Source organism: Aegilops tauschii, chromosome 2, assembly GCF_002575655.3.
Source record: "Aegilops tauschii subsp. strangulata cultivar AL8/78 chromosome 2, Aet v6.0, whole genome shotgun sequence".
Taxonomy (NCBI): domain Eukaryota; kingdom Viridiplantae; phylum Streptophyta; class Magnoliopsida; order Poales; family Poaceae; genus Aegilops; species Aegilops tauschii.
This window is the reverse complement of record NC_053036.3, coordinates 646,144,471-646,205,418: the sequence shown is the minus strand read 5'-3', so window position 1 is coordinate 646,205,418 and position 60,948 is coordinate 646,144,471. Positions and strand designations below refer to the sequence as shown.

Genomic DNA, 60,948 nt, shown 5'->3' with positions numbered 1-60,948 from the left:
ATGCCGGCGTGCCGCGATAAGTTCCTGAGTAAGGAGCAGTACATGAAGGTAATTCTTAAGGCCTTGTACTTACTTCCTTCATTTAGTAATTCATAGCCGTAGCACTCAAGTTTCTATTTGCTAACTTAGGCGCCTCCGAGATGGTGTGCGGATCGGATGGATTGTTGGGAGGTGTTGGTCAATGAGTGGTGCTCAAAAGAATGGCTAGCCGTCCACAACGCAGCCAAGGACAAACGTGCCCAAATGGAAGGTGTGCCACACCATCAAGGCAACTCCAACTTATATCAGTTCGGGCGGAACTGGGTATGTGGTTTGCTTCATGATTCATGAAATTCAGTCATCATGCTAGCTTGAGCTCTTTAATTACTAATTTACTTTGTTTCTCTCTTTCAGGCACGCTACAATAAGGCGGCAAAGGTGCCAGAGGTGTACGACCTGTATGCCATGGCCCACACTGCCTCTTTCAAGAAAGTCAAGGCATTCTCTCCGTCTGACCTCGATGATGCAAACAACTTCACCAACATCTCGTCCCATGACAAGCTCATGAAATATAGAGATGAGGGGAAGGCGAGGAAAGGGGAGGACTTTAACCCGAGCCAGGGTCCCATTGATCCAGAGCTGGTGATGATATCTGGTGGCGGGAGGTCCCATGGCTCCATAGCCATTGGAGATGGACTTATCTGTTGTCCTAGCACTCTCCCGGAGATCAAGGCGCGCCAGTCGAGCTCCGCTCCTGAGATAAGGCCTCGTGAACGGCCAGTCCAACTCGTCATCAAGGTTAGTTATATGTACTCAGTTATCTTTCTCCATTACATTGTCTGTGCTTCCATCAATGATTACAAGTGGTAACGAGGAGTGGTGTCGCAGGCTGCTATACAGAGTGAGAGAGATAGAACGGAGAAACTTCTGGCGGAGGCGGCGGAGATGCAGCGGGAGTTGGAGGAGAGGACGACAACGATGTTGGAGGAGGAGAGGGCACGGAATGACATGCAGGCAGGGCCATGTATGAGCTCCTTGTGGTAAGTTTCTTCTGCAGATTAGCCAAAACATTCATGTAGTGTTTGTCTCATTACTAACTAGTATGACTGAGTCGTCAAAACCAAATGTGCAGTCTGTGTGCGAGAAGACCGGTCAGACCGCTCCGCCGATGCCAGTGATTGCTCCTGGGACCACGGTGAGTTTAATTTGAATGGACATTACTTGCTAGTCTTAACATTTGAGTGTCATCATGCTAACGAGACATTGGAAATGATCTTTGGTGCAGCGTAACTCCAGACAAGCATCACACGATCCTTCTCCAGCTACCGGCACGAGCCTGCCCGCTCCTACACCTCCATGATCATGGTAAGTTTCTCTAGTGTTTTGCTTAAAAAATGCATAAAGACCTAGACTTAGCCTTATTTCCTCCAAAATGCTTACCACAATGACCTAGACTTAGCTTTATTTCCTCCAAAATGACTTAATAAGCTTACTGACCTCCAAAACCATCCATTTTACCTAAGTTAGCTCTAAAACGATCTATACTTAGCTTTGTTTCCTCCAAAATGATCAAAGTTAGCTCTAATATGCTTAGTTAACTAGGTTTGCTCAATAATGACATGTACTTAGCTTACTTATGTCAAAAATGGCATAATTAGCTTAGTTAGCTCATAAATGATCCATTTTACCTAATTTAGTTCTAAAATGATCCATTTTACCTTAGTTAGCTCATAAACGATCCATTTTACCCAAGTTAGCTCTAAAATGACCCATTTTACCTTACTTAGCTCATAAATGATCCATCTTACCTAGGCTAGCTCTAAAATAATGCATTTTACCTAAGTTAGCTCATAAGCGATCCATTTCACCTAGGTTAGCTCATAAGCGATCCATTTCACCTAGGTTAGCTCATAAGCGATCCATTTCACCTAGGTTAGCTCATAAACGATCCATTTCACCTAAGTTAGCTCACAAACGATCAATTTCACCTAAATTAGTTCATAAATGTCATATATTCTTCTTCTTCTTCATTTTCTTCTTCTTCTTCTAATCTTCTTCTTCTAACTTTCTTATTTCCCATTTTGCAGAATTCATTCGCTTCACGGAAGCTAGCATAGATGGAGTGCTTGTTTGGATGAACTATGTTTCTTTTGTATCGATGAACTATGCATGTATGGTAGGATGACACTATTGTAATATGTATGGTTGGATGCATGTATGTGGAACTTGCTATGTATGGTTGATGGAACTATGCATGTATGATGAAATTATATGTGTTGGATATCTCATATGTTTGCTGTGAACTTGCCATGTGAAAAATATATATGTATCATCTATTTGCTGTGAAAATGGTTGGGTATAAGAAAAAACAGAAAAAGAGGCAATGCAGGCTCTTTGCCGTCTGCCACCGACGGCAACGGGCTCTTTGCCGTCCGCGGCGGACGGCAAAGAAGCCACGTGGCAACCACCTGTGTTTCCTGGCAGCTGACCCATTTGGTCAATTTGCCTACAGTGGCAGACGACAAAGGCTTGATGCTCTTTGCCGTCAGCCATGGACGGCAAAGACCGCCGTTAGCCACCTAATGGACTAACAGCGAATTTATTGTCGTCGGATTTCTTTGCCGTCCGCTTCAGAAAGCAGACGGCAAAGAAGCTCTTTACCGTAGCCTACTTTGCCGGAGCCTTTTGCCGTCCGCGACAGACGGCAAAGGCCTTTGCCGTCCGCCATCCTTGCCTTTGCCGTCTGCCATGGCAGACGGCAAAGTAGTTGATTCCTCTAGTGAATTACTCCCTCATTTTTGATTTTTAGGGCTTATCTCAAATTTTCAAATTTTCCATTTTATAAGTCTCAATTTGATTGTTCCTCGTCACATGTTCAGGTTTCAAGGTACATAAAATCATTGCATTCAAGGATTAAGAGATAAGCGAGAGCATTAATTGAGTGCTTTTGCAAACTACAAAAAATATTTCACCACTTACCATCTATCTTGGTTGGTGAGATTTTTGAACTGAGCCCTATAAACCGTAAAACAGGTAGTACAAAACAGTCGAACGCTGAATAGACACTCCTGGTACCTGGAAACAACAAGGAAAAAATAAAATCATCAAGGGATCAAACTGACCGAAAAGTAAAAAAATGTGGATAGTTCACTTTCAAAACACTAAACCAACACTAGTTTGGGATGATCAGAGTTAAACAACTGAAACATCAGAGATATTACTACACCGTAATCCAAACATAATCAAAGGCATAGAGGAAATACATTCCAACACTAGTCCATAACCGGGATATAGCACCGGTTCGTAAGGGCCTTTAGTGCCGGTTCTGTAACCGGCACTAAAGGGTGGGGACTAAAGGCCCCCCTTTAGTACCGGTTCAGCACGAACCGCCACTAAAGTGCCACCACGTGGCACGAGCCAGGGCCGGGTGCGGGGAGACCTTTAGTACCGGTACTAAAGGTTTGGGGGGTTTTGGTTTTATTTTTATTTTTCCTTTAATTTTGTGTATTCAATTTAATTTAGAAATTGTTTTTACATTATAATGAGTTGTTAAATCATTAGGTGAACTAGATGCATGGATCCTAGCTAGCTAAGTGATCAAGTATATGCCATATCCATATTACTTGATCACTTAGGACGCCCTAATAAGTGATCAAGTAATATAGATATATGGCATATACTTTATCACTTAGCTACGATCCATCCAGTTGAAACTAATCTGCGGTTTCTTGATCACTTGTACGTACCAGAAGCAAAGATATCATCGAGTCATGAGATTATAAGCGTTCATAAGACCACAAAAGCAAATCACTTGGAGATTAAGTTCAGGACGAAGAACACGGACATGAGAGGACAAGTACTAAGAGCATGAACTAGCTAATCACTCCTGCTGCTCTCTCTCAGGTAAAATAGCATAGAACATGTATAGCTCTCCTGATTCATCATATTGGAGCATGCAGATGAACCTCTCTCCTAATCGTGGGCTGCGCTTCTAATTGCTGCCCCCTAGTACTTCTCTGCGATCCTTCACAATTTTGCTCCAGTCTTTCACTATTAAGCATTCCTCGGTTGTAGAAATTCTGAATGCACTCATGTGCAACATAGGATGTCTTGACCGTAAGCTAACCATTGACATGTGGCCTTTAGTACCGATCCACTGAGGCACAACTGTCATCGGGAGTCCCTGTTGAAGAACATTGTATAATAACATACTTAGCAATGAAGTTTAGCTTGAAAAATAATGTATGCAAAAGATGCACTGAGGACAAATAGTAAAAATCTTACCATCTTTCCTAAATAGATGTGACCGTAGTTCAATACAAACACTATTGGTCCCACTGTTTGAGTACTAAGATTTTTAAGTCCAGGAAAATAATTTCTCTTGATAGCATCAAGATCCTCAAGCCATGAAACATAATGACTTATCTCCTCGCAGTTTAGGTCAGCCCTGGGACAGTGGACGGTCCTGTCTACCAAGCGCCGGACATGTTTGCTTGAATGGAAATAAGCTGTCAATAGAAATTAGTTGTCAACTATTTTTGAATAAACAATATCGACGACATAAATATGGTTGAGAAACTCACATAATGGTAGAACGGGAGGCGTCTGCACATCGACCCAAATGTCTCTATTACCTTCAATATTATCTTCGGGACGAATATCAAAGGTGATAAACATATCAGGCTCAAATGCATAAGCCTTGCATAGTGCTTGCCAACTTTTGCATTCAAAATAGGTGTATGTGTCTGCATTGTATAATTTGACGTTGAAGGTATAACCATGCTCGGTCTTCAAGTAAACTCTCTTTACCTCCATAGTTTTGTTACACTGAAACCTATCTTATCCAAGACAAAAATTCTTGCATGGCAGGGGATACGCTAGTAGAATAGTGAAATTTAAAAATTATAAGTTGAAGCAAATGAAGCATAAATCATGCTTAATTACGAAATAAGACTTGTCGTTGTGACTTACTATATCCACTTCGAATGTCTCATCCAGCTTGATGCTGAAGCACCTATCATCGACTAGGAAATTTCTGTCGCACAGGCCGCGCTGGTCTTCGCAGTATTCACACATAATGAAATCGTTTTCGTCGTCAGACGACATTTCCTATGTTCATAGGTGAAACATTAAACACTTATTAGTTCTATTAATTCAACTAGTTCTATTAATTCAACTAGTTCAACTAATTCAACTAATTCAACTAAGCACTTTCTAAAAATAAACTAGTTCTATTAATTTTGTTACTAAAAATAAAGTAGCTAGTTCTATATAGTAAAATTTTAATTAGATGATCAAATCTCATATACCTAAATTTAATGTATATCTAATTCATCTAACATTAATATATCTAATTCATCTATTAATTCAACTAATTCAACTAATTCTATTAATTTAACTAGTTCAACTAATTCAACTAAGCACTTATTAAAAATAAATTAGTTCTATAAATTTTGTTACTAAAAATAAAGTAGATAGTTCTATATAGTAAAATTTTAATTAGATGATCAAATCTCATATAACTAAATTTAATATATATCTAATTCATCTAACATTAATATATCTAATTCATCTAACATTAATATATCTAATTCATCTATAACTAATTCGGGAAGCATTAATATCTAGCTAGCTAATTCATCTAATTCATCTAAACATTTGACATAATTAATATCTAACATATATTTCTATCTAATTCATCTAACATTTGACATTAATATATAACATATATATATAATCTAACATTTATATAAAATAAAAGTATAATAAACTAAAAAACAGAAAACGGAAAAAATGTTGTTTACTTTGTGTGTGTGTGTACTGTGTGTGTGTGTTTACCGGGGCGGCGCGACGACGACGACGTACGGGCCGGGGTGGCACTGACGGGGGGGCATGCGGGCGCGGGCGGCGACGACGGTGACGGGCTGGGGCGGCGATGACGGGGGGCGCGGCGACGACGGCGACGGGCTCTGGGGCGGCGCGCGACGCGCGCGGGCGGGCGATGACGGCGACGGGCTGGGGGCGGCGATGACGGGGGCGGTGACGACGGTGACGGGCTGGGGCGGCGACGCAGGCAGCGCAGGGACGGGCGCGCGACGAAGATGAACAGCAACTAACTGAAAATTTTCGTAAGTGTTGTTTATATAGGAGAGGCCTTTAGTACCGGTTGGAGCCACCAACCGGTACTAACGGTCAATTTTTGTAGCCCGAGCGGCAGGAAGCGCACCCTCTTTAGTACCGGGGCGTGGCTCCATCCGGTACTAAAGACCCCCCTTTAGTACCGGTTGGAGCCACGAACCGGTACTAAAGAGGGTGCGCTCCCGTTCCGCGGTGCACAAATTTTTTGTCCCACCTCGCCGAGCGAAAGGCAGCCGCACTGGTTTATAAACCCAGCCGCGGCTGCTCCTTCGAGCTCCTCCCTAATGCAGTCTTGTGGGCCTAACTTTGGCGCGCTGCCCTGTGAGCCTGTTGGGCCTTATGGGCCTGCATAACCATGCTCAAGGCCGAGCAGGCCCACTGGGCAGCGCGCAAATAATTTTTTCATATAGTTTTTTTCTTTTCTGCTTTATATATTTTCTTATATTCATTTCTAAGTAGTTTTTTGCTGTATTTAGAGTTTCTTTGTGAATATTTTTGCTTTAGGTACAAAAAATTTGAATAGTTTAAATTTGAATTATTTGAAATTTGTGTGAATCACTAGTTTGTGAATAACTTAACTTTAAAAATAGTTTTTTCAGTGATTATTTTTTTCTTATGTTTAATATTAGTGTGTTTTATCGTTATATTCAAATTGGTAATACGTCTGGAGTTGTAATAAGTTATTAAAATTTTGAATTGCCGGTGTAACAGATGAGTTTTCGTCCGAAACCCTGATACTTCGAAAAAGATTGTCCAGTTTGTACACGAAGTGCCTCCAGTTTTTGCCGTAACCCTCTCTACTTTTTTGCACATGCTATGCAGGTGAAATGGTGATACCATGCCAAGTTTCAACCTTTTCAGAGTTCATTTGTAAAGTTTTTCAATTTCAGGGCCATTTAGCTCAAAACAAATCAGTAAATGCATTAAAAATAGCAAATTATGTCAGAAAGGGTTGAAAGTTGATGACGTGGCTTTGAATGGTGCATGCTTAACACAAAAAACGTCCGGAGTTGTAATAAGTTATTAAAATTTTGAATTGCCGGTGCAACAGATGAGTTTTCGTTCGAAACCTTGATACTTCGAAAGAGATTGTCCAGTTTGTACACGAAGTGCATCCAGTTATTGCCGTAACCTTCTCTACTTTTTTGCGCATGCTATGCGGGTGAAATGATGATACCATGCCAAGTTTCAACCTTTTCAGAGTTCATTTGTAGAGCTTTTCAATTTCAGGGCCATTTAGCTCAAAACAAATGAGTAAATGCATGAAAAATAGAAAATGAAGGCAAAAAGGGTTGAAAGTTGATGACGTGGCCCTGAATGGTGCATACTGAACGCGAAAAAAGCCTGGAGTTGTAATAAGTTATTAAAAATAAAACAGAGGCGCAATGCTCACCTGCACGTTGCTTAGCTTCAGGCCTCCGTGCAGTCTACACCATTTCAAGGCCTGAAGCTAAGCAACGTGCAAGTGAGCATTGCGCCTCTCCTTCATCGTCTTTGCACTCAGGGCTTATAAACCGCTGCGAGTGCCTCTCGCTTGGCGAGGTGGGACTAAAAAACAGCTGCAGAAAGAATCAACACTGGTAGAAAATGGGCCTTTAGTCCCGGTTCGCAAAGGCCTTTAGTCCCGGCTGTGCAACCGGGACTAAATATGCGCGACTAAAGGCCCCCCCCTTTAGTCGCGCCTCTTACGAACCGCGACTAAAGGCCCGTCCACGTGGGCGCCAGGGGGCCGTCTGGGCGGAGGACCTTTAGTCCCGGTTCTCGTGGCTAACCGGGACTAAAGGCCTCCTCCGCGGGTTTAGGGTTTTAGCCCCCCTAAACCTGGTTTTTTTGCGAATTTTTTTAATTTTTTTAATTTTCAAATTTCTGAATTATTTTAACCTCTAATCTCTAATCACCACCCCTCATCACTGCTCAATTTATCCTCTAATCTCTAATCACCCCTCATCATTCCAAATCATCTAACTTCCCGGACGGTCACCCATCCTCTCACTACTCCAGCCTGAGCACGCTTAACTTCCGGGTTCTATTCTCCCTCGTTTCCAAGTCTGCACTTGTTGTTTTCCTGACAATAGTAGGATGTCGATTCTATTAACCCTCAGGAATTTAGCTTGAGCATGAAGTAACACATTTCACTGTTTGAGTTTGAAACTATTGTTTTAAAAAACAATAATTATTTAGTAACACTAATATTTCTGGAATAATTAGTTTGACCATTGTTTGACCATTGTTTGACCACAGTTTGACCAGATTTGACCAAAATTAAAAAAAAACTGAAATAATTATTTAGTAACACTAATATTCTAGAATAATTAGTTTGACCATTGTTTGACCACAATTTGAATTTTTTTGAATTTTTTTGCCTCTCCAGATCTTAAAAGCCCCGTATCTTTTTTTCTGTTAGGTTTTTGAGGATTTTGAAAATGTTTAACGGGGTTTCCCCGGTTAAATTCGGATGTAACTTTTCGAGTAGATGATTTTTCATATAAAAAACTTTTTCATCCGAGTTCGTATGCAAAAGTTATGCCCATTTTAAGAAATTCCAGAGAGATTTTGCAAATAAAGTCGAAATTCATATTTGTTAATTTTCCCAACAACTAGACCACATATCACATGAGAAACTTATTTTATTTTATTTTTTTGACATTTCCATCCTTTTCTTTTGGTTTTTCTAAAACTGAAAAGGCGGTCCACGGGGGGGGGGGGGGGGGGGGGGTTGAGTTTGATGGGCCCTTTAGTACCGGTTGGTCTGGCCAACCGCGAGTAAAGGACTAACCTTTAGTCCCGGTTGGTCTGGCCAACCGCGACTAAAGGCCTTCGGGCCAGCCTGAGGACCTTTAGTCCCGGTTGGCCAGGCCAACCGGGACTAAAGCCCTCCCATCCGCCAGCTGTCGACCGAGCGCGCTGGGCCCAGATAGTTGGTCGCGGGTCTCCTCCCGAACCGCGACTAAAGACCCCTTTGGTCGCGGTTCCATTATTTTGGGGACTAATGGGGGCGTATGGAAGCCTCTTTTTCTACTAGTGCAACTAAAGAACTCTAGTACCGGTTCATGCCAGGAACCGGTAATAAAGGTGCTCGTGGAGCCCCAGCCTTAGAACCGGTACTAAATGAAATGCCTTTGTAACAGATGAGTTTTCATCCGAAACCCTGATACTTCGAAAAAGATTGTGTAAACATGTAAAAATATACATTAAAAATACATTGATCAGCACCGTTTCAGCCAAAACGCGCTACTGCTACAGAGAAATACATCAAAAATACATTGATCATCAATGATCTTTTTGTGTAGAATCTGAATTGTCAATAGGAATCCTCACCGGTTGGTTTAAGAACCGGTGAGGATTCCTATTGCGGCCACAGATCCTACACATAGAGTTCAATGAAGACCAAGTGCTCGTGATAGTTTGAGAAGTAACATATTTAAGGTGGTAAAAACTCTGTTAGCGGAGCGAGGTGGGACTAAAAAGCGCTGCAGAATGAATCAACTAGAAACCTCTAGTACCGGTTTGTGGCATAGACCGGTACTAAAGGTGCTGGTGGGGCCCCAGCCTGACCACAGCCTCTTTAGTACCGGTTCATGGCATGAACCGGTACTGAAGGTTGCATGAACTGGTACTAAAGGTTCACCATGAACCGGTGCTAATGAGCTCCGCCCACCTAGCCGTTGGAACCGGCACTAATGGTCATATTAGTGCCGATTCATTTCCAAACCGGGACTAATGTGCTTCACATTAGGCCCTTTTTCTACTAGTGCAAACGGGAAAATTCAGTTACCTAACTCTAAAAATTACAGTGTACAATCAGAAAGAATTACGTAGACTAAACTCTGCAATCACTTAGGTTTTTACTTACTAGTATAAACCTAAGTTAGGTTTTTACTTAGTATAAATAAACCTAAGTAAAAACTATCAATGATCAGTTGCTAAGAAAATGTACCTAATATTCTTCATATTTTTGCTGCTTACTGGCATTACATTAATCATATTTATAGGTGTGGAGCAAGCAAAGACCAATAATTAAAGATGATCTACTCTCAGTGTCACCAGAAGATCTCATACTAAATGTGAGTTACAATAATCAGAAATGACAAACAAAAACTGCATCCACAAAAACTAGGAACATATGTCTGGAAAAGTTGACAATCTATTCCACGAATCATTTCATGTATGCGCCCCTACAATCTGACATCATATACAAGGTAAGAGCAACAACTACAATGCACAAAAGCAAATATCATAAATCATTTAAGGTGCTCTGGTAGTACCTGAAATGAACTAAACGAGGGGGGCGGGATTCATCACGATGCTTGCAGGTACACTCAGGAAATGGCCTTACAAACATGTATCATCAAAGTGAGGGAGACTCCAGGGAACAAGCAGATAGGAACAACAACTCAGGAAGGGACACGAATGTAAGTGAATACCATGCTGAAAAAATACAAAGCAAAAAAGGTAAGATGTAAGTGAATAACAATGAATAAATTAACTTACTCTACAGACATGGCAAGAAATGCATCAAGATGATTCAACTGCCGAAGAAGCAGCAACAGAAGCTAATCCCTGGGAGTCAACCCTGTTTGAGAACATGAATATAGAGTAGGTAAGATGTAAAAAAAATCATGAGATCCAAGTATATATTGTAGATCAAAAACTGTTAGGAAATTAAATCTAACACAAGAAGAGAAAAAACATAGATGAATGATGATGTTGATCCTAGAGCAACAACAAACACTGACAGAAACCAAAACAATCAATAAGAAAGGGGAGAACCAGACACTTACAAGAACAACATGAAGGCAATGCCTTACTCGATGAAGATGACATTGAAAAGTTCGTGCAAAATGAAGACGATGTAGCATCAGAGGGCAATGTGTCTCGGTTTCAAGATGACATTGAAAAGTTCGTGCAAAATGAAGACGATGAAGATGACATTGAAATGTTCGTGCAAAGTTCGTGCAAATTGATGAACACTATCAACAATTTCAAGCCAGAACTTTTATTCGTATCCTTGTTAAGCAACAACTTGATCATAATACCAAGTTATCCCGGTTTATTCTCTTTTCTCGTTTCCCATGATCATATCACGTTGTGTCTTGACAAACGATGATGGATACAATAATACCAAGTGAGCCGGAAGAGTATATCTCCATCACCGGATGAGAAAAATCTCAGTCTTGAACTATCGAGTCCCTAGACATTCTTTTCCGATGCACCCAAAAGTTGTCGTGATAATCAGCTTGTTACGGGCATTGTTTGACAACCCCAACGCAAACGTCTGGCATGATGAAGGTACTCGATATTCTCATGGTCTAAGGGTGTGATTATATTTTAACACTTTCATGATTATGCTTAAAACATTGTGACGATGCTATCTCGTAGTATATCATTTAGTTGGGTTTGTCCAGTACCATTGTTCCGCCAAGAATGTGCTCTCATTGTTATCGGCATCCTTGTTACTTCAATAAAGCCATTTGATCAGAAAAATAAGCCAGCATCGTGCAACACATGACTTAGTTTTTAGAGGCAAGACTAGGGAACTACTTTGTGTTTATGTTTCCCATATGCAAATGAGTTCTCCTCTACATCTCATATTCAAGAACCATTTCAATTTTAGCACGGAAATATAAACATTAATTACCAATATGAAACTAAATAGTAATATTTATTATTGCCTCTAGGGCAATATTGCCAACATAGAGTTGCTCTAATGTCCGCGGTCGGTCGTGTTGCCTTGGTCTCAGCCTTGGCACGCTCTCTGTTGATTGGTCTAAATTTAGTTTTTAAGCAACTCATAAACATCAAATCCAAATAAAGAAAGATGTAAGGTTTGAGGCAGCGAATATACCGACTTTGCTAGAGTTGCTCTAAAATCTAAGAAATTGTGTTCAATTTAAGAGAAAAAGGTAACCTTACGTTGTCCCCAACCCGAACCAGCTAGTCCATTTTGTCTCCTTCGACAATGACGACGTGGAGAGCCGTCATGTCCATACCTTGAGTGGGTTTATGTGAGAGCCCTTGCCGGTGACGCCACGATCGGCCATGATGTTCCTATCTCGAGCTATGTCCCATTTGATAGGGAGTCAAAATGAAAAGGCCCCCACCGGCCCGCATCCATGAAGCATCGTCTCGTCTACGCCGATGACGCAACATCTAGTTGTATCCTCCCCTTCTCTGATGGGGTCCTTGCTTGCTCCGCGGGGAAGGCCACGACATGGGTGTGCGCTCTTTCTTCGGAGAAGAGAAAATCAACTGATTCCAATTCAGTTTTCAAGCAACTCATAAACCAGTAAAATCCGATATAAGTTTATTTTTATTCTGTATTTGCTTGGGACCACAAAACACAAACAAATAAAAAGGTGTTGCTGGTTTGCATTGTGCAGGAACAAAATGGAGTAGGGGCCATACCGGGGGGTCAAGCTAGGGTATAGAACGTGGTGCATCGATTTGTGTCGATCGATCACGTGAACGTGTTTCTTGTTCCTTCGAGACATGACACGCATGAGAGGAGTAGACACGCAAAAGGAGCATGCACAAAGGTATATATAGGAACATAAAGAAAGATAGGGGTTTGGAATGGATACGTGCGCAAAAGGGTCGTGCACAAAAGGTATACAGGAACACGCTCGATCGATCGAAGGGTCACTGACCGATGTGGACCTGCAAGAAAGGTGACTCACTCACTGGCTCTACTACTAGTAGTACCGTACCGTGTGTATAGTATAGTCGTACTACGTGGAATAAATAAATAAAGCGAGGTGAGGAGAAGGATGCGTCGCAAAAGGACGAGCTCGCCCGGCTGGCCGGCCGGCAGGTATCCGGCAGCCAGCGAGTGGTGGCCTCCCTCCCTCGCTTGCTGACAGCAGGATGAGGGGGAGCCACCCACCCACCCACCAGCATGCATGCATGCCCGCCGCACATGATGCCCACTCGCCGCTGTTTTATTTTCTTTGGTCCCGTGTCTGGTCGCTCTCCCTCTCCCTGCCGGTGTGGTTGCACTTGCACATGCCGGCGCTTCTCACAACTTCGTACCATGAGGCGAGCCTGACCGGACGTACGCACGGCACGCACGTACCAGCCAGCCAGCCAGCCAACCGGTGAACCGCATGCATACGCGTACCAACATAAGCTGCCGGCCTCTCCTATTCCTGGCACGCCCGTCCGTGCGCGCGTTCCTGCGTGCCCCCCGGCCTCCGCGCGCGCCCCGCCCGCGCACATTCTTTATTCGTCCCCCGACCACGCCGGCCCGACGCTACGTCCGTCCCGACGACCCCTCCCTTTCCTCCCTCCCTCTCCGTTTCTCTCTCTCTCTCTCTCTCTCTCTCTCTTTCCATCTGCCGGCCCCACAGCGAGCAAGCGAGCGAGCTAGCGAACGATGGCCGCCGTTGCCGTCGTCGGGTTGATGGCTCGCCGCAGCGGCACCCTCCTCCTCCTCGTGATTGTCGCCATCATCGCCGGGACGGCCTCGGGGGCCGCGCTGGTGGGCGACAAGTGCGCCGCGGGCTCGCAGTCGCCGTGCGGCGACGGGATGCGCTGCGCCTCCTGCTCCCCGCTCGCCGGGGCCGGCGCCGCCGTGTGCTCCCGGATCACGCCCATCGACCCCAAGACCCACGTACGTACCCATGCGCGCGTTTCCTTGGTTCCTTCGTAAATGTAGGTTCCGCGGCGTTCCGCTGGTCCCACGTAGGTACGTACGTAACGTGCGCGACGAAAGGTGACGTACGGTGCGTTGCAGGGCACGGGGCTGCCGTTCAACAAGTACTCGTGGCTCACCACGCACAACTCCTTCGCCATGGCCGGCACCACCTCCCCCTCCGGCACGCCCGTCCTCTCCACGCCCAACCAGGAGGACACCGTCGCCGACCAGCTCAAGGTACCCACCTACCTACCTACACCTGCTTCTTCTCTTTGAATGAATTCTGTTCCACAAAAAGGTCTCAACGTGGACGATGCATGGGTGCAGAACGGCGTGAGGGGGCTGATGCTGGACACGTACGACTACAACAACGACCTCTGGCTCTGCCACTCCTTCAGCGGCAAATGCTACGAGATCACCGCATTCGTACGTGCGCACGCCGCCTACTACCCTACCTCTCATCCAACGTACGTCTCACCGGCCGCCATCTAATCTAATCACCATGCACGCACGTACGTACGTGCCGCTTCTGCTTCTCCATGCATGCATGCAGCAACGGGCGTCCAAGGTGTTCAAGGAGGTGGAGGGCTTCCTCAACGCCAACCCGGACGAGGTCGTCACGCTGTTCGTCGAGGAGTACACCGCCGCGGGCGCCCTCGGCAAGGCCCTCTCCGCCGCCGGCCTCACCAAGTACGTCTTCCCGCCGGCCAGCATGCCCAAGGACGGCGCCGACTGGCCGCCGCTCAAGGACATGATCGCCCAGAACCACCGCCTCCTCGTCTTCACCTCCAAGCAGGGCCGCGAGGGCTCCGACGGCGCCGCCTTCCAGTGGGACTACGTCGTCGAGACGCAATGTACGTCACCTCTCTCCTTCTTCTTCTTCTCGAATCTGGATCGATCGCCATGGATCATTTCTTCCTGTGCGTGCAGACGGGGGCGATGGGCTGGTGGTGGGCGCATGCCCTAAGCGGGCCGAGTCCAAGCCCATGGACTCCAAGGGGCAGTCGCTGGTGCTGCTCAACTTCTTCACCACCAACCCCAGCCAGAGCTGGGCCTGCGTCAACAACTCCGCGCCGCTCATCTCCAAGCTCAGGGCCTGCTACGACGCCTCCGCCAAGCGATGGCCCAACTACATCGCCGTCGACTTCTACATGGTACCTACACTAGTTTATTTTTTGGCTTTTGCAGATGCATTGTCATTGTGATGCTGATGGCATGCTACGTGCAGAGGAGCAGCGGCGGCGGCGCCCCCCTGGCGACCGACGTGGCCAACGGGCGCCTCCAGTGCGGCTGCGACAGCATCGCCTACTGTAAGGTATCCATCCACGTCTAAGCCACATGTTTGTACGAGGTTCGTTTCAAATGTGGGTGCGCACATCTTAATCTTGTACCGACTAACATATGTTTAAATTGCAGGCAAACGCCTCATTTGGAACATGCGCACTGCCATCGTCAACCCTGTCCTCGCCTCCCTCGTCGCCGCCGTCACCCTCCCCACCTTCGGCTTCCTCCTCGCCGAAATCTTTGGCATTGGCTTCGTCACCGTCTTCAAAACGATCCATGGCCCCGTCTTCGTCGCCCTCTGCAGCTCCAGCTCGGTCACGGTCGTGGTCTTCGTCGGCAGCATTGTCCTTGTTTTCTTTCATGGATTCGAACGTGGACCCTTCTCTATCCACATCTGTAGCTTTGTCACCTTCCTTGGCCCCGTCTTCATTGCCCTCTCTGGGTTCCGCTAAGCCTTCGACCCTCTCCCCACTATCGTCGCCCTCTGCTTCCTCCCCGTCATCGTCACTGTTGAATAAGTCTCCAAAGAAGAAGTCTCCAAAGAGCACGATCAACGTGATGTCAGTGGATGAACTCAATCCAGAGAGTACAACTACAGATGAAGGGGCAACACCAAAAGCGTCTTCGAACAGTACTCCAAATCAAGGGATGTCGGCGGAAGCATCTCCGAGCGGTACTCCAGACACCGGGGCACCACAGAGAACGCTTCCAAAGAGCATAGCAGAACCGCCGACACCCACGACACATCCCGAGGCGGAGAACACCTCCAGCGCGGCGATCCGGCCCAAGACCCCTCGCCGGAGCTCCCTCATCGGGACCGCGTTGCTCGTGCTGATCTCATTGTCTTGAAGCTTGGTCACCCGAGACTCCGTCGGGGGTGAACGACTGTGCTGGATATGGAGCCGACCTCAGATCTGTAGAGGCACTTCTCAGCCCGCTACTTGTACAATGGCGGCGTATAGTCAGGCTGATAGTTTTTCAATCTTTTCCATGGTACTGATGCCATCAGCATGTCTCTTGCATCATCGGTGGGTAGCCATGCACAAATAGTTAGAGCTACTTCGATTCTCTCTATCTTTTTTATTGTCAGATCAGAGATGTGTAAACTGAACCGGGGCCGGTCTTGAGATTTTGGGGGCCCGGGGCGAACGTAAAATTTGGGGGCCCTTAATATAAACATCAAATGCATATTAATCTTCAAATTTTCTTGTAAGATTCTTCAATGTAAAGTGACTTATGATTGTGTCGATGTCGAAGTCAATGTCATCCACTTCTTGATGCATAATGTTGCCTAACCATTTAAGCTCTTTCAGGCATTGTTTATCCCAAATGGTTCAATAATAATTTCAAAATTTTAAAAGCTTTTCTTAATCTAAGATGGAACAATCACATGCACAGTAATCCGAATAAATCTTTAAACACTGACTTTCTTAAATCCTTTACTTCAGTGAAGTGATTCATATCAACCAAAGCAAACAAATATTTAACATGAAGGTCCTTCTCAGCTTCAAGAATTTTATTTTGGCAACTACTTTTATCAAATTGTTTCTTCCTCAAAGCACGAAGGTTTACTTGAAATTGTAGGGAACAGTGAATTTTTCTTTGCGGGGAGTAGGGAATAGTAATATGACATACAGTACCTCAAATTGATTAGATCGGCATCAATCATTGGACGCTCGACGATTTTGTGATGTGAATTTTTGGTGGCACACGCTCGGCGATGTACGTGTGCGCCCCACTCCGGCAGTGCCAATTTTCAGGGCTAGGCGATGTTCATGCTGCGTCGTCATCGCGTACAGCGCCTCGATACCAATCAGCCCTCCGATGCTTATTTTCAATAGGCTCTGCGACTTGGGAACTAGGGTTTGGAGCCTGTAGAGAACGGAGAATATAGGAAATTACAGAATAAATCGCGTCACACGATTGTTTTTATTTTGGAGGGAGATTGTCTCACGATAGTAAGGAATAAACAGAACGGAAGGACGTGATTTACGTGTGTTACGCTGATTTGTTTCCTCACAATCTTTTTTTAGAAGAGTTTCCTCACAATCGTACGCTGATTTACGTGCGTACTGCCATCCCTTCCTTTCTGGACCTGGGCTTCTTCCTTTTTTTTCTACGTGAAGCTATGGCCAATGGGCTACTTACCTTTATACGTACACTACACCTGGGAGGGGGCCCCTTGATCTCGGGGGCCCGGGGCGGCCGCCCCCCTGCCCCCCCTCAGGGCCGGCCCTGAACTGAACTAAGTGTGGTGAGTTTTTCTTTTTGTTGGTGGGATTTATACTATGAGATTTCCAAAGTAGCATCAAGTCTACAAACTGAGGGTGTGTTTGGTAGCTGTTCTCACCCTAGCACGGATGTTACCCTTTGAGACATGCTGAGTGCGGATGTGCTAAATACATGCAACTACAGTTGTTTGGTAGCCTTGTATGTGCTGAGACATGTTGAGCCAAGATTTTTATTTGGGAACCTGCATCTAATTAAGCATGCTTGGCCGAGATTACGTTTGGTAGTTTGTATCTGATGTAGTCTGCATCAATGGAGTTTTTCGCGCCAATACAACATTCGATCAACATTTGGATTTTATGTAAGCGTCACTAGCATAAGCATGACCATCTGTTCATAACCATCACAACCGTAACCATATATGCATAACCATCACAAGCATACGCCGCTTACGCATATGGTCCTTACTAATTTTCATTCAACACTAATTTCTAGCATTCATTACTAATTTGGGACATGGCAACACACATACTTCAAAATCTGTGGAAAAGGACAATGGCACGATAGGGGAGGGATCTAGAGGGAGGTGGGAGGAAGGATGAGGGAGGCTAGACGAGGAGGCACAAGAGGGGGGATCGACGATGGCGAGTTGCTTCGGCGGCAAGTAGGGGTGGCGGTGACTAAGGGCTTTGGGGACGGAAGATGGTGGAGGAGCAACTCGTCAGAGTTTAGTCGCTGGAGAAATCTTCCATCGAGGACCAAAGGTGGCCACGTCACGGTCGCTTGGTAGAGAAACAAGAGGATAGAAGGGTTCCCTCCGGGCAAGATGTTGGCGAGCGAACGACTCTTCGGGGCCGTTTCTTATTTAGCACCCGGAGCGCCGGTTACTACTATCCTCGCAACTTGGCGCACACCCCCGTTAATCCTTGGGCTCGACCCATTTTCTCTCTTCCGAATTGCGCCGTGCGCGCCACGTCTCTTCTTTAGTTTGTGTAGTTTTTTCCTCACTAGTTTTGTGAACTTTCTAGAAGGTTCCACCAATTTTTTCTGGGGCGGTTTCCCTTTGGTTTTTTCCAGGACGAATTTTGCTCGGTCTTTCTTCTTCTTTTTTCAACTTCTCAAACTTTTTATCAAAACCGTGAACTTTTTAAAAATTCGTGAACTTTATTCAAATTGGTGAACATTTGTTCAAACTGAGAACTTTTTTCAAATCCATGAAGTTTTTCAAAATCCATTTAATTTTTTCAAACTGGCAAACATTTTTCAAATTCATGAACTTTTTCAAATTTATGTATTTTTTTAAAAATCATGAAATTTTGTTCATTTTTTGTGAACTTCTGTATTACATTTCCAAATTCACGTTTTTTAATTTATGCTAAAGGGGAACACTAGAGTACAGAACAGGGCGACGCGAATTAACTCGCTCCCATTCACTTCCTTTCGGATTTACGCCCAACCAAGACCCACTCCATTGCCGGGGAATCTCCAAGAGGGCACTGTTCTTCTTCCTGGAACTTTGCTGTGAACTAGGTCGTGAATATGACATCCTGCATATCCATGATACCAAAAAAACCCGTAAGTGTGGTGTTAGGAAAAAGGAGTTCGTCAGAAAAGTTTGCATGCTTTGAAACGTACCTCTTGTTCACCAAAGATTTTGCTGGAACCTTTTTTCAAGTTTGTGAACTTTTGTTTTCAAAATTGATTGACTTTTTCTCAAATTCGATGAATTTTTTAAATTTCTGATTTTTTACCAACTTTATGACTTTTTTTCAAATTCAATGAACTTTGTTTTTTATTTTGAATTCTTGAATTTATGCGGGATTTGATGATTGACTTTTCAAAATTAATGTTTTATTTTGCAAAAATCTATGAACTTTTTTCGAATTTCATGAACATTTTCAAAATTTTGAACTTTTCTCCAATGCTGGTAAACTTTTTTTACTGCAACTCTATTTTTTCAAAAGATTTATATGGGTATAGAATACATATGTTAATGTTGTACTCTAAAAAAGTACTCCCTCCGTAAAGAAATATAAGAGCATTTAGATCACTAAAGTAGTGATCTAAACGCTCTTATATTTCTTTACAGAGGGAGTATTAAATAGAACTATTTTTGTATTGTAGACAGCTAAGTTAACTTAGTCCAGTCCGTTGGAGACAGAGATGGTTGCTTGCCTAGAAGGTACTGTACTGGTCTAGCGCTTGCACACACAGACAAAAACCTGATCATTGAGCTTGATTGTAAGGAGGGGGTGAAGCTGCTGAACGAGTCACGCACAAATCGATCAGCTGTGGCCGGCAAATAATGCTACACCTACGTACTGCTTCTACGTAACCTACGTAATTCCCTTCTCCACTAATTAAATTGCCCCCCTGAATTGGCTAAGTTGGAACTGCCGGGGGGCGGGGAATCCTTCGACAGTTCGTGATCTCGCGTCTCTTGTTATGACGCATTCCCCAAGTCTTGTTTTCTTGTGCGAGACTAGGCAGAATAAAAATAAGACGTATCGTTTGCGTAATAGGTTAGGGCTTTCTGGTTTTGAAGGAGTCAGTAGTAATGGTCGTAGTGGCGGCCTAGCACTATTCTGGCATGAGTCTATGTATGTCGATGTGCAAGAAGCAAATGAAAGATTGATTGATGTGTATTTGCGTGTGTCCCCGGACAAGCCATTATGGAGAGCTACATTTGTTTATGGCGAACCGAGAGTAGAAAATAGACACATGATGTGGGATAAGCTCAAAGGTCTGCATGCTCAGAGTGCTCTGCCATGGGTGATTATCGGTGACTTCAATGAGGCTATGTGGGATTGTGAGCATCAATTGGAAACTCCGAGACCTGCTGGTCAAATGATTAATTTTCAGGATGCACTTGAAGCTTGTGGCCTCACTGATCTTGGTTTTTCAGGGCACCCCTTCACATATGATAATAGGCGGAGTGGCCGGGCGAACGTCCAAGTTCGGCTGGATAGAGCGGTGGCGTCCAATGACTGGAGAGACATGTTTATGCAAGCTGCGGTGGCACACCTTGTGTCGCCGGCGTCGGACCATAGTCCGCTGCTCCTCAAGTTCTCGCTGGAACAGGACAGGCGGCCTCGCAGCAGCCGCCGGTACGAGTTGATGTGGGAGAGATCGCCGGCTTTAGAGGCCATTATCGCAAACTCTTGGTCAAGCAAAGGTACGAAGAGGAACCTGGGAGATGTAAGGGAGGCCCTTGCTACTGTTATGGCTGATCTACACACTTGGAGTAATAAAACTTTTGGCAATGTTACACGGGAGCTAGAGAAGTCACGTACTAGGCTTGAGGAACTCACCAATATGAATGCAGACCGAGCTGAAATAAGACTGGAGATGGACAAGATGAATGAGCTGTTATACAGGGAGGAAATGTTGTGGCTCCAGAGATCTCGGATTGATTGGCTAAAGGAAGGGGATCATAACACCAAGATGTTCCACAGGAAGGCAGTTTGGCGAGCGAGGAAGAATAAAATCCGAGGGCTGGCGGATGAGGCGGGTGTTATGCTCACCGATCAGGCCACCATGCTACAGATGGCAAAATGTTATTTTCATAATTTATTCACAGCTGACCCAATGTTGGAGCCACATGATGTGTTACAGCTTATACAGCCCAAGGTGTCCGCGGAGATGAACAATAATCTATGCAAGGAATTTACCGATGAGGAGATTTCTAATGCAATGTTCCAGATAGGGCCCCTAAAGGCGCCGGGGCCGGATGGGTTCCCCGCGAGATTCTTCCAGCGGCATTGGGCGGTGATGAAGGATGACATAATTAATGCGGTTAAATTATTTTTTGCCTCTGGAGTCATGCCGGACGGGATAAACAGTACGGTCATTGTTTTGATCCCCAAGATTGACTCGCCGTCCCGACTCACTGATTTTCGGCCTATCAGTCTCTATAATGTCATATATAAGGTGATAGCCAAATGCCTCGTCAATAGGTTGAGGCCTATTTTGGATGAGTTGGTGTCCCCAGAGCAGAGCGCTTTTGTACCGGGCAGATTAATTACAGATAATGCCTTAATCACTTTTGAGTGTTTTCATGCGATCAAACAGGAGAAGGACCCGGAGCAGAGCTTTTGTGCCTATAAACTGGACCTGTCCAAGGCTTACGATCGGGTAGATTGGGTTTTCTTGGAGCGAGTGATGCAACAGATGGGTTTCTCTCACCGATGGGTGGATTGGATAATGAGGTGTGTCACCTCGGTGAGGTATTGTGTGAAAGTCAATGGAGCCCTCTTGGATTCATTCGCACCGTCTCGTGGACTACGGCAGGGAGACCCCCTCTCACCTTTCCTATTCCTTTTTGTTGCTGACGGTCTTCATGCTATTCTAAAACAGGAGATTGCAGCCAACCGCCTCACTCCACTCCGGGTGTGCGCCCAAGCTCCAGGCATCTCACACCTCCTGTTCGCGGATGACACCTTATTGTTCTTTCGTGCTAATGGACAGGAGGCTGCCCAAGTCAAAGAAGCTCTCAGTACATATGCTAGAGCTACGGGCCAGCTCATAAATCCTGCCAAGTGCTCTATAATGTTCAGCCCCAAATGTTCACAAGCTAACAAACAGGAGGTCATGCACAACTTGGACGTGGTGAATATGAGCTTTGAGGAAAAATATCTTGGCTTTCCAACGCCAAGTGGCCGCTTTTCAAAAGGGAAACTACACAATCTTCAGCAGCAACTGACAGAGAGAATTATACAGTGGGGGGAATTGATGTCCCAAGCAGGACGTGATGTTCTTATCAAGGCGGTGGCGCAGGCCCTACCCACCTTCCTAATGAGTTTGTTTAAATTTCCTAGAAGCACATGCGATGATTTGGGGCGGATGATTCGTAGCTACTGGTGGGGCGCGTACAGATGCAAGAGGAAAACCCACTGGAAATCTTGGGACTCGCTGCTGAGGCCCAAATCGGCTGGGGGTATGGGATTCAAGGACTTCAGACTCTTCAACCAAGCAATGTTAGCTCGGCAAGCATGGCGTATTTTGGTCAACCCGGAATGTCTTTGTACGCGCGTCTTGAAGGCAAGGTATTTCCCTAATCGACGATTAGAAGATACTGTTTTCACTAGCAACGCGTCGCAAACTTGGCAGGCCATTGTGCATGGGTTGGAATTGCTGAGGAAAGGCTTAGTCTGGCGCATCGGTAACGGGCAGTCGGTCCGAATTTGGCGGGACTCTTGGATACCACACCCTGTTGGTCGGCCACCAATTACCCAACAGGGAAGGTGCCGTCTCCGCCGAGTCTCAGAGCTCCTAGACGAGTATGGTGCATGGCGCGGAACCCTACTTCAACAGTACTTTTTGCCCGTTGATGTTCAGGAGATACTAAAGATTAAAGCGTCCCCTCGGCTGGGGGCAGATTTCCTTGCATGGGGTGCAGAATGTACTGGTATCTTCACCGTACGTAGCGCGTACCGGCTGGCGCTTGAGGACAAGCTTCGTCCCTCTTCAGTCGTAGCGAGCAGGGCACCGGACAGGCGATGTGCCGTCTGGGCATTATTATGGAGGTGCCCTGCTCCTCCTAAGGTGCGTGTGTTTGCATGGCGTTTGGCTACTAATTCCCTTGACACATGGTCTAATAAATTCAGTCGACACATGGAGGTTACTGATATATGGCCATTATGTGGTCTCGAGCGCGAGGACACTTTTCATGTGTTTTGCAGGTGCCCTCGGGCGGTGCATTTGTGGCAGACTATGGCGGAGGTGTGGAGTATACCGGACATCGAGTCAGTCCGTAACACCGGCCCGGAGTGGCTCCTGAACCTAATTGCAGAAAGCAATGAAGGGGACCGGCTGCGCCTGATTATGCTGCTGTGGAGATGTTGGCATGTGCGCAACGAGATCACTCATGACAAACCGGCGCCGCCTGTGGAGGTATCTCGTCGCTTTTTGCAGAGCTACGTAACCTCACTGCTCGGGATCCAGCAATATCCGCAGGGAGATTGGGACAAAGGGAAGATGACCATCCAACAAGAAGGTGCAGAACAACCTATATCGCATGTGGGAGGTGTGCCACGAACAACCCACAAATGGAATCCCCCACCCGCCAACTGGACGAAGCTGAATGTCGACGGCTCCTTTTCCCATGATGACGGGAGGGCCGGGACGGGAATGGTGCTCCGTGACCAGGAAGGGGCCATTATTTTCTCCGCGTGTCGCTCGCTATGGTCTTGCCCGGACCCTCTACGTGCCGAGCTAGCTGGGTGCATGGAGGGCATAGCTTTGGCCCTCCAATGGACGGAGCTGCCGTTTATCGTCGAGTGCGATAGTCTGCAGGCAGTGCAACTGATCAATGCCTCAGGACAAGACCGGTCGCAGTACGCCATGGTGGTCTCGGAAGTGAAGCATCTTATGAGTGAAAGGGAGTGTCATGTTATTCATATTTCTCGAGAGCAGAATAATGTAAGCCATATGTTGGCGAACTTTGGAAGGACGGAAGACCGTACTGTGGTCTGGCTTCGCTCCGGCCCGGACAATATCCCTAGCTTGTGTAGGGAGGACCTTCTTGGCTCTTGAGTAATACAAATTCCTTTTACCCCGCCAAAAAAAAAAGGTGAGCCCGTGTGCTCAACTAAAGCCCAATAAAAATCTGCCAAATCAGACCATACGTAAGGTACCTAAGAAACATTACGTAGATGTAGCATCTCTCGTGGCCGGCCTAGTAGAAGAGACGAAGGGCCTTCTACATGGCATTCGTCGGCACAAAGTTGTGCATGCAACCCATGCTGCGCATTGCATGGCGTTGTTGGGGCGATGCTCCCAACGTACGGCTATCTAGTTTTGTTGTGGGCCAGAAGAATTACGTATGATTTGTGCAAACGAGTGTAGGTTCACCCATAAAAAAACAGTTAGTCTAATTCACATCTAGATGTTATTTAAGGATGTCACATCTAAACTCCCACAAATATATAATGCAACAACAAAAAACAAAAAAACAAAAAAGAAAAAATAAACCACAAATAAAAGTTTACATCAGCTTAGATGTGACATAACTATGTCACATCTATATGTGTCCTAAACAGACCCAAAGAGAAACAGAAAACTAACACGTGTGGGCGTTTGCACGTCGCCCACACGCCCCCATCACCACTCATTTTGCCACATATGAACAGATGACATCAGCAGGAAATTTTTGTTTTTTGGCTTAAAAATGTTTTATCTCCTAATTAAAAAAGCGAATTAAAAATCTGTTTTCACCATTAAATCCGTCTCGACGAGATCTTCAAAACTAGACCCCATATTGATATGTTTTGACGATTTTTTTTTGCCCAAAAATTGCCATGATGTTTACACTGTAGTTGCCATGGTGCTTAAACTAAAGTTGCCATGTGGCAATTTTAATTTGTAGATCATGGCAATTTTAGTTTTTGATGATCGCAATTCTAGTACTTTGACCATGAATTTTTTTTTGTATGCACCATGCCAATTTTAAGTGCATTATCATAGCAATTTTAGTTTATGTTGCATGGCAATTCTAGTTTCTTAATACCCTGTTTTATAATATGTCAAAATTTACTTTTAAATATAGAAGAAAATAGCTGAAACATATCATGACAACTTTAGTGTAAACATCATGGCAATTCATGTGCAATAGACATGGCAACTTTTAACAAAAAAAAATTCATCGAAATATATTGATATGAGATCTAGTTCGAAGATCTCGTCGCAAGGGATTTAATGGTGAAAATGGATCATTCAAGAGATAAAACATTTTAAAAACTGAAAATCCAAAAAGATTTCCACATGCATGCATGCGGTGACATGGCGTAGTCTGTGTGTTATAGGGCGTGTGGGCGGGTTTGACTCCCACCACACGTGTGGGCGTTAGCGTTGTCCAAAAGAAATGAGCTCAGTAGTCCAGTAATGGTTGCGCCAATTCTTCTTCGTCGACATTGGCGGGTTCGAATCCCACATCTCTTGTATTAATGCTGAAAATATTTTTCTTGGCGCCGAATAGGAGGGAATACCTTATTTGACATGCGCTGCGTCAAACTGTCGGCGCTTCGCACAGGCGAAGCGACCGAGCAACGATTGGCCGGTCTATGATGCGTACGCAGTTCCTGTACTTCCTCCGTCCCAAAATTCTTGTCGTATATTTGTCTAGATATGGATGTATCTAATACTAAAACGTGACTTGATACATCCGTATTTAGACAAATCTAAGACAAGAATTTTGGGACGGAGGGAGTACTATATCGTCCGGTTTTGGGAACCTTCCAGAAGGTTCCCTGAACCGGTTTATTTTCTTTTACCGGCTTTCCTTTAAATTTCTTTTTTTTGTTTTTCCTTTTTTCCTTTTGTCATGTTTTTTCTTCTTTCTATTTCCTTTTTTCTATTTCTTTTTTTTTCTATTTCCTATTTCGAGCTTCTTTTTTCTTTCTTCACTTTTTTTTATATTTTTGAAAAATGTTCCAAAAATTAAAATGCTCAAAGTTTCAAAATTGTTTGTGAGTTCAAATTTTGGTCATAAATTTAGAAAATGTTCCATTTTAAAAATATTGTTCTAGTTTCAAAAAATGTTCCCGGTTTTAGAAAATTGTTCACAAATTTCAGAAAATGTATACGTTTTCATTTTTTCAGGAGTTTCGAAATTGTTCAGTTTTAACTTTTTGTTCACAAATTTCAAAAAATGTTCGGGGCGGTTCGAAACATGTTCCAGTTTTAAATCAATTCTTCGCAAATTTCAAAATTGTGCACAGTTTCATTTTTGAGTTTTGAAATTGTTCAGTTTCAAATTTTTGTGCACAAATTTCAAAAAATGTGCGGATGGTTCAAAAGATGTTCCCACTTTAAAAAATTGTTCACAAATTTAAAAAAATGTGCACATTTTCATTTTCTACAGGAGTTTCGAAATTGTTCAGTTTCAATTTTTTGTTCATAATTTAAAAAAAATGTTCAGGCAGTTGAAAACATATTCCGTTTTTGAAAATTGTTCGCAAATTTTAAAAATGTACACGTTTGAATTTTTTCATGAGTTTCTAAATTATTCAGTCTCATTTTTTTGTTCACCAATTAAAAAAATGTTCTTGTTTTCACATTTTCCAAAATATGTTCGTGTCTACAAAATTTGCCTTGGAATTTCAAAAAATGTTCCCGTTTCAAACACAATGGTCCCAATTATGGAAAATATTTCAGTTTTAAAACTTTATTCGCAAATTAGCAATTTCTTTGTGTTCACAGATCCCTTCATTATTTTCAATATAAAATGCTTCTGTTTGCCGCAGCGAGCGGCGAATAGGGGGAGCCAATAGTTAACGAGCGCTTCGGGAGCCTCGCAACGATCAGCGCCACTTGGCACCCTCTTAGCCATTCGTCACGTGTCGCGCTCTGGACGCTCCCTCCGGATTTTATTTTTTTCGCACGCATTTTCGGCTATATAAACGGATTTTTCCGGTTTTTTTAACGTTTTGGTTTTCCACCGGTCCTCCTTAGCTTTTCGATCAAAAAAATTTCAATTTTTTTGCGCGAAAAGACTAGTTTTCTCTTTTTTCCTTTTGCGAGAGTCATGGTTTTGCTTCCACGAGAAGCACGGTTTTTTTTTTCGCGAGAGTCACGGCGGTGCCTCTCGGAAACCGAAAAAACATGTTTTCTAGTTTTTTCCTTTCGCGAGAATCACGGTTTTGCTTCTTCAAGAGGCATGGTTGTGCTTTCGCGAGAAGCACGGTCGTGCCTCTCGAAAACGAAAAAAACACGTTTTTTGTTTTTTTTCCTTTCGTGAGAGTCACGGTTTTGCTTCCGCGAGAGACACGGGTGTGCTTTCGCGAGAGTCACGGCCGTGCCTCTTTCGGAAAGGGAAAAAACCTGTGCTCCCGGTTCGGTTTTTCATCCTTTTTCTGTGAAAAAAAGTTATCAAAACCTATCAACATGGGATCTAGTTCTGAAGATCTCGACGCGAGGAATCCAATGGTGAAAGCGGTTTGAGATTTGGACGCACGATTTGAGAGATAAAACGTTTTGAATAAACGGATCTACGAAAAAAAGGGAAAACTCCCAGGTTGCAACAAGTGGCGCGCTGCATGTGCGCCACTTGTCACAACATGAGGAGTTGGAGTGATCTTTGCAACGAGTACTCCTCGACTAGTGATTTCGGCGAATATGAGCTCCCGAATAGGAATAAAAATAAAAATGTGAAACATTAATCCTTAGCCACAAAGGCCCGCTACAGGTAGCATGGGCCCAATGGAATACGGTCCACCACTGTCCTCATCGACCTTCCTGTCCCAAATCCCATCGGAATCTTCCGACGCCGACGGCCTCCATCACACAGCGGTCCGGCCTGATTTCCGCGAGCCAGCCGGTCGCGCCACCGCGTGGCGGAATGCAGAGACAGCTCGAGGTCTGGGCGATGCATGCTACGGTGGCCAGAGGAGGAGAGAGAGCCCGCCTACGGGGGCCAACAGGGCCGGCCCTGTGTTTCGGGAGGCCCTACGCAAACTCGTTGACATGGGCCCCTATGTCCTATGTTCTAAGACCATATATATGTATGCGTGTGCGTTATATATATAACTTATTAAGAGTAACTTTCAATCACACATCTTTACTTTAAAATTTGACTATAATAATTCAAATGATTCCATCAAAATAAATAATAACCAAATTCGAACTGACTATATATCAACAACCATAATACTAAGAAGATCGCAAAATGAAACCCTAGACATGTACATAGAATGACAAAAAATTAATAGATTGGATTAGAAAAATTTAAAATTTTGTGCATACTGAAATTGGAGGATGGATCATGGATGTATAGTTGAATACGTACATACTAAAAAAAGAATAAATAAACTACTGAAATTGTCAAACTGGGGTCTGGGGGATGGACAAGAACTGAGAAACATGAATGGAAACGTTCAAACGTACTCATTTGCAGAATTTCAGGGATTGGAGACGACCGTGTTGTAGACTTTAAGACTTGCAGTCGGATGTATCCTAAGGTATTGTCGTGGTGCCGCTTTGCCGGATGCCGGATGGCGGGGCTGCCGGACTGCCATGCGGCGTCGACGCTCGCAGCTCCAGTGGGCAGTGGCGGCTGAGGCGAGGGCGACGCGGCAAGGCTATTAATAACTGTACTAGAAGAACTTTTTTTAAGAAAAGGAGGCAGACCTCGGCCTCTGCATCCGAACAATGCATGCAACCATTTTATTAATTGTTCACACAAGACCTTACAAAATAATACAACAGTAAGACTAAGACACCGTCTAGGCAACATCTGTCGCTTTCCTATCCAATTGATGAAGGGATGCTGATAGTCTGAGCCTAATACCAAACAGACCTCCCAGCCAAACCTACCATCTAAGACCTGAGGTCCCATCCAGGATGCCTGCCGGGTATATGGGGCACCCACCGGTCCGACGCACTCCTTAACCAGGACGCTGTCGGGTATGAGGCTGCCGCAGCCGCCTGCCACAATCCATCTTCAGAACTGTACTGCTGCATCTACCTTGCCCGGTCTAGCTGCCGTCGACGCCACCACGACGCCAGATCGCGTCACCCTCCTGCGCGAGTCCATCTCCGCGCATCGGACACCGAGTCACCACAACGCCATGCCGCCAAGATTCGCCGCCATCAATGAGTGAGATGAAGCACCGCTCCATCAAAGAATCCGTCCTCTGGTCCCTCGATCACGTGTGCACCTCCAAGAGTGACGCCCCCAAAGGGGGGAACGACACTAGAGCGCTGCCGTCATCCGATCATCCGATCTAGGGTTTCCCCCGGAGGTAGCAGAGAGTGGCCTTGAACTTCTCCATGGCGATACCTTCAAGAAGGGAACGATACAGATAGCGCCGCCACCGCCGGCCTTGGCAGTAGCCGAAAGCAAGTTTTCATCCAGATTTGTTCGAAGGAACCCAACTCCCGTGCACGGCCGCCGCCACCACCAAGCCAAGCACTCGCCGCCGCCTGCACCTCCACGATGCCCAGAGGCCGCAAGACTCGCCGCCACCACGCCTGGGCCGCCGGCCACCGCTGCCAACACCAACCCCCACCATCCACCGAATCTTGGCAGGGAATCCCAGATCCGCATCCCCCGCCACCCACCACCACGGAGGGGAGGAGGCGGCGCCAGCGAAGGACGCCGGGAGGGGGAGAAGGAGCCGAGGCAGGGCCGGCCCGACGCCCGGCACCACCAGGCAGATGGCAACGCCCCGCGGAGTCCCCAATTGCGTGCGGGAGAGAGCCGCCCCGCCGCTGCCAACGCCACACGGCCTTTGGCCGGCGACGCCCCAGGCGGCGGCGAGGGAGGGGGTTGAGGCGAAGGGGGCGACGCTAGGGTTTCCTCGGGGGGGGGGGGGGGGGGTGGGAGCGCCTCGGGGAGGGCTCAAATAACTATGGGGTAGTGCTTGGTCTCAAATATCATGTTTATCTAACACTGAAAGTCCAAAGTTGAGGCCCAGTATGTGTGCAGAAGACATCATCAAGGCAGGAGTTCAAATCTCTTCAGAAGTGGGGCAGTGTTGGGAATGTTTTGGCAATGCTGGTACGATCTACTTTCTTGTCTACTTCTTCTTTTTCCCAGTGGGGTTAGGTAATGTTGGTCTGCGCCACTAGAATTTTATCCACGAAATGGCTGTTAGTTGTTTTTTATACGGCTTAGGTTTCTGAAAGCAAAAAAAAAAGGGTTCAGTAGAGCTTTGTCTCTGCTCTGCATTACCAATTAGTATAGTCCAAGTCAGCAAATCAGCCTAATTCTACTCTGGATGGTTCATCCGTATATTGAGTTTGTGTTCTTGGTTATTATGTCTAACTGACTAAACCTCTATTAATATGAGTTTCACTTTTTTTGCTTGAGTCAATACGTATGTCAGCCTGAAATAATTCGTCTGGATAGTTCATCCGTATATTGAGTGTGTGTTCTTGGTTATGTCTAAACGACTAAATCTCTTTATTAATATGAGTCCCCCCCCCTTTTTTTTTTGCTTGAGTCAATACGTTGGTGGCCTGATCCGTCCATAATCGGGCTCTGCTCCTTGCTGTTCATTTCACGGCAATCTCTGTCAGCCTGAAAAAAAATTTGTATGAAGCTCCTTTGATGTTGCTTACAGTGTCATGTGAAGGGCCAGCTCCTTTATATTACTGACTGCAACGCATGAACTCTGCGTATGTCTTTCTAATTATAGCCAGTCCCAAGTCCGCGAAAAGGAGTTGGGAAAGGGATGACGGTTGTGATAAGCTTGGTAAGCCAACTTAAAAACCAACCATTCTTATGGATATCAAACACATGAACATACCGGTAAGTCTATAACCATTCCAGCTACCAGTCCCATCCTGGCATCATTACATCAACATTGTTAAGAACAGATCAAAACCACACCATAAATTACTATGGGTTCTTTTTTTTTTTGCGAGGGAAATTACTATGGGTTCTGATTTTTCAGTAGCGAGGAAGGGGTCTTTGAACTAGTAATTGAAGTGCTAGCATCAGAGTACGTGGTACAATAGGTGTGCGACGACATGCTGGACGATATCAATGACGACATCCCAATGGTGTGGGAGGATGATGAAGACATCCCACCGACATTAGCCCAGGTTAGTGGCGATGATGGCTCCAACATGAGCGTCGGCAGCTGGTAGCAGGCTTGGTCGACCTTTGGCTGGAGCGTGCCAAGGGTTGTCCTCAGTGGCGGAGAGGCTATATTTTTCCTAATCTAAACACCCCTAAAAACAATTCTTCCTGTTTTTTACCCAGGCTGGGGGGACCATGAGCGCCGCCACTGGCAGTCCTGATGGACGGCCACACGCTCGGGTCAGGCCTGGGTGCGTGCACCACAGCCCGACGACAATCACCCTCCACCTCCGTCGTGTTGTAGTCACCGTTCAACTTCTTGTCGGCCGCCTCAAGGATGGCTTCCCGGCCGTACTCTCCAGGCCCACTCCTTGGGAGGGGGGAGCTATATTTTTCCTAATCTAAACACCCCCTAAAAAAACTTCTTCCTGTTTATTACCAAGGCTAGGGGTCCATGGCCCCTGCTGGCCTGAATGTAGCTCCGCCTCTGGCTGTACTGATGGACTGCCACACGCTCGGGTCGGGCCTGGGTGCATGCACCACAGCCCGACGACAATCACCCTCCATCTCCACCGTGTTGTAGTCAGCTTCCAATTTCTTATCGGTGGCCTCAAGGATGGCTTCCCAGTCGTATAGTCTCCAAGCCCACTCGGGTAGCACAGTCCGATGACAATCACTCTCCAGCTCCACAGCGTTCTACTCCTTCCGTCCGGAAATAAGTCTAGATAAAATCATTTCTAGGACAAGTATTTCCGGCTGGAGGGAGTAGTTAATTACCATCCAGCTTCTTGTCGACGGCCTCACAGATGGGTTCCCGACCGTAATAGTATCCACGCCCACTCAACTAGCCAGAAGACCTAGTAAAGAGTAACGTTGATGAAGATGGACCATTATATTCCTAACACAAAAGTAATGTTATGCCTTTGCGAGAAAGAGCTTATTTGTGTGTGCCAAGAGATAGTGAGATACAACAACCTCCAATAATCATTCAAACGACACTTCGCCCTGCAACAATAGCAAAGTTAGCTATGCCCATATGATACAGATGGATATTGTGCAATATGTATTTCAGACCATATATTTATCAGAGACAAAGGGGAAAAAAACTAGTGTCACATAGAAACCCAAATATGAATAGCTCAGTGGAATTGATTAGCAAATAATTAAACTAAGTATACTGCAGATAACAAGTATTCAGGTGATTAAAGCCTATTATAAATCGTATTGAAAGATCAACCCATCATACAAAAATTCCTGAAATACAAATATGTTGGAATATATGTGGCAAACCTGATATATATACATTCCATAAGAGAAAGTACAACACTGCTTCAATTGATTAAAGGTTAACAATAATTTCCCAAGACAAACAATTAATACACTGCTTCAAATATGTTAGCAATTCTGTTAATATAACATAGTTAATTATATGTTTGGCATATTTATTGTGTTTTATTTGGGCATGGCATAGTTAGATTCCATCCCATTTTTATGGTCCTCTATGGATTTGGCCTGCTATTTTCCTGAGCATTAAATTATTGCATGCTGAGTCACTTTTAAATGAAGAATTGCTACGATGTACTAAATAATATGTCTCACAAGTCACAAATTTGATGAACAATTTTGAATCATTAAAAAATGAAAACTAAAATTTTCTAAAAGGTATTAGATTTTTCTTACACTAGTAGAAAACGGGCCATTAATCCCGGTTCCAGAGGCCCATTAGCCCCGGTTCTGGAACCAGGACTAAAGGGTCGGGACTAAAGCCCAAAACCTTTAGTCCGGTTCGCTAACGAACCGGACAGAAAGGGCTCCACGTGACCGCTGCGGGGCGCCCAGGCAGGAGCACCTTTAGTCCCGGTTGGTAACACCAACCGGGACCAAAAGGCATCCACGCGTCAGCAGCTGACAGGAGCAGGGTTTTTTGTTTTTTTAAGGGGGGGGGGGTGTTTAGGGGGTTTTGGAGGGTTAATTTAGGGGTTTCATATATTGAGTTAGCTAGCTAATAAAGAGAAGTGACCTCTCTTATCTGCATGCTTGGTCGACCCTAGCTACTATACGTATAGAGAGAACTCGACACGTTAGCTAGTAAGCAAATGAAGGAACCATTAATTACACAAGATCGTCATGAACATATACAGAGAGGAGTGCACCTCTCTTTCTCCAAGAGATTTGTCGAACAACAAGTTTTCATATATCTATCCGACGCTACTAGCTACATATATACAATATAAGATCTCTTACAATCCCTAACATATAATGTCAAATTCCACATGGTATTCTCCGGATTTATTAATGACGTGGTCAAGAAAGAATCCCGCCAAACTCCTCTTGAATTGCTCGTATGCGATCTTGTGGTAGGAGTTCATCCTGCATCTGCCAGATCTAATTTGAAGAAGAGGGTCAATACATGTATATGAATGAAACTCAACACAAATGATGGTAATAAAATAAATTTGTGAATATTTTTGCTTACGCACTTCGTATTGTTTTTCAGAGTAGCCCCGCTTAGAGGCCGTCGCGTTGTAGATGAACTCGCAAATGTAGTATCCACAAAAATCATTCCCGGATTCCTGCCACAAGCACTTTACTAAAAAAGAGGTCAATCAAACCGATAAGCAAGCATGCTAAATGGTATTGATGAAACTAGCTAGAATCAATGGGAGATGCGCGGAACTAGGTAGTAGTACTAACTTTCGGGTGTGTAAATCGCAGCTCGCTTGGCAGTCCCGAAGTAATTACGGCGAACTCTTTCCAAACCCTGCCAGACGAAGAAAATAATTACTTGATATCAGGAAATGAACAAAGTTGCCGATATGGTGCGATAATGATCGATTGAACTTACTTCTGGAGCATTTGAGTCATGTCCGCATAGTCGTCGGGATCTTTTCGTCTCGAGTATAAGACGGTTACTACTCTCCATGGAAGTAATCTCTAGGAGAATAAAGTGGAAGCTGCGCACGCATGCATAACTCATCAATGACATTACTATAATCTCGAGTAATAAGGGAAACCGAATATGCACAAGACAGTAACACTCACTTGAAGTTGTAAGGAAAGAATATTTTATGTTTGTTTTGATTTTTGAGCAATGATTGTAGCAAGTTGTCCTCGGTTTCCATGACATTCTTTTTAACCGTCCATTCATGTATGACATTTGGGTTAATGAACCCAATGTCATAGATTTGTGCTTTTCTGCATTCGACGATCTTCAATCTGCATAATATAGTGAGGATAATTATATATACACATGCAATGAAAGAGCTGAGCTATATACAGAGACTTAATTACAGAAGTAGTACATACAGACAGTAGCAAGTCACGAGTGTTTTGTCGGGGGCCTTCTGATTGTATAATTGGAAGAACTCGTCAAATTCAACAGACAACAAGTCCATTCCAACGAGGTCGTGCTCCTCTTTAATTCTCAGTGGCAATGTATCGTTCCCAGACTCCCTGCAGGTTTTCATGTACCAATCATGGAATCTTCACATCATCGTTGTTAGAGGAGGACTTCCATCTTTGACGAGAGGCTTACCGTACTGGTATCTGAATTCGTCCACCTCTATTGTTTCAAACTCTACATCATTGCCCAGGTAATCACCAGGATTGGTAACGGGCACCATCCCCGGCAGATTAGCGACGATATCGCTAGACACCTTGAGCGGGGGGTACGATTGGTTCGCCTGTTCGCTGAGCTGGTGAATTTTTTTCCACTTCTTCGTTCTGCTAACCTTTTATCACTCAAAGTACTTCCCGACCGCCGCGCATCTTCATATGTCTTTTTAAGAGCGCAGACATAGTTGGAATCCGGCGGAGGCGGTGGTGGTCGCTTCAGGGCATCGATGGTGCGCTTCATTTTCACCGGATCTATCATCTCCTTCGGAGGTGGAGGTTTCTTTGCAAAAAATTCCCTCACTTTGGCTTCACTGATCTCCGTGTTTTCCTTCTCGGTCCTCTCATATGGTAACTTTTCTGGAGTCTTGAGAGATGGACCGTATCTGAATTGCCGCCTCCCGCCTCTGGCTATAGTGCTAGCCGCCGGAGCGGCGACGTCCTTCCGTCGTTGCTTACGAGGCGGAGAAGGAGGCGGCGTGCTCCGACGCGCCGGAGGATCCGGAGCGGCGGCGTTTGTCTTCTGCCGTTGCTGACGAGGCGGACTGCTCCGACGCGCCGGAGGAGGCGAAGGAGGAGGCGGAGTGCCCTCACGCGCCAGAGGAGCCGAGAAGGAGGCGGAGTGCCTTGATCACTCGCCGGAGGAGGAGGAGAAGGCGGAGTGCCTTGACTTGCCGGAGGAGGAGGCGGAGGCGTCCAGTTCGGAAGCTTGATGTACTCCTTCCGCCATAGACATATAGTCCTCAGAGCATAACCCAGCTGATTCTCCCCTTCACCTGTATGGTGGTCAAGCTCGAGCTCCTCAAATCCCTCCATTACTTCATCCACCGTCACAACAGCATAGCCATGTGGAATCGAACGATAGTGAAAAGTTCCGTCAGGTTGAGGAGGTGCAACAGAGCCGACAACCACCTTCGAGGTGAGGTTCTGACATTTCGTCATAAGCTGGCAATGTTGAGCCTCCGTGATAGCATCCACGGGGTAGCTAGGAGCCGTGAAGTCAGGCTGTTGAACGAGCTCTGTGAAAGCCACGCTGCTTCTCCGCTGAGATGGCGGGGTAGCTTCTGGGGTAGCTTCGTGCCGCTAAGATGGTTGGACGACAGCTCACTGGCTCTCAAGTTCCTCTAGCTTCAGTAGTCTTGCACTGAGCTTCTGCATTTCGCTCAGCTCCTGTTTCCTCTTCCTCTCCCGGCTTCTATAACCGCCTGCGCCGGGAAACCCAACCACCCACGGAAAGGAGCATGGCGTGCCTCGTGTTCATCCAGGGTGCTCAGGATTCCCGAGGGCCTCAGTCTGCTCGTCCTTCTCTCTATCGGGAATGAACGTCCCTTCCTTTGCTGCGGTGATATACTTCTGAAGCTTCTTGATGGGTATTGCAAGTTGCTCATCCGTCCAAAGGCACTTCCCTGTTTCAGGGTCCAAAGTTCCCCCAACCCCGAAGAACCAAGTCCTTGAACGATCTGGCCAGTTCAATGTCTCTGGTTCGACCCCTTTAGCAATCAGGTCATTCTCAGCTTTGTCCCACAACGGCCGGGCTTTGAGGTAGCCACCTGACCCCGTGCGATTGTGATACAGCTTCTTTGCAGCATTTATCTTGTTTGTCTCTGACATTTTCTTACTCTTGTCCGATGTCTTGTAGGCCACAAATGCGGGCCAGTGATCTTTTATCTTCTCAAATCGGCCAGTAAATTCTGGAGTCTTCCCTTTATCGACAAACGTTGATTTCAACTCATTCTTTCACCTCCTGAATAGATCTACCATCTACTTAAGAGCACACACCTTGACCAGTGGCTCTATAACTGGCTTATTCGGATCCTCCTCTGGCGGTAGGGTGAAATTTGCCTTCAGCGAGGTCCAAAGATCATCTTTATGTCTATCCGTGACAAAAGAAACTTCAGGGTCTTCGTTCTTAGGCTTATTCCATAGCTGGATGCTGATCGGGATGCTGTCCCTAAAAACTAAAAAGAAAATTTTACACAAATCTTAATGCATCACGATGTGGATCAACGGGACTACGGAACCCGTCTATTGTGATCAAGTATGAGAGAGAGGAGATTAGGATTTTTGGGGAGATCTCTCGTGTGACTGACATTGCGGTATACAACAAAGACTACTTCCCAGACGACAACTCCCCATCCCTCCACGCCATGTCAACTGCCGGCAGTGTGCTGTCTGCGAACGCTTCTTCATCAGCCACATCATTTGTTATTTTCCCCTTCTGTTAAGGATTACTTCCAGTTCCTTACTATATTAGTATTCGATCTGGACATGCCATGTTTGCCGTACCTATCAAATAGCATGTCAGTTTTGCTTACCAACTTCTCCTGTTCGAGCGAACCAACCTGCAGTCAAATGGTTATGAGGACAGTGGTATCTTCAACCCACCAGAGTTCAAGTCATAGACTTAACATAGATGCTCGCATTTTCTAAATTTATTTTAGGTCTTCTGACGATGTGCATTCGGTGGAAGGAGAAGTTCCCGTCAAACTCAAGATGATGTGCCGGCTCAGTCTTTCGCAGGTGCACACACGCAAATGCATGTGCATGGCAAGAGACGCGGCCGGTGCCTACCTACGTACTCCACCACCAAACCAAGTCGATCCCATTCCGTGTGTGTGTGGTGTGTAAACTATATACAGAGGTATATGTATAAACTGTTGGTACGAGGAAACGCCAGCGACATAGTACCTATCAGTCCAGCTGGCCTTTCTTTGATTATTCTTTGTTGGGTCTTCTAGCTAGTCTTTCTCTTTTGGCAAAGCTCTAGCCAAGTCTAGCTACAGAGCTGAAACCTTCCAAGTCAGCAAGTCAGCTACGACTCCGTGTCGGCCGAACCGACAAATCTAACTCTCTCGTGAAAGTTCAGCCAAAGATATATGGCCCGTCTCCAAAACTATTAACTAAATCTAACACTTTTGCTCAGTGCCACAACCCTCAGCGTAGAGCTTGGCTATGTCAACACAACGCACATGGATGCTGGAAAAGATTTAGCGGTTTTACGAATAAAATGCAGTTTACGGGGCTAAATTCCAGAGGGCATGACGTTGAATAGCTCAACACCAAAGGGTGTGATGTTTACACCTTGAGCTTTCTTATCTCCGCGCCATAGGGACGGCGTGTGCGTCGACGAGGGGTCAACTAGTCTACCACAGCTCCTTGTCATACGTAGCTGAATCCAGCCCATCAACAACCCGTTGGGGTCTCCGGAAACAAGACCACCATTCGTTAGGATGTGCGCCTGCACGCGGGACAGAAGCCATTGTAATGACTTGTATCTTCCCGAAATAAAAAGTCCTTTTCATGGCAACCTCGTCCCCCCGGCAATGCAGCTGATGTGACTAATGGCTGGTACAGCTGATAGTACTAATTCCAGCCTTCCTATCCAAGCACACAAACAAACACAGGTACTTGTGAATGAATGAATGATAGTACTATGAAAAAACGTTCATTTTAGAGTAGACTGATTTTCATTTTGACACAAATAATTTTTTTGCATCTTCACACGTAGAAACAGCGACACATGCATGTCACTATCAAAGCTGTCTGATTTCTTATATTTTTAATAATTCGGTATCAATCTTTTTTTTTGCACTAGACAAACAATAGCATATGGCACTATCGAATAAAAACTCATTTTCCATGATTACTAAACCTCAATTAAAGCCTTGCTTGCTATGGTTTACATGCTTCAAAGCTTGTAAAAACAAGTGTAATGGATTGCTGTTCTAGATAAAGATTTCGCACAAAAAAAGAAACACAACAAAAACCCAGTCTACCTTTTTGCGCACAGAACACTCGAAGTGCAAAGTTGAGGCTCAGTTTATGTGCAAAAAAGACATCAAGGCAGGTGTTGGGAATGCTGGTATGACCTTCTTTCTTGGCTACATCTTTGTTTCCAGTGTTTTCTCCCCCGTCCCCCGTCCCTCCCCCGTGCGGCGGCGCCGCCCCGCACCGGGGAGCCCCCGCCCTCCTCCTACAGCCTCGCCCCACCTCCGCTCCCCTCCGCCGCCGTCGCCCGGGGCGTCACAGGGCAAAGCCCTTGTGGCGTGGCGGCGGCGGCGGGGGAGGACGGCACCAGCAACAGCGGATCTGGCCTTGACTCTTGTCGGGCTAATTCGTTGTGCTACCGATCTCAATCGCCGTCGGCGGTGCACTGCTCCTGGACTTGATCTGCAACACGAGGATGTCTGGGGCACCGGCCCTAGGCTTGGTGGTGGTGGCCTTCTTCTTCGCCGGAGTTGGTCGGCCGGCTGGCTATGCTCGCATGGTCAGTGACCGGCGGCTTGGCCGGTCGGCGGCGGCGGAACTTGGCCGGTGGCAGCGGCAATGTTCTATCTGGATCCCGGGGCGGCGGCCCTGGAGGGTGGTGGCCGGTGAATCTAGGGCTTCCCGCGGCGGCATGGCGTGGTGCAGTCCCTGTCCAAGGAGGATCTGTGACGGCGATCTGCTATGGATTGGTTCGGATCAGAGACGGTGACAAGCGCGCGGGATCCTTCTCGGCGGCTCTCGCGGCTTGGCGAGGCGGGCGGAAGCCCTCCTCCTAGGCTCCAGTGGTGGCACACTCAGGCAGTGGCCGGTGCGCCAGGGATCCCACGGTGGCACTGTTGCTGCGGTTGGTCGCCGGATCTAGGCGGCTGGATCTGGGGCTTTGAAGGCGGTCGAGACGGTGCACAGGTTGTTGGGTGGATTTCTTGGGACGGATCCGGGTGAACACCTGGTCTTCGGTCGATGGCCGGAGCCGGTGATGACGATGCCCTTATCATCGTTTCCTTCATGAAGGCATCATCGAGGTTAAGCTCCCCACTCCACTCAATACCTCTGGGGGAAACTCTAGATCAGCTGATCGGATGTTGGCGGTAATCATGCGTCGTAACCCCCTTGGGGGCGGCATCCTTGGAAGTGCACTCGACTTCGCGGGACCAGCGGACGGCTTCTTTGGTGGAGCGGTGCTTCATCCATACATTGATGGCGACGGATCTTGACGGCGTGGCGCAGTGCAGATTAAGAGTTCGATGTGGGAGGATGGACTCGCGCAGGAGGACGACGTTGTCTGGTGTCGTGGTGGCGTCGATGGCAGTGAGACCTGGCACGGTAGATGCAATAGTACAGCTCTGAAGATGGACTCGTGGCAGGTGGCTGCGTCGGCCTCATACCCGGCAGGCGTCCTGGTTGAGGAGTGCACCGGACTGGTAGGTGCCTCATACCAGGCAGGCGTCCTGGTTGGGACCTCAGGTCTTAGATGTTTAAGTTTGGCTGCGATGTCTGTTTGGTATTAGGCCCGGGCTATCAGCGCCTCTTCATCAACTGGATAGGTGTAGCGACAGTTGTTGCTTAGACGGTGGCTTCAGTCTTGCTGTTGTATGACTTTGTAAGGTCTTATGAGAATAATTAATAAAATGACCGTATGCATCGCCCAGATGCAGAGGCCGGGGGTCATCCTTCTTTTCTAAAAAAAAGGCCAGTAAATAAACCAACCAAATATTGATACACCTTCCCGTAACAACAATCCCGTATGAATTGAGCGTAAGTGTAGCATCATTGTAAAAAACCAGCCATTCTTATGAATATGAAACACTCGAACATACTGATAACCATTCCAGCTGCCAGTCCCATCCTGGCATCATTAGTCATTACATCAACACTCCGGGAACATATGAAACGCACACCATAAATTACTACTGCTACTGATGTTTGAGTAGTGAAGAAGAGGTCTTCGAACTGTTCGTCGAAGTGCTAGCGTCGGAGGTTGTGGTACAAGAAGTGTGCATCGGCATGCTGGACGACGTGGACGATGATGACATCCCAACGACATTGGCCCAGGCGAGCGGCGGCGCCGGCTCATACATGGGCACTGGCATCTTGGAAGGAAGCACGGGCAGCTGGTAGGCTTGGTCGACCTTGGGCTGGAGCGTGGCCATGGCTGTCCAGATGGACGGCCGCACGCTTGGGTTTGGGTGCGCGCACCACAACCCGACGACCATCACCCTCTCCACCTCCGCCGCGTTGTAGTCCCCGTTCAGGCGCTCATCGGCGGCCTCAAGGATCATTCCCTGGCCATAAAGTCCCCAAGCCCACTCGACTAAACGGAAGACTCCGCCGCTCTTCTGCTTGTCCTGGTCGGCGGCGGTTATGCTCATCGGCCTCCTGCCGCATGCCACCTCCAGTAGAACCACACCGAAGCTGTACACGTCGGACTCGGCGCTGGCCTTGCCGGTGTTCACGCAATCGGGGTCCAAGTAGCCTGGAGTTCCCGAGATTGCAGTCATGGTCTGCATCCCAGCGGCATGGTCAACGAGCCTTGCGAGTCCGAAGTCGCCTAGCTTGGCTCCAAAGGACTCGTCAAGCATGACGTTGCTGGGCTTGATGTCCCGGTGAAGCACGCATTGCTCCCACTCCTCGTGGAGGTAGAGCAGCGCAGACCCAAGCTCCAGCAATATCTTCATCCTGCGGTTGCATTTGCAACCATCAACATCTATATATAGTACTATGATCGTGCGCCGCGCATACAACTACTTCTAGTAATTAAGATCGATGGTACGTACCTCATTTCCCATGTGAGGAAGGTGCCCTTCTTGCCATGGAGATGGATGTCGAGTCTACGGTTGGGCATGAGCTCGTAGACCAGTAGGAGCGCCTGATCATGGCCATGGCACCAGCCGATGAGCCGCACGAGGTTCCGGTGACGCAGCCTGCTTATCACCTTGATTTCGGATTTGTACTCCTTCTTTCCTTGTATGGAAGATTGCAACCTTTTTATGGCCACGGCAAGCCCAGCTGGCTCTCTCAAATAGCCTTGGTACACGGTGCCAAAGCCACCTTGCCCAAGCTTCTCCTCCGCGGCGAAGTTCCTCGTCGCTTCCACGAGCTCGTGGTATGGGAACCGCCTTGGCGCCGTCCCCATCTCGATCTCCGTCATGGGCTCGCTTTCGCCTTGTGAGTCTGTGTAGTACTCCTCCGCCTCCATGACTTCCTGACGACGACGACGGCGGCGCACTACAAGAGCCACTGCAGCTGCGAAGAGCAACACAAGGAACATTGTCGCGCCGACAACTGCTCCAGCTATAACTACAGAACCTGGCCCTGCCGGGGAGTGTGGTGGTGGTGCTGACCGTGGTTCCAGCGAAGAGTTGAAGTACCAAGACTGTAGCACTATACTCATAAATGCAGACTGCAATGGGTTGACGTTGGATGTGGATGCGGAGAAACCAATGGAGACCTGCTCCGGTAGTGCGCTCTTGAGGTCAACCTTAGAGCTAAGGCTGTAACTCTGTCGGTAATTGCTGAGGCCATCCACGACCCATAACGTCACCGCTAAGATGCTGGAAGCATTATCGTACTCGATCGCAGCGGTCATGGGCGCGTTCGTGAGGGTGAAGCTTGGCAGGGGCAGTGTGCTCACCGATCTGAGGGAGTTGACGTCGATGCCGATGTGGTCGTAGGGGTCGGATACTATTGTATTGCCATTGTTGAAGGTGTCAAACTCCACTGCCACGAACTGGCTATCGCCGGATGCCACGGCGTCCGCGCTTTGGTTAGTGAGGCCGAGGTTGTAGTCAGGAGAGTCGGCCGGCAGGCTAGACGGGTAGCCAGCGAGGAAAAAGGCCATGCCCACCTTGCCGTTGTTGGAGGCGTACATGAGGAACTCGAACCGCGTGGTGAAGCTGGCCACTTGGCCGGTCGCCTTGTCCCAGAGCTGCACCGGCTGGGCGTTGTACGACGCCCGGCAGATGCTACCGTACATGTTTGCGCTCATGTCGATATCTCCGGTGGATGTGTCGCCGTTGAAGGATGCGTCGCCTTCGATCTTGATGTCCTTCTGGTCTGCTTTGCTGAACGTGGAGTAGTTGAAGGACAAGGAGATGGCAGGGGTAGCAAGGTAGAAGAAGATGACGAGGTGGAGGAGAGCACAGGTGGTGGCGTTCGGAAAGCCGACCATCCCGGGCGTACAATGCTCTTGCTCGGTGCCTCGGTGTGTTGTTGGCCTGCAAACTTTATGCACGCCAGGAACAAGCGACCCGGTACTAGTTAGTCTAGCTGGCATTTCTTTGATTATTCTTTCTTGGGTCTTCTAGCTAGTCTTTCTTTTTTGAAAATGCTCTAGCCCAGTCTAGAATGTTGAAACCTTCCAAGTCAACTTGTCAACTGCAATTCACTGTCGGCCGAACCGACAAAAATCTAAGTCTCGCCTGAAAGTTCGGCCAAAAATGACGAGTCTCTCCAATTTTTATCTTGAACATAAATATAGTACGGACGAAAACACTCGTATGTACGAACGTACACAAACCTTTGACCTTTTCCTAAACATTGGACTCTTTGGCATAGAGCTTGGCTACTCCAACTCCACAAACCTTTTGCGTTGGATAAAATACTTGATGGTTTTAAGGCATCTTTAACGGCAACCCGCAAAAAATCTCCCGCATTTGTCCGCAACATAATCTGAGCTTAGAACAAATGATCGACTATCTTATAAATCCTAAATAGAAGAAAGCTCCCCTTCATGCAATGTTCAGGAATTCATATATGTATAGTTTGGCCTCCTAAGGGCGCCTCTAGCCGATGCCCTAAAAAATAGAATAAACCGACGAGTAAACCTTAGTGGAGTAAGTTTGCTAAATTAAGTTTTAATCGCACCTAGCCGATCTCCTAGATTTAGCCAAGTTCAAACTAAATTCCGTGCAAACGAACACAAATTCAATTCAAACTAGTACTTATTAACATACTACCGAAACTTAGTTTAAACTAAGTAATTTAACCAGAACTCTTCCTTAAACTCACCAATTTTAGTCGCTATCGGATTCTTCGGTGACCTCCTTCCACTCGGCTCTGGACATACCACCGAGCATGGGGTCTGGGCCAATGACGTCGTCTGGGTCGTCGAAGATGCTCCCGCCACTAAAGATCCTGGTCCTGCCCTGGCTGCCGACGTTTTCAGCTTTGTCGCCTTCGCTGCCTCTCGTGCCGTCACCTTCTTCATCAAATGACAGGTTAATGACCGCGGTCCTGCTGGCGGCGTACTCCGCGTGCAGGTGGCGCTCCGCCTCTACTTGCTCTCCGCGTGCAGGTGGCGCTCCGCCTCTACTTGCTCCAGGGTAGCATCGATGGAGCTCCACCATGTACGCCTTGCCCATAGCTTCGGCTGCGAGACACTCGCGGTCTTCTTTGTCCTCCTGCCTCTCATGTTGATTGGCCACCCGCCGGTCCAACGGTGGCTCCGGGGGCGGTAGATAGCCGTTGCGGAAGTTCCGGCGGCTGGCGACTAATGGCTCGAGAATTTATGATTATCCTCAAGCGGTTGTTATTTGGTTTCATCGGATTCATACTGCTTCTCGGTTATTTCTAACGCTAATCCTTCAAAACAGAAGATAATCCGTCTTTCAATTGTCCGGCAGGAAATAATTGCTCCTCAGGTCTCCTCTCCTCAGCACGACTATGGGCCCTTTTTTGCATGACTTTGAACATAGTTGTGTATCATTCATACTACCAACACATTAAAAGTGGGTTAAAAACAAGGAACTTTTGATTTCATGCACACTACCTAACACACTCTCATCATACTTATTTTGAATACCTCATTGTAGGCAAACCCTATATGGTGTCTTCAGTGCCGGTTAAAAGGGTAATTCCCCAACCGGCACACCCCCACCCCTCCACTCCGAACCAGCCCATTTATCTTTATTTTTCTTTTTTTGCTATACTTCAAAAAAAAGTAGAGGAAATCAAACCGCCATAACCAACTAGGACAACTCAAATGGTGTGCCCATTTACTTATTTTTTTTCCTTTTTCTTCATTTTTCTATTTGCGGTTCGGTGATTGGTTTTCTAGATGGTTTTTATTTTCTTTTTATTGTTCCTTTTTTATTTTTCTTTTCAAAAAAAGCGTGAACCTTTTGCAGATTCGAAACTTTCTTCAAATATGTGAATTTTTCTTGAAGATCCATGATTATTATTTTCAAAATCGATGAAATTTTTCAAAACAAATGACAAACTTTTTTCAAGTATGTGAAGTTTACTTTTCAAAATTGATGTTTTTTTCAAATTCGACGATTTTTTTAGGAATTTGTGAACTTTTTCCCCAACTTTGTGAACTTTCCTTCAAATTCGATGAACTTTGTTTTTAAAATTGGTGAATGTTTTCTAATCCTTGAATTTTTTTAGGATTTGATGACTTTTTTTTCAAAATTGATGTAATATTTTCCAAAAAAATCGAATTTCATGAAAATTTCCTAAATTTTGAATTTTTAACCATACTGGTAAACTTTTTTTATTGCAACTCTATTTGTGTTTTCAAATTTACCTTTTATTTTTTCAGAATATTTATATGGGTATAAAAAATATGTTTTTTTGCGGGAAAAATATATGCTAATGTTGTACTAAAAAAGTATTAAATATAACTGTTTTCGTGTTGTAGACAGGTAAGTGAACTTGGTCCAATGGTTGTTGCGCTAAGTCTTTGCCCGTCGACGTCGGCATGCTGGTTCGAATTTGACGTCTCCTATATATGCTAAAAATATTTTTCTTGGCATCTCGTTTTTCTAGCAGTTGGTGGCCGGCCCGCTAGGCGTCATGTTCGAGCGCCAGCAACGCTGAAAGCGTCGAATGGGAGCTCGCCTCATTGAACGTGGAACAGAAATAAAAAAGTGAAACATTAATTTAGTCGCGAAGGCCCACTACAGGTAGCATGGGCCCAATGAAATATAGTCCTCCACTGTCCCCATTTTCGTGTCCCAAATCCCACCGGATTCTTGTGGTGCCGACGGCCTCCATCACACAGCCGACGGTCTCCGGTCTGCGACCCAGCCGGCCGGTCCACCACTGGGGGGGGGGGGGGGGGATGCAGAGATAGCTCGAGATCTGGGCGATGCATGATGCGGTGGCTAGAGGTGGAGAGGGAGCCGCTGACGAGGGCCAAGCGAGAGTAGAGATCGTCGGCATCATCGTTGTTCTTTTCGTTATGTTAAACTGAGCATGTTAAACTTTAAGGGCGTGTTTGGTTACCTGCACCGATTTTTCGAGGTTGCATAGAAAAAACGGGCCAGGCTGAGTAGAGTCTGGTTGAGGACATACAGGCCAAAGTACGACATCTGCAAATTGATTGGTTACCTGCATATAGGTTGCTGCATCATGCAATACCCTTCTACCCGGTGTTAGGTTGCATACATGCATTGTTATTAGGAGTTAACAACTATACTTAGGGAGACTAGTCATCGAACCCGTGCACCTGCACGGGCTAGCAAATCTTTAATTAAAATGTATGGTATATTTATGTTGATATTTTGATTGATTAATGTTAAACATTGTGTTTACTTACGGGGAAAATGATTGACCTAAATAGCTCCAGTTCATTTATTTGTATTGTTGACACGCATATGTTTTTTGGACCGTCGATGTGTCTCAAATGTGTGAAATTTATCCTGTGTCTACCCAATAACCTCAAATTTATATGAAATATGTAAAACATTAATTTTCATAAGGTCATGTATGTATTCTTGGGCTATAGTGTTGGAAATGCGACATTCAGTGATTGTATGATGTGTTGTTGTTTTTTCACAGAAATATAGAGTTTGGTCCTGTTTTTGTTACCGAGCATATATGTGGCCATAAACACTTTATACAATTTTTTACGTCTGACGATTTTTAAGGATTGAACCATTCATTACTATTTACATAAAATATAAATGCATATTTTTTGTCTGGAGAATATGCAAATATTCATTTTTTATTAGTGATAATGAACAGATCCATGCACCATGTTGTATCAGAAAATATGTGATTTTCAAGTCAGATATGTTACGTCCACAAATATTGGTGTACAACTAAAATAATGATATTGTTGTACTTCTTAGATATTTCAGTTAAACTATATCCTATTGGTGTCATGGAATTTTATTTTATTCTTTATATTATGGAATTTTTATTTGAGGTAAAGTGGGGATTATAGCTATTTTCTTTGGCAACACAAATATGCATATTCGTATATTGAACACATAATTTTGTGTGTTTGGGTGTGTCACATCTTTTTCATGGAAAATAGACATAAGGCTTACTTTTGTTACTTTGCGTGTTAGTATACCTTTTACTACCTTGCGCGAGTATACTTGTATGGGAATTTCAGCATATAATCCGTTTTAATATTTATTTATCCTGATTCTGACAAAGATGGAGATATATATGTGTAGCTATACCTTGCATCAAAGTATTAGCGAATTCCATGCATGTACCCAAATCTTATGAACTAAGGTACACATAGAGTATTATGAAACCTACCTTTGATTGTATCTTGAAGAAATATGCATCCTGCATCTACATATAGACAAAGTAAGCTCTTGGAGATACATACTGGCTGTTGCCGGCCAATCTTCGCCAGTCTCCTGGTATGAGCCTCCTGACCAGTCCACCTCGTCCAGCACAAAGCGCTCATGAACACCTTGGGTCGGCGACCCCCGTGTAGTCTTATTTCGCATACGGTCTTTAGGTTTCCATATTTTTAAAGTACATGTTAAGTTAGTGTTTTTATTTTCATGGAGATCACCTATTAGGAGCCGTAAAAATCCATACATCTAGGTCTTATGTCCCTCTGAGAACCTGAAACATCGACACGTCTGCTTCTTGAATAATCTACATTAAATAATAGTTCTAACTTTACAATCGCTATTGTTGATTGCTATGAACACAAAAATTTCGGTCAAACCTCAATTCTTTGGGCATACGTAGTAGGTTGGAGGCTGGAATAGAAATTAGGTAGATCATGACAGAAAATGATGCTTACCTGGTTCACTATCCATAAAAAAAATAGAAGAACATGAGATAATCCATCAAATATTTGTAGCCATCGTCAATCCATGTGGCCACTGGGGAACCGACCAAGAGTAAACATCTGCTCCACATCTTTGCTTTGGTTTTGCCATCGTCAGATTTGAATACATGGCGAAGTAAGGTCAATTGTCGCAGGCATGCGTGGAGATACATGGACACAGGCAGCGACTTCTCTGTAGCTTCCACCGGCCAATCAACTGGAAGTGAGATTTCACGATCAGTTTTCTTTTTCTGTTTCTTCCTTATATTACGGCAAGATGTTGAAAGCAACCGTATGAGTTTTATTCCCTTGGTTTCTTCTCTGTTGCTATTACGTAAAGGAAAGAGAGGAGTCCATCTCACGTACAATTGCTGGATTGGGCATTATTTTATCTTACGGCCATCAAAAGAGTCCATCTCATGTACAATTGATGGAACGGGCATTAAAATTTTCTAAACATCCAAAGATTAACGTGGTGTCTCGTATGATACCTTCAATTAGTAAATATAAGATTGTAGTACACGTGCCGAAGCTGTCGTCTGGAAGCTCGAGCACATCGGCGACCTTGCCGGACTGCGCCAGGTCGGGGCCGAAGAGCGGGCGGTTGCCCAGAGCTCGGAGACGAGCCACTCCTGGCGCTGCTCCTCTACACCGACAGCCTTCATTTCCTCAAACACATTGAGGGCGTCGTGGAGCTTGTGGTGGAGCTGTGCTTGGATGATGATTGGATTGCTATAGCTCGATCGAATCTCGCTGCTCACGAGCTGGTACTTGATAGCAGCTACGGCTCTGGGAGGTGACGGACACGAGCACGTGAGCTCGTCGGAGGAGAGGAGCTGGTACTTGATGGCCGCCACATCCGTTTTGAACATCTCCTCCACCTTCTTCTTCAAATTTGCACGCGGACGAGAAGAGACTTGAGCACGCAAGCAACAAGAAACACACGCATCAACAAGGCACGGACACGACGTACATACCGCGGAAGTGGATGGAGCGTAGGCACGGCGCGCGTTGAGCATGATGGCGGCGTCATGCTCGGGGGGGGGGGGGGGGGGGGGGGGGCTCGGGGAAGGCGTCCTCGAGGGCGAGGGCGAGGGCGACGGGTGCCTCGGCGGCCACGGGGGCAAGTTTGGCGGTGCGGTAACGAGAGAAGGAGGAAGGGGACGAGGGGATAAGGTGATTAACCGCTAACACGTTCCCAGTGAGCCACCCACGTGTGCCTCCTCGCATCGCTCGGACACAGAGGTACTTTAAGAATCGTGTCATGCAGGCCCAACAGTACTCGTATGTAATCAAATAGCTCAATACCAAAAAGATGCTGTATCCAGCGGGCCTGGTTGCGATTTTGTGGACAACCAAACGCGTCCCAAATGTTCCCCCCTTTTTTTTTCTTTTCATATTGGCTATTAACTGTACGAACACCAATAATCTGCCATGAGGGTCAGTAATCAAATCAATTCCTGTGTGAAATTTGTTCATATCATGGTTATCGAACATTGAAAATCCAAAGTTGAGTATCAGTATGTGTGCAGAAGACATCATCAAGACATGAGTTGAAATCTCTTCAGAAGCAGCGCAGTGTCGGGAATGCTTTGGCAATGCTGGTATGACCTTCTTTCTTGGCTACTTCTTCTTCCCAGTGGGGTTAGGTAATGTTGGTCTGCGCCACTAGAATTTTATCCACGAAATGGCTGTTGGTTGTTTTTAGTACGGCTTAGGTTTCTGAAAGTAAAGAAAATAAGGGTTCAGTGCTTTGTCTTTAAGTCAGAAATTCGGCAGAATTCTCCTCTGGATAGTTGATCCGTATATTGAGTTCGTGTTCTTGGTTATGTCTAAACGACTAAACCTCGTTATTAATGAGTTTCACTTTTTTTTTGTTTGAGTCAATACGTTGGTGGGCTGATCCATCCATAATGGGGCTCTGCTCCTTGCTGTTCATTTCATGGCAATCTCTGTTAGCCTGAAATAAAATTTGTATAGAGCTTCTTTGATGGTGCTTACAGTGTCAATCTGGCCAGCTACATGCATATTACTGACATGAACTCTGCTTATTTTTTTCTATAAACATAGCCGGTCCCAACACTGAAAAAAGGGGAGGGTTGTGATAAGCTTGGTAAGCCAACTTAAAAACCCAACCATTCTTATGGATATCAACCACATGAACATACCGATGACCATTCCTGCTGCCAGTCCCATCCTGGCGGCATTACATCAACACTCCGGGAACATATCATACTCAGATCATAAATTACTACGTGTGATGATGTTTCAGTAGCGAGGAAGAGGTCTTCGAACTGGTTGTTGAAGTGCTAGCGCCGGAGGATGTGGTACCAGAGGTGTGCTGTGGCATGTTGAACGATATCATCGACGACATCCCAACAACGTCGGTCAAGGCAAGAGATTGCACGGTGGAGGAGGACGATGATGACACCCCAGCGACGTTGCCTGAGGTGAGCGGCGGTGACAGCGGCGCGTACATCGGCATCGGCATCTTTGAAGGAAGCACCGGCAGCTCGCAGCAGGCTTGGTTGACCTTGGGCTGGAGAGTGGCCATGGCTGTCCTGATGGACGGCCGCGCGGCTGGGTTTGGGTGCGCGCACCACAGCCCGACGACCATCACCCTCTCTACCTCCACCGTGTTGTAGCTTCCGTTCAGCCGCTCATCAGCGGCCTCGAGGATGGCTCCCCGGCCGTATAGTTCCCAGGCCCACTCAACCAGCCTGAAGACGCCGCCATTCTTGTGCTGGTCCTGGTCGGCCGCAATTATACTCATTGGTCTCCTGCCGCATGCCACCTCCAATAGAACCACTCCGAAGCTGTACATGTCGGACTCGGCACTGGCCCTGCCGGTGCACACGCACTCGGGGTCCAAGTAGCCAGGAGTGCCTGAGACTGCGGTCATCGTCTGCATCCCAGCGGCGTGGTCGACGAGCCTCGCGAGCCCGAAGTCGCCTAGCTTGGCTCCAAAGGATTCGTCGAGCATCACGTTGCTGGGCTTGATGTCACGGTGCAACACGCATTGCTCCCACTCCTCATGGAGGTAGAGCAGTGCAGACCCAAGCTCCAGCAATATCTTCATCCTCATTGGCCATGTAAGGAATGTGCCCTTGCCATGGAGATGGATGTCGAGGCTGCGGTTCGGCATGAGCTCATAGACCAGCATGAGCTCCTGATCGCGGCCATGGCACCAGCCGATCAGCCGCACGAGATTCCGGTGACGCAGCCTGCTTATCACCTTGATCTCCGACTTGTACTCCTTCTTTCCTTGCATGGAGGACTCCAACCTCTTTATGGCCACGGCAAGCCCAGCTGGCTCTCTCAGATAACCTCGGTATACCGCGCCGAAGCCACCTTGCCCAAGCTTCTCCTCCGCGGTGAAGTTCTTGGTGGCGCCCACGAGCTCGTGGTATGGGAACCGCCTTGGCCCTGTCCCCATCTCGATCTCCGTCATCGGCTCACCTTCGTCTTCCGAGTCTGTGTAATCCTCCTCCATCTCCATGATGTTTTGACGACGACGGCGGCGCACTAGGAGTGCCGCTGCAGCTGCGAAGAGGAGCACAAGGAACATTGTTGCCCCTGCAGCAGCTCCGGCTATAACTCCAGAACTTGGCCTTGGCGAGGAGGATGGTGCTGGTGGTGGTGGTGGCCGTGATTCCAACGAAGAGTTGAAATACCAAGAGCGTAGCTGATGCCGTTCGAAGGAGGTGGACGTGGACGCGGAGAAGCCAACGGAAACCTGCTCCGGCAGTGCGCTCTTGAGGTCAACCTTGGAGCTGAGGTTGAAACTCTGGCCTCTCGGCTGGCCTTTATTATCATCACCAAGCCATACCGTCACCGATAAGACGCTGGAAACGCCGTCATACTCGATGGCGGCGGTGAGGTTGTTCATGAGGTCGAAACTCGGCAAAGTCAGCGTGCTCATCGATCTGACGGAGTTGACGTCGATGCCGATGTGGTCGTAGGTCTGGTTGGGGTCGGATATTATTGAATTGTTGAAGGTGTCGAACTCCACCGCCACGAACCGGCCGTCGCCGGACGCCACGGCGTCCGCGCTCTGGTTAGCGAGGCCGAAGGCATAGACGGGGCAGCGGTCCGGCAGGCTAGACGGGTAGCCGGCGAGGAAGAAGGCCATGCCTTGCCCCTTGTTGTTCTTGTCGCCGACGATGGTGAAGTCGAAGCGCGTGGTGAAGCTGGCCACCTCGCCGGTCGCCTTGTCCCAGAGCGGCACGGGCTGGGAGCTGTAGGACGCCCGGCCAGTGCTGTTGTCGATGCTGCCGACGTACCTGTCGGCGCTGATGTCGATCCATCCGTCGCCGAAGGATGCGTTGCCTTCGACCTTGATGGAGTTCTGGTCCGCCAAGCTGAACGTGGAGTAGTTGAAGGACAAGGAGACGGCAGGAGTAGGAAGGTGGAAGAAGAAGATGACGAGGTGGAGGAGGAGAGCGCAGGAGGTGGCGCTTGAAATGCCGGCCATCCCGGGCGCCGGCGACGCCGCGCAATCCTTGATCGGCTCGGTGCCTCGGTGAGTTGTGTGTGTGCAACCTTTATAATGAAATGAAGAAATTATTATGAGAGAACGCCAGGATCAAGACTTCAAGAGAAGTAAGAGTCAAGTCAGTCAGTGTAGCTGTTGCCTTTTTTTGATTACTTGGGCCTTCGAGCTAGTCTTTCTTTTTTGGCAAAGCTCTAGAAAGCTGAAAACTTCAGGTCAACTAGTCAACTGTAGCTCTGTCCGTGAACCAACCTGTGGTTGAATGGTTGGGAGAACAGTAGTATGCCCAACCTATCAGGGTTCAAATTCTGATGCTAGCATTATCCCCAGCCTATCAGAATTCAAACACCGTCATACTCAATCACGGCGGTCAGGTTGTTCAAGAAGATGACGAGGTGGAGGAGGAGGAGGAGGGCACAGGTGGTGGTGTTATGAGAAGCCGGCCATCCCGGTCGCCGGAGACGCCACGCGATCCTTGATCGGGCTCGGTGCCTCGGTGTGTTGTGACTTGTGAGTGCGCAAACTTTATAATGAAGAGATTATTACGAGAGGAAACGCCAGGAACAAGCGACCTAGAAGGCTAGTACTGGTCTATCTGTCAGTGTACCTACCCTTTTTGATTATTCTTGGGTCTTCCAACTGGTCTTTCTTTTTTGGCAAAGCTCTAGAAAACTGAAAATTTCCAAGGCCGTCAACTGGAATGCGGTCCACCATGGCCGGTCGAGTCATGCCCCCCTCGTACACGATGCTCTATCGAATACAGACCACGGAGTACAGTAGCTCCAACTCATCTGGTACTAGTCCACCGACGGCCTCCGTCCACACAGCCACCTGTATATCGCCTGATTTCCACTAGCCCCGCCGGTCACGCCACGGCGGGGAGGAATGCAAGAGCATCCCGATCGAGGTCTGGGTGATGCGTGCCGCAGCGGCCGGAGGAGGCGAAGTCGAGAGGAGTTGAGATCGTCGCGGTGCTCGTTCTGATCTCATGGCATCACGGCAGGTGTTGAAATCTTCAGAAACTAGACATACAAGTCGTCAACCCGTGCACCTGCACGGCCTAGTTATTATCAGAACAAATAATTATTAACAAAAGCCTATTAACATTCAGTGCGGGAGGTTAAATTCTAGATACGATACAACTGGACAAATGCGCTAATTTTTTTTAAATAATACATTTTTTTATTAAATTACAGAAATAATACGCCGAAAATATTATTTTTAAAAATAATACACCGTCGGCCCGCTGCAGGCCGACTGGGCCTAATCGGCCCACAGCAGGCCGATCGGCTAGCAGCAGGCCGACTGCAGGCCCGGCTGGCACGCGGCGGCCTCTGGTTGGTCGGGGCACATCGCGAGGGGGAGGGATTGGGCTGTCGGCGTGGGTGCGCCCCTGTCGGTCTACGGCGCGCCGATCGGCCAACTGCTGGCCGACAGGGTGCTGCCTCCTCCCGCAGCTGGCCGGCCCGTGCCTTATCCTCCCCTTCCTCCCTTCTTCTTGTCCCCTTCGTGCCTTCTTTCTGTGTTCTTTGTGTTCTTACGTTCTCCTCTCTCTACAAAAAAATGCCACCCATTTATACACCTAAATGAGCAAGATTTTCGCGATTTTGGCACCGTGAATGGATTCAACTCATTTAGGGCAGCCAAAAGAGGTCTCGATCTACTGATGGGGTAGCTCGTGGTGAGCGTGGTGAGCATTTTGGTGGAGGTGGTGGTGGTGAAGTTGGGGCAGTGTGGTGGTGGTGAAGTTGGGGCAGTGTGGTGGAGGTGAAGCTGTTGTTCGTCGTTCTTCGTTGGAGCCGGAGCACCGGCAGTTTGGTGGCCGCCGTTCGTCGTTCTTCGTTCGCACGCACGCTTCAAGGGTATATTTCAGCCCACATTTTATTTTTCGTAGGTGCTTCGGTAGTATTTGTTAATATGTTTCGATGTGAAATAAATTAGGTGTGTGATTATTGTTATTTGCCCCGGTAGTATACGTAAATATATTTAGATGTCAACTAATTAGTTGTGTAAAAATGTGTAGTTGCTCCGGTAATAATCCGTACTATATGTGGATGTCAAGTATTTAGGAGTGTAAGTATTTGTAGTAGTTCCGAAAAAAGGTCCGTAATATAGGCAGTCCAGTCAAATATATTAATCTGTCAATATATGTAGTTGCTACGGCAAATATTCGTAATATACTTGTAGGTGTGTGAATTGTATTAGTTGCTCCGTTAATATTCTGTAATATATAGCTAGGTAATATATAGACATGTCTAATATTTGTTAGTGGGGATATTAAGTTGTTGCTTAATACTTGTATTTTGTTGTTGAAAAAAAAAGTGAGTCGAGATGTCCGATGTAGTGAAGTTGAGATTTTACTATGGTCCTGGTACTGTCCAAACAACTGAGTTGGGAGCAGATCTGAGTGAATTTTCTCACATAGAGGTGGCAATGAGCGCACCACAAACATGGTCTGTTAGTCAGTTGAAAGAATGGATTGCGGCAAGTTCAGGTCTTGATACTGAAACACACACCGTCGGTGTTCATGCATTGTGGACATGGTCAAGTTCAAAAATTTACTTTTATTTGAGGCCAACAGAGGGAGACTCCGATTGGGTGCGGTGGTTACAAGGTTGTGAACGAAGGGGATGCAATCCTGTTGCTTTAGTGCTTCCCGTCGTGAAGGAGGTCACTGCACATGAAGGCGAGGGTGGCTACGAAGGACAGAGCAGTCAGGTAGAAGGAGGAAATGCTTATGGTTACGAACAAGGACAGAGTAGTCAGGTAGAAGGAGGAAATGCTTATGGTTACGAACAAGGACAGAGCAGTCAGTAGAAGGAGGAAATGCTTATGGTTATGAACCAGGGCAGAGTAGTCAGGTAGAAGGAGGAAATGCCGATGGTGATTACAATGGCGAGGTGGACGCTGGCGAGGTAGATGGGCACATGCAGAACCAGATGGAAGAAGAAGACACCGATGTTGAAAGGGGTCATGCCGATGATTCTGACGAGTCAGATGAAGAAGAAAATGCAGAGGAGGTCCCGGATCCTGCATGGTGGAATCATGACTTATCATCTGCAATGACCGTGAATGATGGACATGATTCAGCCTGGCAATATCACCAGAACAATATTGCGACGGGTGCTATCTATCCGAACAAGCAAGCCCTGAAGGATGCAATAATTAATTGGGCAATGTCCACGCAAAGGGTTTTCACAGCTCAGGTGTCCAGTCAGAAATTCCTGACAATGGTATGCAAGAACGCAGATTGTCCCGCCAGGGTGCACGGCTTTCTCCCTAAGTATGGCACAAGTTGGGTGATAAGTGACTTAGTTAATCACACTTGTCTTATTCCCTGCATCCCTCAAGATCATGCCAACCTTTCATCCACGCTTATTGCTCGATTGTTTTACGATGAGATAGTGCAGGGCAAAGCTATGGAAGTGAAGGCAGTCCAGACAAAAGTCTTCGCCAGGTTCAAGTACAGAATTTCTTATGGCAAGGCTTGGAGGGCTAAGCATGCGGCGCTTGAGAGGAGATATGGTTCTTATTTTGATGCATATGACTCTGTTGTCCACCTCGTCCACACCCTGCAGCAGCGGAATCCAGGCACCTATATCGATATCCAAGACATGTTCATGGCAGAGTTCCCAACTGTGAGGGTGTTGCATCGTCTCTTCTTCTCTTTCGGTGTATGCATCGAAGCTTTCAGGCATTGCCGACCGGTGATATGTGTTGACGGTACTTTTCTCACAGGCAAGTACAAGGGTCAGATCCTGACAGCCATAGGTCAAGACGGCCAAAATCAAGTCGTCCCACTGGCATTTGCTTTTGTGGAGAGTGAGAACATTGAAAGTTGGACATGGTTCTTCAGGCAGTTGAAAATATCAGTTGTGAAGGAGAAGCCCAATGTGTGCATCCTTCATGACAGGCATGCAGGTATACTCAGTGCGATAAGGACACTGACAAACCCAGGCCCTGAGGAACAAGTTCCATGGCAGGACTTGCAGAGCCGTTGGTGCATGCGCCATCTGGGGGCTAATTTCTTCTCGCAGTTTAGAAATAAGAACCTGATGAATCTGTTCAAAAAACTCTGCAAGCAGAACCAGTTATGGAAGTACAATTTGATACGCGACAGACTTAATGTGTGCACGCAGAGACACGTGAGGGACAGGAAAGCTGCAAGAGATGCAGCGGTGAGGGCACATGTTGAAGCAGTAGCTGCACAGTTGGCAACAGGAACAGCGGCCGTGGAGGAGGAGCCTGTTGGGCTATGTGACCTGCCAGGCTTTGACCCACCTGGTACTAGGAGAAGGCTCGGGAGGTCGATTAAAACCTTCGAGCAGTGGATAGAGCATGAGCCTCTGGAGAGGTGGTCTTTGCTACATGACACACATGGAGCAAGGTACGGTGTCATGACAACGAACCTCGCCGAAACATACAACTTTGCCCTTAGAGGAAACCGGGCATTGCCACTTACAGCCATCGTTGAGGGTATTTTCTATGGCACCGTCAAGTATTTCAGAGACAGGCATCAAATAGCAGAGCAGCATATCTTGAACAACCCAAATACACGGTACTGTGAAAGAGTCACGAAGTACATGTACAACAAGATGCAAAAAGCTAGGTCACACACTGTAGTCGCCATTGGTAATCAAGAAAGAAGGTTTGAGGTCCGCTTAGCCAACAACAAATTCGGATGTGCAAATGAGTTGAGGACGCATGAGGTGAAAATTGGCAATGAAGCCTGGCCAACGTGTGAGTGCACATGCAATAAACCGAAATTGCTTCACCTACCTTGCTCACATGTACTTGCAGCTTGCGGGCAGCTTGGAATGGACGCAATATCGTTTGTGTCTCCATATTTTCTGAAAGAGTCTGTCCTCAATACCTGGACAGGTGAGCTGATGGGTTTTCGATCAATGGGTAATTTCAACAGCGTCAACCCCGCCGAAAGGCGTTACATTCCAAACCCAGAGCATATGCGTACAAGTAGAGGCAGACGGCAGTGTCAGCGCATCCGAAATGATATGGATGAATCTGAAGCAGGAGGTCCGACTAGGCAATGCATTCTATGCAATGAATTTGGCCATAGGGACACTAATTGTCCCACTTTCGTCACTGGGCGTGGACGAGGCAACCGGGGAAGAAGAGGAGGTAGAGGCAGTAGATGAGTAAGGGCGAGAGGAAGAAGCTAAGCTAGCAGTAGTATGTTCTGAATTTGTATTAAGTGTGGTGTGGCACTATGTTCTGAATTTGTATTAAGTGTGGTCTGGCACTATGTTCTGAATTTGTATTAAGTGTGGCACTATGTTCTGAATTTGTATTAAGTGTGGCACTATGTCCTGAATTTTTATTAAGTGTGGCACTATGTTCTGAATTTTTATTAAGTGTGGCACTATGTTCTGAATTTTTATTAAGTGTGGCACTATGTTCTGAATTTGTAATAAGTGTGACACTATGTTCTGAATTTGTATTAAGTGTGGCACTATGTTCTGAATTTTGTATGTGCAGGAATGTCGGGATTGTGGTTGCTGAATGGGGACATTGATAGGGGTCATCGTGCTGCGATATGGTATGAGCGCAAGCTTGAGCCTCTAGTCACTCGCACTCCTAAGGAAAACTGGAAGATACACTCAGGATGGCTTCAGTGGTACGTGCTTTATTAATTTGCACACTGACATGCATATTAATGGTTGAAATGGGAGACACTAACTGAAAAGTTCTCTGATGAAGGTTGAAATGGGCCGGCCTTTTACCTTTCGCGCGTCTGGTTGAGTCTATCCCGGGTGAGAAACGCCTCGCCATCGATGGGTCTTTGCTGAGCTGCTTAGTGGACCGTTGGAGGCCAGAGACCCACACGTTTCACTTCAGATGGGGAGAGATGGCTCCTACTCTGGAGGATGTGTCACTTTTGCTCGGACTACCGTTGGCAGGTCATGCCGTAGGACCGTTGGACGCACCAGCTGGTTGGGAGCGAGCTCTTACACAACGTTTTCATGGTGTTTTTCCGGATGATCCGGTATGGGAGCATCACGGACCTAAGTATGAGTGGTTGCTAAATTTCCGGGTAATTTCCCCTACCTATTATCTTCAAGTTATCGTGCATAAAGTTTTACAGAAAATAATTGCGGCTTACTAAAACTTTCTCTTCGCTTAATGCAGATCCAGAACTTTCGGGCGCCGTTGACTGCGGAACAGATCACTCGGAGCCTGGAGGCCTACTTACTGTGGCTTTTCGGCAAGGTGATGTTCACGGAGAACCATGTCACCACTATTAGCGCCCTCTACATCCCTATGGCACTCGAGATAGCGAGCGCTCAGACGGCAGATCAGATCAGACAGAGGAGTTGGGGTTCGGCGGTCTTAGCGGCTACATACCAAGGTATGTGCAATGGTTGCCAGCTTACATCGAGAAAGCCAGCCCTTCTTGGATGCCCTCTATTCCTACAGCTGTGGTCGTGGGAGAGGTTCTCTATAGGGCGACCAGATGTACGTGTTCACGAGCCTATAGACGCCATGTTTGATGTTGACGGCATCGACATGCCTACTTTCGGTCTGTGTTGGACTCGTCGCGAGGTATGCACCGTGTTGTAGTGTAATGCAACTTTTTCTGCACAAGAGATAGTTCGATGCTAGCGGCTACTAACTTTTCTTCTCTACAGAGACGCTTTGCTAGTGATCAGACCAGGAAGGCATACACATCATTGAACGAGCAGTTCGATGCGTACACCGGGGTCATCTGGCAGCCCTACACGGAAGCAGCCATACTTTGACGTGCAAACACAAATCTATGGCACGAGAATCACAATTTCGATCTCGATGAATTCAATCTCTATTTGCGTCGCTACATGACCGGAACACGGTTACGCATTGTTGAGTACTCCCACCCAGAGGAGATACCGGATCCTACTCTGTCGGATATGTACCCGAGCTATGATACTTCGGGCTCTAGGCAGTACGCGGTAAGATATATTTTCTTTACGTAATGTTGTCACATACTTCGACGTGCAAGAGACAGACATTATTAATCGTCATGGAAATTTGCAGGCTACCTTGACACGCAAACTCTACGACGATGTGACCACCTTTGGACGATCACTATCGTCTGGACCTCTTCTTCATCATCGTCCAGTGGTATAGCCCTTCTTGGAAAGAATTCAGAATAAGATACGGACTGTGTACGAGGCTATCACGTGCACCCGGAGAACCGATGTTGTTCAGCACCAGCAGGAGCAGCCGCGTCACTCCATGCACCGACATCAACCACGTCCACGTCTAGCACATCAGCCGACAACCAGGCCACCCTGTCCTGACCAACCTGGCAGTTCTACGTGGCACCCGCAGCACTATGGTCCCACATCGAGCTTCGTGTTTTCTCCACAGCCACAGCAACACGGTCCCTCGTCGAGCTTCGTCTTATCTCCACAGCCACAGCAGCACGGTCCCTCGTCCAGTTTCGTGTTTGAGCCAGAGCAGACGTCACAGCCAGCAGGTATGTGTCTTCATATTTATTGTTTTCAATATTAATTGACGCGACCTCATTCTTCATGATGAAACGTTCCATCGCGTAGGAGCCTATGGATATCAGGCGTCTATGTCGGCATCACATGATACGTGGGGGAGTGATCAACATCCCGAGGAGAACATACAGGCTCAGATGTCGCAGCACACCCAGTGGATGAACATGTTTTCGACTCCTCCACCAGGCCCCACACAGGATACACAGCATGACCAGGGAGAGTCTGAGATTCCTCCTCGTCACATTAGGGCACCCGACAGGTTGGGATGGTCCCCGCTTCCAGATCCGCCTCCCCGCCAGGCCAGACGTCGTCACTGACGCTTCTATCTATCAGTAGAGACATTACCATCTATTTCTGTGTGAGACTTATGTCTATTCTATGTATGAGACAAATGACTATGTACTTATGTACGAGACATATGCCTACTCTATTTTAGTACTCTGTTATCGGAACTACAAGATCATATTTAGATAGAACATAATATTCATACAACGAGACATTACAAACAATTAGATAGAACTACATCTAAATTAAATGGTACGTAACTGAACTCACAACATACAGCATAAAAACTACATGAAGTCATCATCGTCATCCTCGATCGATGCAGAAACCTTGCCCTTCGATGATGAAGAACACTTTCCCGCCATATGTTCGCGCCAACTTTTTCCCGCCACCCGTTTCCCTCCTCCCATTTCCCGCCTCCCATTTCCCGCCTCCCGTTTCCCGCCACCCGTTTCCCGCCACCCGTTTACCGCCACCCGTTTCCCGCCACCCGTTTCCCTCCTCCTATTTCCCGCCACCCGTTTCCCGCCACCCGTTTCCCTCCTCCCATTTCCCGCCAACCCTTTCCCGCCATACCGCAATCATTCTTTCCCGCCATTTTCTCCTCTCTACCTATAAAACCCCCTTCAGACGGAGGTGGATAAGCATTGCAGTGTGGTGGTGGTGAAGTTGGGGCAGTGTGGTGGAGGTGAAGCTGTTGTTCGTCGTTCTTCGTTGGAGCCGGAGCACCGGCAGTTTGGTGGCCGCCGTTCGTCGTTCTTCGTTCGCACGCATGCTTCAAGGGTATATTTCAGCCCACATTTTATTTTTCGTAGGTGCTCCGGTAGTATTTGTTAATATATTTAGATGTCAACTAATTAGTTGTGTAAAAATGTGTAGTTGCTCCGGTAATAATCCGTCCTATATGTGGATGTCAGGTATTTAGGAGTGTCAGTGGGGATATTAAGGGGTAGGTTAGGTACTCAATGCGATTTGTGTGTTGCAGATGGCTAAGGGTACTCAGTGGGTGCTTAGCCCTATTGTTCATGTCCAAGGCTTTTCTCCAAGTGTTGTGCAAGTTAGTGAAGTGGACCTCACTTTTGATTGGTTGAAGACTAAATTCATGTTGAAGCAAGGGTTGAAGGAAGACGCTTTTGTGTACTACGTCAGCAGGAAGCAGTCAGATGGCCCTGGGGAAAGAAAATTGATTGACATAACTGATGATGGCAAGATTCAAGAAATGCTGAGCGAATGGGAATGGAAAAGGGTTGTTGAGTTGCATTGCTACAGGAAACCGAGTTATATGTGATGAATTTGTCATTCGAGATCCGCCTCTCCGCCAGGCCAGACGTCGTCACTGACGCTTCTATCTATCAGTAGAGACATTACCATCTATTTCTATTTCTGTGTGAGACTTATGTCTATTCTATGTATGAGACAAATGACTATGTACTTATGTATGAGACATATGCCTACTCTATTTTAGTACTCTGTTAT

The 60,948-nt window shown here is 46.6% G+C and overlaps 4 protein-coding genes across 4 annotated transcripts; 2 read left to right on the top strand and 2 right to left on the bottom strand.

Moving 5' to 3' along the window:
* The first annotated feature begins 13,378 nt into the window (after positions 1 to 13,378).
* On the top strand, positions 13,379 to 16,196 carry LOC109745176 (PI-PLC X domain-containing protein At5g67130-like). The gene is made up of 7 exons (XM_020304313.4): positions 13,379 to 13,726; positions 13,850 to 13,987; positions 14,078 to 14,176; positions 14,304 to 14,604; positions 14,681 to 14,904; positions 14,979 to 15,065; positions 15,167 to 16,196. Exons 1-7 carry the CDS (start codon positions 13,490 to 13,492, stop codon positions 15,881 to 15,883), a joined length of 1,803 nt encoding a protein of 600 aa, XP_020159902.1. The 5' UTR covers positions 13,379 to 13,489; the 3' UTR covers positions 15,884 to 16,196.
* Positions 16,197 to 19,987: 3,791 nt separating this feature from the next.
* On the top strand, positions 19,988 to 23,797 carry LOC141041433 (uncharacterized). Its single transcript, XM_073507581.1, has 4 exons — positions 19,988 to 21,058; positions 21,335 to 21,397; positions 21,620 to 22,239; positions 22,870 to 23,797. The coding sequence occupies exons 1-4, from the start codon at positions 19,988 to 19,990 to the stop codon at positions 23,795 to 23,797; spliced, it is 2,682 nt and encodes an 893-aa protein (XP_073363682.1).
* Positions 23,798 to 39,958: 16,161 nt separating this feature from the next.
* Positions 39,959 to 42,514, bottom strand: LOC109745172 (L-type lectin-domain containing receptor kinase IX.1-like). Its single transcript, XM_020304310.4, has 2 exons — positions 40,940 to 42,514; positions 39,959 to 40,841 (listed from the first exon to the last, which is right to left on the bottom strand). The coding sequence occupies exons 1-2, from the start codon at positions 42,436 to 42,438 to the stop codon at positions 40,079 to 40,081; spliced, it is 2,262 nt and encodes a 753-aa protein (XP_020159899.2). The 5' UTR covers positions 42,439 to 42,514; the 3' UTR covers positions 39,959 to 40,078.
* A 6,799-nt stretch (positions 42,515 to 49,313) lies between these two features.
* Positions 49,314 to 51,882, bottom strand: LOC109745171 (L-type lectin-domain containing receptor kinase IX.1-like). The gene has a single exon (XM_020304309.4). The coding sequence runs from the start codon at positions 51,662 to 51,664 to the stop codon at positions 49,442 to 49,444; it is 2,223 nt and encodes a 740-aa protein (XP_020159898.1). The 5' UTR covers positions 51,665 to 51,882; the 3' UTR covers positions 49,314 to 49,441.
* Between the last annotated feature and the right edge of the window lie 9,066 nt (positions 51,883 to 60,948).

Bases quoted from the DNA above. Each gene is read 5' to 3' on its own strand.
- LOC109745176 (XM_020304313.4), top strand. From the start codon at position 13,490: ATGGCCGCCGTTGCCGTCGTCGGGTTGATGGCTCGCCGCAGCGGCACC. The intron at 14,177-14,303 runs GTACGTGCGCAC...GCATGCATGCAG, and splicing joins GCTACGAGATCACCGCATTC to CAACGGGCGTCCAAGGTGTT. The intron at 14,905-14,978 runs GTACCTACACTA...TGCTACGTGCAG, and splicing joins TCGCCGTCGACTTCTACATG to AGGAGCAGCGGCGGCGGCGC.
- LOC141041433 (XM_073507581.1), top strand. From the start codon at position 19,988: ATGTGGGATAAGCTCAAAGGTCTGCATGCTCAGAGTGCTCTGCCATGG. The intron at 21,059-21,334 runs GTTAAATTATTT...GCGATCAAACAG, and splicing joins AGGATGACATAATTAATGCG to GAGAAGGACCCGGAGCAGAG. The intron at 22,240-22,869 runs GTTAGCTCGGCA...TAATAAATTCAG, and splicing joins AGACTCTTCAACCAAGCAAT to TCGACACATGGAGGTTACTG.
- LOC109745172 (XM_020304310.4), bottom strand. From the start codon at position 42,438: ATGCCAGCTAGACTAACTAGTACCGGGTCGCTTGTTCCTGGCGTGCAT. The intron at 40,842-40,939 runs GTACGTACCATC...ATGCAACCGCAG, and splicing joins TTCCTCACATGGGAAATGAG to GATGAAGATATTGCTGGAGC.
- LOC109745171 (XM_020304309.4), bottom strand. From the start codon at position 51,664: ATGGCCGGCATTTCAAGCGCCACCTCCTGCGCTCTCCTCCTCCACCTC.